Raw genomic sequence first — 70,755 nt, forward strand, 5'->3', positions numbered from 1 at the left:
GAGAAGAAAAACAGCTCCTCCCTCCAGGAGCTTCCTAGCCTAGGTGAGGCAGGAGGGCGGCAAGTCTCACAGCTGGATCTGAAAATCAAGGTAGACGTTCTGCGGTCGAAGGAAAGCTGCTGTGTAAAATAAACGGTGACAAATCGGTTCCCGCCTAGTGGGGCGCAGCAAGAATCTAGGAAGGTGTGGCGACAGGAAACTGATAGCTGGCGATGGGCAGAGAAAGGACGTTTTCGTAGACCCCAGGTCAGTGATGAATGTCACATGCTCAGCGGGCACCAGCCAGAGCGTCTGCTAAGAAGTATCATGCAGAGCTGTCCCAGCCATCTGTGCCTGGTGTCAGAAAGGGATTGAAACAGGGTGGTGGCAGAGCACGGTGAAACAGGAGGACACCACAAAGGAGTGGACAGCCTAGGCCACAAGGCTCAGAGCAGAGGCAGAAGGAAAGAATGGTTTAACACTGCCTGGCCTCTGGAAGAATAACAAGATGGGCTAAGGACGGTAGGATATAGAGGGAATGAGAAAAGAAAACTTTGTTGTTGTTGATGGGCTAAGGACGGTAGGATATAGAGGGAATGAGAAAAGAAAACTTTGTTGTTGTTTTTCCAAGACAGGGTTTCTCTGTGTAGTTTTGACTGTCCTGGAACTAGCTCTTGTAGACCAGGCTGGCCTCGAACTCATGGAGATCCACCTGCCTCTGCCTCCCAAGTGCTGGGATTAAAGACGTGCCACCACCACCTGGTGAAAACTGTTTTATTTTTTACTAGTTTTTGAGTTTCATACATTGTCTTTTGATCATATCTGGCACTTCTCCCGACTTTTCACAGACACACCCCCTATATCCATCTTTCTCAACTCACCCAACTGGTCCTCCCCACCCTTTTCCCGGCCAATTTGTACCGCCCAAATAGTTCTAGACGTGTGGCCTCCCACAGGTGATCAACTCATCCTGGACTACAGTCTCTCCCTCCTCAACAGCTAACAACCGCCAATGACTTCACAGCTGAAGGTGGAACCGTGTGCCCAGCTCCCTCCTCCTGCTGAGGTTTGGTCTGGCTTGGGCTCATGCAGGTCTTGTGCAGGCCGGCCCAAACCCTGTGAGCTCATATGTGCAGTTGCCCTAGATGAAATTATTAAAAAACAAAACAAAAAAAAAAGAAACAACTTTTACCCGTCAGGATTTTCTGATTCTTCTGTAATTTAACTACTCAAGGTGTGTTTCATTTTCACTTTTCCAATAAAGCTATTTTTTACAATTTGAAAAGTATTTTGAAATTCTTAACAGGATCATAGGGAGTTGAAAGGATAAGACACAGCAGTTCCATGTACTCTTCAGATAGTTTATCTATTTATCTATCTACCTACTTATTTATTAATTTTTAAGACAGGCTTTCTTTGTGTAACAGCCCTAGCTGTCCTGGAACAAGCTCTTGTAGGCCTGCCTCCTGAGTGCTTGGATTACAGGTGTGCACCACCACCACCTGGCTCACCTAGTTTTATATAAAGCTCAAATGTCAAGAGCAGGACCCACTAAGGGACATTTTCCTTGTCCCCAGTTTGGGGCTGTTAAGACTAAAGCTGCTGCCGGGCGATGGTGGTGCACGCCTTTAATCCCAGCACTCGGGAGGCAGAGGCAGGCGGATCTCTGTGAGTTCGAGGCCAGCCTGGTCTACAAGAGCTAGTTCCAGGACAGGCTCCAAAGCCACAGAGAAACCCTGTCTCGAAAAAAAAAAAAAAAAAGAATAAAGCTGCTATGGACCACTGTGTAGAGGTTTTGTATACATGCACATTTTCATTTTTGAGATGAAGGACAGATCAATGGTTGCCAGGGGTAAGTTTGTTGGGGGAATAGATGAAATAGTTTTCTGTCTTATTTCATTTTTTCTGGGATAATGTTTGGAAGTGACTTCTGGGCCTCAAATGTTTAGTCTGTCATCTTTCCCCCAACCTCTCCACACCCACCCCACCCCCACACAATATTGAAAGGATAATCTTTCCGTTGAATTATCACTTAATCTACATCTTAAAAGTAAGACACAAGAGCTTGAGGTGGTGACACATCTATAACCCTAGAACTTAGGAAACTGAGTGGGAGGATTCTGAGTTTGAGGCCAGTTTAGACCACATAATGAGTTCCAGGCCAGCCTTAGCTGCCTAGTGAGAATTATCTCAGAAAGAAATAAGAAAGGGAGAAAGCAGGGCTAGAGAAGGGAAAAGGAGGGAAGGTTGGGGGTGGAGGAGGAGCGAAAGGTAGAGAGAAGAGAAGAAAAAGAAAGAACAGAGAATGATAGCCATTTAGTGGCTTTGGAGAGAAGTAGACTTGCAGCTGAATCTGATATTACTATAATCAGCTGTTGGACCGAGAAAAATCAGTTAACCCTGCTATAGTTTTGTCATTTTCTCCTCAAGTGAAAATTTCTGTAACCTCTCGATGACTGCAAAATAGTACCCAGTATCAGCACGGTAATTTCCTAATTCAGTGTTTACAAAACAAGCAGAATTTCTGGGCTTGAGGTGCACAGTCCCACTGATTACTAAGTGAATAGGAAGTGGAGCTAAGTGGAACTGAAAGAGCAGAATATGGCACACTGAATACTTAAAGAGAAGCAGGGGGCTAGGCAAATAATACCCGTTAATCAAGAGGCTGAGATGGGGCAGTTGAGCCTGCAGGAACTGAGGTCCAGCCTGTGTAACAGCGAGAGCACAAGGTAGGGTGAATGGGAAGCATACTGGAGACTTGGGAAGCGAGTTAGGAAACTGAGGAGCTGGCTAACATCTAGAACTGGACAGCTAAAAGGGTCCCTAAAATAAAGTCTCAAGACTCACGTAGGAAAAACACAACAAAACTCAGGAAGGTGTGGAATGTGATTGCTAATTTCAGCCCGACACGTGTAGTGATATTTTATTTGTATTTTAATAAATAAAGCTTGCTGAAGACCAGAATGCAAAGCTAAGCCACTAGAGGCCAGGGAGTGGTGTCTCACACCTTTAACCCCAGTGTTTGGGAGTCACACACCTTTAATCCTGGCACTAGGAGGTGAGACAGGAGTGATATGGCTGGGTGGAGAGAAGAATATAAACGGGGAGAGACAGGAACTCACTAGTGTGCGGAGTCTGAGGATTCGTGGAGACAGGATCGCACACTTTCGGGTTGAGCGTTGGTAGATGTAAAAGGTCTCTCTAGTGGCTCTGGGTTTTTATTATTTGTGTTACAGACAAGGGTCTGGTTGCTGACTGGATCTCTGTGAGTTCAAGGCCAGCCTAGTCTACTAGAGCTAGTTCCAGGACAGGCACCAAAAACTACAGAGAAACCTTGTCTCAGAAAAAAAAGGGGGAGTGATGGGGGAGGCTAAACAGTTTTTATATTCCATTTAGCAAACACTGACTCGTCCTCAGCATCAGGTCTACGGCTAAGACTAAAAACAAAGCCATACCATGCTGGAGTGCTGATGGCAATGGATGACATCACCGAAGAGAGGCCAGCTCTTGGTGCGAGCCTAGGCAGGCAGGTAGAGAAGATCAAATAGAAGCAAAGACTTTTGACACTGTGTGTCAAGTTCAAGGGGACCAACAAAAGCTAAAGGGCAGAAATATTCCTAGATTCTAGTATGCGCGGCATACAGCAACCAAACAAATGATGTAGATACACTTCTAAACAGGCTTCTTTTTTTTTTTTTTTTTTTTTTTTTTTTTTTTTTTTTTTTTTTTTTTTTTTTTTGGTTTTTCGAGACAGGGTTTCTCTGTGGCTTTGGAGCATGTCCTGGAACTAGCTCTGTAGACCAAGCTGGTCTCGAACTCACAGAGATCCGCCTGCCTCTGCCTCCCGAGTGCTGGGATTAAAGGCGTGCGCCACCATCGCCCGGCCTCTAAACAGGCTTCTTGAGGTGAAAGAGATGGGTCAGCACATAGAGTAGCCAGCTCCCACGCTCGATGATCTCATTTCAGTCTGTAGGGCCCACAGATGGAAGGGGACAATGAATTTCCTCAGTTGTCCTCCCACACAAACATCATGGCATTCACACTACCCCAAAAACAAAGTATTAGAACAGATTTCTTATTAGCTATGTTCTGCCAGTTGCTGCTTCTATGAAGCCCCAAATCCATTGACTATTCAAAAAGAAACCAAAGACCTACCTATAAATGACTTGAAATATGAAAAAAAAAAAACGAGATTATCCCATGTAAGATTCTAAGATTAGTATAAGGTACTGTATGGCTTCATATACTTGGGGAAGAAAATAGCAGGAAACTCTGACTGAGAATGTCTCCCACAATGAAAAAAAAAAGTGTTTTAGTCTTGCAAAGAAGTCCTGGGTACTGGTCCAGGGAAGTCAGAAGCACAGTGCATCAATGGCCACAGGGCAAGTCCAGGCCACCATGCACTTGGTGCTTCCTGCCACCCTCCCCACACAAGCTGTTATGATCAGAGTTAAGATGCGTGCACAGGGTTTAATCAAGGTAAACTCACGGCATTTATCTGGAAGGCTACAATCAAAAAATAGATAATTGATCCAGACTTTCATCAATCACTCTTTGGTTAGTTGAATTCTGAATGACTGAATTCTTCTTGAGGTCATCCTTTTGTATTTCCTGCTTTGCCAAACACCTCCTCTAAGGTCAGAATGAAACTTCCTCCACAGGTTTAAATAACTTTCCTTCACCTCATTCCCAGGTACATGAGATGATTCAAACGGATTCTTGTAAGAAAACGGGCTACGACATAAATGGCATCAAATGGTTCACCTAACCCAACCTTTTAAAGTATCTGTGAGTGAGAGAAGGCTGCCCTAGAGACTTCTCTTTAGAACAGGGCTTGTGTTTACATCAACACCGCAGGTGTCTGCAAGGCCAGACAGCACAGCACAGCTGAGATCTAAGCGCAGATGTTTTCTCTCTGTTTCCACGTGGGGACATAAGTCAGCTTTCTCTGGCCTGCTCCAGATTTCACATATCAAGTCATCTATTCTGGTACTCTTCTCATTTTTGATGAAGTAAGGGTTGGTTTTTAAACTGAGAGTGGCCACTCAGTGTGGTGATTACACCTGTAATCTCAGCACCTGAGTGTAAACAGGCTTTCTCTTTTTGAGTCACAAACCAGCACCAGATCATGGAAACTTCTTTTTTTTTTTTTTTTTTTTTTTGGTTTTTCGAGACAGGGTTTCTCTGTAGCTTTGGAGCCTGTCCGGAACTAGCTCTGTAGACCAGGCTGGTCTCGAACACACAGAGATCTGCCTGCCTCTGCCTCCCGAGTGCTGGAGTGCTGGGATTAAAAGTGTGCGCCACCAATGCCCGGCCTGGAAACTTCTTTTATTTATTTGTTTGTTTGTTTATTTATTTATTTATTAAAGATTTCTGTCTCTTCCCCGACACCGCCTCCCATTTCCCTCCCCCATGGAAACTTCTTAATAGTTAGGAATGCTTGTCTTACTAGCTCTTATAGCTTAATCTGTTTCTGTTCATCTATGTTTTGCCTCAGGGATTTTTACCTTTCTCTCTGTATGCCCTACTTTAACTTTTCTTTTTTCTTTTTTTGGTTTTTCGAGACAGGGTTTCTCTGTGGTTTTGGAGCCTGTCCTGGAACTAGCTCTTGTAGACCAGGCTGGTCTTGAACTCACAGAGATCCTCCTGCCTCTGCCTCCCAAGTGCTGGGATTAAAGGCGTGCACCACCACCGCCCAGGTAACTTTTTTTGTTTGTTTGTTTTTTGTTTTTTGTTTTGTGGCTGTTGGTTGGCTAGTGACTGCCTGGCTTCTGGCTCCAGGCATGTCCTTCTCTTTCTCCCTCATTCTCTTCTCCCCTTCTTCTCTTGGTTTTTCCCTGAATCTAGATTTGTTTGGTTGGTTGGTTGGTTTTTTTTGTTTGTTTTTTAAAAGATTTTATTTATTATGTATACAGTGTTCTGTATGCATATACACCTGCAGGCCAGAAGAGGGCACCAGATCTCATAGATGGTTGTGAGCCACCATGTGGTTGCTGGGTCTTGAACTCAGGACCTCTGGAAGAGAAGACACTGCTCTTAACCTCTGAGCCATCTCTCCACACACCCCCTTTTTTTTCCCCTGGAGCATGCTTTTATTTTGGAAGACTGCCTGAGTAAATGGTCGCATCAAAAGAAAGCAGCAAGCATCTGTTTACAGAGACCTCCTATGGTAGTCATAGATACTCTCTGTGACATCTGGGGCAAGAGGGAGGGTACTTAACTAGATCCAACACCCCCCCCCTTTTTTTTTAAAAAAGATTTTTTGTTTTTTTCAAGACAGGGTATCTCTGTAGCTTTTGGAGCCTGTTCTGGAACTAGCTCAAACCTAGATTTTTTTTTCCTCCAACTTATTCTCTCTGCCTGCCAGCCCCACCTATACCTCTCCCGGCTAGCTATTGGTCATTCAGCTTTTTATTAGACCAAGCAGGTGCCTTAGGCAGGCAAAGGGAAACAAATGCAATACATATTTACATAATTGAACAAATACAGCAAAACAAATGTAACACATTCTTTTTTTTAATGTAACACATTCTTACATTGCTAAACAAATACAACATAAACAGATGTAACACACCTTTACACAGTTAAAGTAATATCCCACAGCATAAGCAAATGTAACACATCTTTACAAAGTTAAAATAATATTCTACAAAACATGAGTCTGAGGCAAGAAGATCATCAGACCAAGGCCAGCATGGGCAACACGGAGTTCCCAAACAGCCTGATTTCACCATAGCCCCACCCCCCTGAAATGGCAGCTAGGGTTACCTCTTCTGGGGGTGGGAGGCATTGATGAGGACAAGAGAGCATAGAAATAATGATACAGTTGGTGTAGGGACAAAAATCCCCATTCCCGGTCTTGACCATAAGTCTAAAAAATATCTTTGGTCCTGACCTGAATGGAGGTCAGAAATGCCAAAACATGCTGGGTTCAGATTCCTACCATTGCTCCTAAATTATTTTATGGATCCCTCTTCAGACGAGGAACTGTTACCAAAACACTGGAGGCCCAGCATTGGAAAGCTATTGTCTTCTAGCCAAAAGTATGCAATCTACTTCTAGGTAGAAACATTCCATAGTCTCTTCCTCTTAAGTGATTTAACCCAGTCAGGCCAACCAACCATCTGACCAAGCGTGTTAGTGAGGATGCCCTATAGGAATGTGTTCTTAATTTCTTTTCTATTCCAGTGATAAGAGACCATGACCAAGGCAGCTTATAAAACAGTTTAATTGGGCTTATGACTCCAGAGGGTTAGAGCCCATGATGGGGGCGCAAAGGCATGGCAACAGGTGGCTGGAGCAGCAGCTGAGAGCTCACATCTTGATTGTCACAGCCAGTGAGGCAAAGAGGACACCAGAAATGGTAGGAATCTTTCGAAACCCCAGTGACACACCTCCTTCAACAAAGTCACACCACTAATCCTTTCCAAACAGTTCTACCAACTGGAAACCAAGTATTCTAATATATGAGCCTATGGGGGCCATTCTCACCCAGTCACCACAGATGGACACGCACACACATACATTTATGTCAGCTTATTAACAACAACTGAATCCGACCCAGAGGCTGCCAGTAGTTTGGTCTTTGAGGCTGGGTGGCTCAGCAGTTGGAGCAGTTCAGCAGGTGCTGTCTCTCACTGGGGAGAGCAGAAACCAAGTAGGTGAGCAGTCTACAAGGGTGAGTGCATCACCAGATCCAGTCTGGTTCTACAAACCTAAAAGGCTCTAGATGACTGGTGGGGTCTGTGGTCCATGATGAACGCCTGGAAACACTGTTGCTGGTGACAGAGAAGGGATCAGCAGCAGTAATGGTAAATCAACTCAGAGGCAAGAAGTAAAGCCAGCAATGCTGGCCAAAACCCAAGAATGTTTTCTCTGGTTCTTCGGCCTTTGAACTCTTGCTCTAATGCTCCCCTCCTCAGCATGTGGCTGCTTGTCTGCCATATGATTGAACTCTATGCTGGCTTAACTCAAGCAGTGTGACCTTCTCACTCTGTCATCCCAGTAGCTTGCCTGCCCTGAAGGTTTTATTTTTTTTTTAAACTCTAATAAAAAATGCCCTTGAACTTAAAAGGGGAGATAATCTATTTGAAACACTTGGGCGAAGCGTTGTACATGAGATCATCTCTGACGTCACGGAAAAAGGCAGTCACGAGTTATCTATTCGCCTTTGCTTTCTATTCCAGTGATAAAACACTGCCCAAAAAAGCAGCCTGCGGAGGAGAGTTTATTAGATTTACACTTCACAGTGCATCACTGAGACAAGCCAGGATAGGCACTGAAGGCAGGAACCTGGACACACGAACTGAAGCAGACCCCGTAGAGGAATGCTGCCTGCTAACTTACACTCCGTGGCTGGCTCAGCCTACTTCCTTATACAATCCGGACCACCTGCTCTGGGCTGACTCGGGGGCTGGGCCCTCCCACATCAGTCAATAATGACCCAATCTGATAGAAGCATTTTCTCAATTGAGCATCCCTCTTCTAAGATGCCTCCAGCTTGTATCAAAATGACAAACTATCCAACACACTTCTATCCCTCCAATTTCCTACCATCAAATTGTCATTGTTGATCTAGATCTGGGGACCAAGTTCCTTGCCTCCTGCCCTTCTCCTGCTTTCCTGAAGCCAATCTGTCTCCTGCTGTCTTCACAGAAGCCTCTCCTCCAGGATCAGCCCTTTTTGTCAACAATCTCATCAATCAGGCTTTTCAACTCTGCTTGTTTCTTCCCCTTCACAGGTAAACTAAAGAACTGTCTGTGACTCCCACTTCTCCATGAGTTCCGCGGTTCAGTTTTCAGCTTCCTGCATCTTGTCATGCACGCTGGCTTGCAAGAATTACTGATACACATCCCTAGGGGGGCTGTGTTGTTCAGACTGAGACCTTTGAGGATGAAAAGGCACATTTTTAAATGCTCAGGAATGGTAGGGGTTGTACCTGTCCCATACACAAATTAGGACCTATGGCCAACCTATCCACATCTTCACTGGGATGTTCCAAATTTCTCTCAGCATGAAAACAGGCCACCCATTTTCCTGACAACAGGACTTAGTCTTGTGTTGAAGCAGTGGCTACAGCAATGTGTGCTCGGCCACATGAGGTTGATGGTTGTTGTGGAACCAAAGGGACCTGTTTCTAGAGAGATTTCTGTAAAGTCTCAGGCCCACCTAACAGTAAAGAAAAATTTTATTGGTGATATTAAAGAAAATAAAAAAGAATAAAATTTGAGAGACAGTTTTGAAAAGCATGAAAACCATCCAAAAGATTGAAACCATCCAAGTTATGGAAGACAGGCAGAGTGGGGGAAAAGATTTGCTTTTGTAACTTAAAAAAAAAAAAATTAAAAAAAATAAAAAGATTTCATTTTATGTGCATGAGTGTTTTGCTTACACCTCATTCCTGTGCCTGGTGCACGAGGAGGTCAGAAAAAGGGTATTGGACTCTATGGAACTGAAGTTATGGGTAGTTACGAGCTCCCATGTGGGTGCTGGGAATTGAACCTGGGTCCTCTTCAAGAGCAGCAAATGCTCTTAACCACTGTGCCATCTCTCCAGCCCCTGCATTTGAAACTTTTGATAATCATGACACAACTGATGTCCTCCATCTCCCTCTCCCCCATAACTACTCCTCCATTTCCCTTAAAACAAACAAACAGGGGCTGGAGAGCACTGGCTGCTCTGCCAGAGGTCCTGAGTTCAATTCCCAGAAACCACATGGTGGCTCACAACCATCTATAATGAGATCTGGTGCCCTCTTCTGGGGAGCAGGCACGCACGCAGGCAGAACACTGTATACATAATAAATAAATTAAAAAACAAACAAACAAACCCGCAGGCCTCCCAGAGATATCAACTGAACACAGCACACCAAATCACAATAAGACTAGGCACAAACCCTCATATCAAGGGTGAGGCAACCCAGTAGGAGGAAAAGGGTTTGAAGCACAAGCAGAGATCAGAGACATCCCGTTCCCACTGTTAGGAGTCCCACAAGAGCTCTAAGCTACACAACCATAATGTATTCGCAGAGGACCTAACTCAGACCCATACAGGACCCGTGACTGTCACTTCAGTATCCGGAGACCCTCTGAACCCTGCTTAGTTAATTCTGTGGGTCTCTGCCTTTGCTCCCATCAGAGGAAAATGCTTCTCTGATGACAACTGGGCGAGGCACTGATTTATGAGTGCAGCAGAATATCATTAGGAATTTATTTCATTGACTTTTGTTTTTTGCAGTCATATTTGGTTCTAACCCCTATCTTCCCAGACTCTGAAGCTATAGATTCAAAGTGTGGTGTCAATTGGCTGCCCGTGCCTGAGATCTTTTATCAGCTGTAGTTTTGCTTTGTCTTTTTCTTTTCACTGTGGTGGGAATATAACTCGATAAATTGTGGTAGTGATACCAGGAACTAAAAAAGAAAGAAAAAAAGGAATTTTTAACTATTAAAAATTAACTTATAGATCAAAATTAGCTTAGAAAATATTCTTACTTCATTTATGAGTTTTCTATTTTCTATTTATAGGCATCTCTCTGTAAACAAGCAATCAAACGTGGTGAAAGCTAGAGCCAGGAAAAGAGCGAGATGGGCAGGAGAGAAGGGACTGGAACGAAGGCGAGTCTGCACTGTCACGGATCTAGATTCCGAATATGGAAGAAAGCGTGAGGTTCCCGTCATTTCCTGTAAACGTTCTTTTCATCTTTCTTTATGGCAGAATAAAATCCCATTGTATACATGAACTGCACTTGCTTAATACATTCATCTGTTGATGGACTTCTAGGGGGGCTCCATTTCTCAGCCATTGTAATAGCACAGCAGTAAACACGGCTGAGCAAACACTGTGTGGAATGCAGCGGCTGGCGGAGTAAAGCCATACTGTAGTCCTGGCTTTGGCTCTGTCTTCTGTACCAGCCGACAGTCCCAGCAGCATAAGGGCTCTGCCTGCCTTACCTTTGCGGTCTTTTTTTTTTTTTTTTTTTTTATGACATCCATTCTTCAAGCAGTGAAGAGACTGTGACCATCACTTTGTGGAAATGGAAAAGGAAATACCTGTCCTTTTCTGGGGACTATCTAAGCATGACATCTTTATTTCTTGTTGGTTTAGGTTGTTTCTTCCTTGAGAAGTGGTCATAAGGACATCACTGTGGTCCATGTGGTTCAGTCCTCTTTGCCTATAAATGAGTCAGTTTTAGATCAAACAGGTATCCAATGCATAGACCCAGGCTTGCCTGGGAGGGGGGGGGGGATGTGAAAGTGGGGATTACATAAGTACATTTAAAAACAACTAGCTGGGCAGGACTGGTGCTCCCCTTTAATCCCAGCACTCGGGAGGCAGACACAGGCGGATCTCTGTGAGTTCGAGGCCAGACCGGTCTAGAAAGTGAGTTCCAGGACAGGCTCCAAAGCTACTAGAAAAACCATTTTAAAAGGAACAATTAACAATTATATTGATTGTATAAGTATATTCTTATTGTCTGTATCAGAAGTATTAAAAAGGCATAATTACAGGGGCTGAGGAGATGGCTCAGTGGGCAAGCATGAGGACCTAAGTTCAAGCCCAGCACTCGTACAGAGAGAGAATGGTGGTGTGCACCTCGATCCAAGGACTGGGGAGACAAAGATAAATTTTGGGCATGACTCAGTTAACTTTAGTGAGAGATGTCTAAAAAAAAATACAGTGGAGAGCAACTGAAGAAGACACCTGTGCTGAACTCTGGCTTCGACACAAATGCAAACATACTTGCACATACACAGGAGCTAGTGCACACACATACATACACACAAGCATAATTAGAAGCCTGACTGCATACCTACTCTGCAACCTAAAATATTGAGGCATTGAAGGTGAAAATCATCTCTAAAAGTCCTCCTGGATAGAAAGATTATAAAAGCAGATTACATGGCCCAGTTCTGTGTTGTTCAAACCCTAAATTCTCCACTTAAACTAGATCTATTTCCTCCTTACTTTTCTCAATTCCATAAATGCCATTAATCTACATTTTTTTTTTCAAGATAGTGTTTCTCTTTATAGCTGTCCTGGCTGTCCTGGAACTCACTTTGTAGACCAGGCTGGCCTTGAACTCACTGAGGTCCAACTTCTCTGCCTCCCAGTTGCTGGGATTAAAGGCGTGCGTCACCACTGCCTGGCTCATGCATCTAGATCTTAATCAAGTAAACTGAACATCATGCCCAGTACTTTGCCTTCCCCTCTGTCCAACACACCTTTTGATATGTTTCAAAAATATACAGCTCAATCGCAGGCCACACCTGCCCAAATGACTGGGTAGGCCACTTGCGGCCCTTCTCCATTCTCTCTGTTCCCCCCAAACCCAATGGTTGGGTCACCCCTAGCACTGCGACAGACCATCTCCTGCTGGCCTCCCCCCACCCCCAACCACCCCCCCCCCCCCCCCCGCCCCCGTGAACACACAAGGTAAGCAGGCCATAGGATCTTCTCTGAAAATCCAGAAAAGAAACAGAAAGCAAGGAACAAAACACTCACCCACCAAAGACAAACCCAGAAATCAGAACCTATAATCACCACAAACCCAGATGCCTAGACACCAATATAAAAGCACAATCAATAAAAGCCAGGGCACTATGTCTCCACCAGAGCACAGCCACGCTACCACAGCGGGTCCCAAACATTCCAACACTATTGAAGCATAAGAAAAAGACCTTAAAACCACAGTATCCAGACAATAGAGATCCTTAAAGAGGAAACAAAGAAACCCCTTAAAGAAATCAAGGAAAACATAAACAATTGGAGAAAATGAATAACTCCCTTAAAGAAAGAAAAACAAACAAACAAACAAACAAACAAAAAACACTTGAAGGAAACAAATAAAACTGTTCAAGGCCTGAAAGTGGAAATATAAGCAATAAAGAAAACACAAACTGAGAGAATTCTGGAAATGAAAAGTTTAGGAATTCAAACAGGAACTACAGAGGCAAGCTTCACCAACAGAACACAAGAGATGGAGGAGAGAATCTCAGACATTGCAAATACGATGAAAGAAATACATACATCAGTCAAAGAAAATTTTAAGTCTAAAAAATTACACAAAATATCCAGGAGACCTGGGACATTATGAAAAGACGAAACCTAAGAATAATAGGAATAGAAGAAGAATCCCAGCTCAAAGTTCCAGAAAATATTTTTAACAAAATCATACAGAATAGTCCTAACCTACCGAAGGAGATGCCTATAAAAGTACAAGAAGCTTACAGAACACCAAATAGATTGGACCAGAAAAGAAGTTCCCTTGCCATATTATAATCAAAATACTAAACATACAAAACAAAGAAAGGTGTTGAAAGTGGGGAAAGACCAAGTAACATATAAATGCAGAATTACATTATTACCTATCAGAATTACACCTGACTTCTCAGTGGAGACTTTAAAAGCCAGAAGGGCCTGGACAGATGTGCTGCAGACCACAGATGCCAGCCCAGACTACTATACCCAGCAAAACTGGGTTTAAGACAAGATAAAGTCAAGTAAAAAATATCTATCAAGAAATCTATCTCTATAGTAGGTGCTAGAAGGAAAATTCCAAACCAGTGTTGATTGAGATTTCTGTCCTGCCCAGTTCCCACAGTTGTTAAGTCCCAAAGAAAACACACAGGGGTCTACATTAATTATAAACTGATTGGCCTAGTAGCTCTGGCTTCTTATTACTCTTATAACTTATTTTAGCCTATAATACTTATCCGTGTTAGCCACATGGCTTGGTACCTTTTTCAGCAAGGCAGTCACATCTTGCTTGCTCTGTAGCTGACTTCCTCTATATCTGGGTGACAACTGCAGACTGATTCTTTCCTCTTCCCAGAACTCTCTTGTTCTCCTTGCCCTGCCTCTACTTCCTGCCTGGTTGCCCCACCTATATACTTCCTTCCTGGCTACTGGCCAATCAGCATTTTATTAAAATATAATTGAGAGAATACAGAAAATTGTCCCTCACCACTTCGCCCCCCCCCCAAAAAAAAAAACAAGAACTCTGACTCAAATCTCCTTTTTCCTGACCATTATCCACAAAAACTTGTAACCAAAATTCTAAAAAAAGGCAAATATCTTCTCAGCACTCACAAAACTTTCTCCAAAATTGACTATATACTTGGACACAAAGCAAGTTTTAATAGATGCAAGAAAATTGAAATAACCCCCTGTATCTTATCAGATCACCATGAATTAAAGTTGGATTTCAATAACATAAACAGAAAGCTTACAAACTCGGGGCCGGAGAGATGGCTCAGAGGGTAAGAGTACTGACTGCTCTTCCTGAGTCCTGAGTTCGATTGCCAGCAACCACATGGTGGCTCACAGCCATCTGTAATGAGGTCTGGTGCCCTCTTCTGGCCTGCAGGCATAGAAGTGAGTTAGAGTCCTTCAGTTTCCACATTCTTCTTCCTCTGTGTGTGTCTGTATGCTCCTAGAAGACCTCCTAAGATCTCCCTGGGAGCCCGGCAATGGCCAGCACTCGGGAGGCAGAGGCAGGCGGATCTCTGTGAGTTCGAGACCAGCCTGGTCTACAGAGCTAGTTCCAGGACAGGAACCAAAGCCACAGAGAAACCCTGTCTCGAAAAACCAAAAAAAAAAAAAAAAAAAAAAAAAAAGTTTACAAACTCATGGAAACTGAACAACTCTCTATACTGAATGGAAAATGAGTCAAGACAGAAATGAAGAAATTAAAAACTTTTAGAATTCAATGAAAATTAATACACAACAAACCCCAACTTATGGAACACAATGAAAGCAGTACTAAGATAAAAGTTCATATCATTAAGTGCCAAATTAAAAAAAAATCGAAGAGATCTCATACAAGCAACTTAACAGCACACCTGTTCTAGAATAAAAAGAAATAACCACACCCAAGAGGAAGAGTTGGCAAGAAATACTCAAATTGAGGACTGAAGTCAATAAAATAGAAATGAAGGGAACAATAAAAAGAATCAATGAAACAGAGTTGATTCTTTGAGAAAATCAACACAATAGACAAACCCTTATCCAAACTAACTGAAAAATGGAGAATATCCAAATTAATAAAATCAAAATTTAAAACGGGAACATAACAACATATGAATCCAGAGGAAATCCAGAGAATCATAAGAACATACTTTAAAAACCTGGAAAAGGAAATGGATAACTGTCTCGATAGGTACAACTTCCCAAATGTAAATCTAGGTCAGTTAAACAACCTAAATAGACCTATAGCCCCTTAGTGAAATAGAAGCAGTCTTTAAAAATCTCCCAACCAAAAAATGGGGGGGGGGCAGGGCCAGATGGTTTTAATGCAGAATTCTATCAGACTTTCAAAGAAGAATTTCTATTCTATTGATTTCAGCCCTCCATTTGATTATTTCCTGCCATCCACTCCACTTTTTTGTTCTAGAGCTTTCAGGTGTGATGTTAAGTTGCAAGGCTTCCAGTGGTGGGAATGGGTTCCCTTAGGTTGAGTTCTTGGCCTAGGGGTTCCTGAAGGTCACTCTCTGAAATTTGACAGTGGGACCCCATTGCTGAGGACTACAACCACACAGCTTATTGAACATAGGGAGACTGAGCTGGTGCCTGCCTGGAGCCTTCACCCCACATTCTAGTCTCTTTGGTATGCAAGAGTACTCTCTGCAGGCTATAGAAACCTGGACACCAACCCAGCCACCAAACCTTCCACCTACAATCTGTCCTGCCTGCAAGATGTACTGCGACAATGCTGGCTTAAAACTTGTGGAAGTAGCCAACTAATGTCTTGTTTAACTTGGGACCCACATGGCAAGAGGGAGCCCATGCCCTATACTTCCTGGATTGTCAGGAACTGGAAACTGGGATAGCCCAGAGACCCAGTGTAGAACCAAACGCTACTGGCTGGCAGGCAGGCAGGCAGGCAGGCAGGCAGGCAGGCAGGCAGGCAGGCAGGAAGGAAGGGAGGGAGGGAAATGAGTCCTAGCAATATTCTGTTATACTCATAGATGGGTGTGTCTTGTCCAATTGTCACCATTGAAGCTGGAGTGGGGTACATGAAGTGTGATTCTAATCAGTCTTAACAATAAACACTCAGAGTCACATATCGAGAAAGAAAGCTGAAAGATCAGAGAAGAAAAGCAGCCAGTCACTAGAGAGATTTTACCTTTATGAATTCTCAGACCAAATGGAGCAGATCCTGTCTCTATGGATCCTCAGACTGAATGGGCAAGATCCTGTCTCTACCTCCTGATTGTGCTGGGATTAAAGGCGTGAGCCTCCCAAGTGCTGGGATCAAAAACATGAACCCCAAGTGCTAAGATTACAGGTGTGTGCCACCACTGCCTGGCCTCTATGGTTAACTAGAGGCTACCTCTGCCCTCTTCTCCAGGCAAGTTTTGTCAGAACACAAACAAAATATCACACAACAGGTGCAGAGAACCAAGGCCAGACCTTATGAGGAGAGTCTAAATCAGAGATTTCCATCAGCCTGGGAGCTTGAGGAAGAAGGGGAAGAAAGACTGTTAACACAGAGGGGGTGAAGGACACCAGGACCACTGACTGAATCAAGCAGTGCTCGTATGGGCTCACAGAGCCTGAAGTGGCAAGCATGCAGCCTGCAAAGGTCTACACCAGGTCCTCTGCATATGTTATGGCTCTTGGCCTGCTGTTCTTGTAGGACTCCCAACACTAGGAGTCGGTATGTGACCTCTTTGGCCTGCTCTTGGGACTCTTTTCCTATTAGGTTGCCTTGTTCAGCCTCTATATGAGGACTTTTGCCTTGTCCTATTGTATCTTGGGTGTGTGTGTGTGTGTGTGTGTGTGTGTGTGTGTGTGTGTGTGTGTTGTCTCTTGGAAGTGCTCTTTTCTGAAGGGAAACAGGGGAGTGGATCTGCAGGAGAGGGGATGTGGGAAGGTATGGGCGGAGTGGAAGGAGGAGAAACTCTAGTCAGGATGTATGGTACAAGGAAAGAATCTATTCTCAACTTGAAAAAGAAAGAGATTACATTTTGAGAGTCCATGGTTTACTGTAGTAGTTTGGTTGTTCGATTTTTTTTTACTATGAGGCCGTTAAAAAAATGCCAAGGAAAGTTGGGGAGGGAGGCGGATACAGGAAATAAACCAGAGTACACAGGTAGTCATGGAGGTTTTTACTCTGAAACAGAAAATCATGGCAAAATTAATGTCCAATGCCTTTCCCAAGTGAAATAATACAGCCTAAACTCAGCATTATGAACAGGGAGCTGGTCTAGAATTTGAAAGGCAAGTTTACTGAAAAAAAGGAAGAGGAAAAGAATACATTTATGATAAGAGAAAAGAAAACAGGGCTGGAGAGATGGCTCAGTGGTTAAAAGCATTGCCTGCTCTTCCAAAGGTCCTGAGTTCAATTCCCAGCAACTATATGGTGGCTCACAACCATCTGTAATGAGGTCTGGTGCCCTCTTCAGGCCTGCACGCAGACAGAATATTGTATACATAATAAATAAATAAACAAATAAATATTAAAGAAAATTATTAATAAAAAAGAAAAGATGATGAAGAGGAACACGAAGAGAATGACATTTAAATCCCTCCAGGCAGTCTTTTACCTTCTAGAAAAGTAAAATTTAGGAAAACTATCATCTACAATAGAGCAATAGGTAACATGTCTTTTCTGTCAACCAAACATATGGATTTAATTAAAACACTTGATGAATTCTTTCTTAATTAAATCATTTGAAGTGGGAAGACTCATTTCTAACCTAGATCTTTTGAGGTGGGAAGATCCACCTTTAATCTGGGCCACACCTTCTGTTGTCGGCTATAGAAAGAACACGGAAGAAGGAAGCTTGCTCACTTTGCCTGCTTGCTCTTATTCTCCATGGCAAATTCATTCTTTCACTAGCATTGGAGCCTACTTCTTCAGGATTCCAATTTATACTAAAACGTGCCTGAGACATCCAGTCTTTCAGACTGAACAACTACTGAATCGTTAGACCTTCCATTGGTAGACAGACATTGTTGGATCACAGCCTGTAAGCCAGTCTAATACGTCCCCTTTCCAAAGAGACAGACAGACAGAAGGATGGATGACTCATTCTACCAGTTCTATCTTCTAGAGAACCCTGACTAGTACAGGTAATATTTGCCATAAATATTATCTACAAATAGTTTTTTTTTTTTTTTTTTTTTGAGACAGGGTTCTCCATAGCTTTTGGTTCCTGTTCTGGAACTAGCTCTTGCAGACCAGGCTGGTCTCAACTCACAGAGATCCACCTGCCTCTGCCTACCTAGTGCTGGGATTAAAGGCGTGTGCCACCACCACCCAGCTTACAAATAGTTTTAATATAAATTATTGGATCAAGTCAATGGCCCTTTTTTACAATATTATATAGTAATTTGCCAAAACATTTGTAATTTTTCTTTGGAATGTTTGTAAGACATTAATTAGAGTGAGGTTTTCAAACCTAAGAACTAAACAACAGTGGGTTTATCTTAAAATTTAACTTTTTGCCCATGGTGGTCCATTCCTATAACCCAGCACTCTAGAGGCTGAAGTAAGATCACAAGGCAAAGTAAGCCTAGGCATATAGTAAAACTATCCCAAACAACAATACAATTTTTTAAATTAAACCACTATTTTTTCTTAATAGTTTTTACCTTTCTTCCTTCTTTTGTTTCTTTTTGTTTTTTTCTTTTTCTTCCTTTTTTGCCTTCCTCTCTCCTTTCCTCCCTCCCTCCCTTCTTCCTTCCTTTTTTTTTTTAAAATTCAAGTCGAATCACAATCTATGGCTATCCTTTCCCTCAAGGCCTAAAATACAGCAGGAATTTTCTAAATGCGAAGACTCGAAAGTACCACTAGATGGAGCAAGAACAAAAGACATCTGCAAGTGAGGCGTTGGGGGGGGGTTGGGGGCTAATCTTAGAGGATTTGAGGAGCTCAAGGTCAGCCTTGAAACCCAGGCTGTAGCTCAGTAGGAAGTGTTTGCTGAGCTTGAGAAGTCCAGCACAACAGAAACCTGCACACCTATGATACCTGCACTCAGGAAATAGAGTTCAAGATCATCCCCTTACTAAACGGCAAGTTTGAGGCCCGACTGAATTACTTGGGACTCTTTCTTTAAAGGGGGAAATGGAGGATAGCGGCCATTTTAAGTGCTACCAATTCCATTCCTGCTTGACCGGTGTGCTTAGCGAGTTCCAGACTGCCCAAGGCTACAGTCTGAGACCTTGGATTTAAAAAGTTAAAAAACAGTTGTTATACCGAGAACGTGTAAAAGGGATTGCCACCCGAATTCCACACTTCCCACACCAGTGCTCTTCTCAAAAATGCTAGCAAATTCTTAGAGAACATTACAATAAAGCAGAATTGTAGGTCTTAAAACCCTTCCCATTTTTGTACGTAGAATGCTTGTGTATGTGAGCGCAGGTGTTCTCAGTATCTTAGGACAGAAACTTGGTTGATCTTTGCTGCTTATGCCAGCCCACACTTCCACTGCCACTTCCTTCCATTAGAGCATGGCCTGATGGGATCTTAGGCCTGTACTACCACCCCCAGCCTCACTGGGGCTCTGGGGACTGGAACTCAGCCCTCACACTTAAACAGAAAGTATTTTACCCACTGAACCACCTCTCCAGACCCATACTTTATACTTACACACACCATCACATATATGTGCTGCTGTCTGTGTGTGTGTCTGTATGCTGCGCTTTTTTGTTTGTTTTGTCTGGGTACTGAACCCAGAACTCTTGACATGCTGGGTAAGCTGTCTATCTCTTGAGCTACAATCCAAATCTTTTTCCCAATCTTTTGTAAAGTAATACTAAGAAATATGTTAGCTGCAAGGGGTCTGTTTCAGGTGAGTTGCTATATGCATAGAGCACACATTACAGACACAACCCACTTTATCTCCTCGATGCTTTTATACATAGGCTGGCTACCATCTCGGAATTGTACTCCCAAGTAAGGCAAGGTACTGCTTTGGAATGGAAGCCTCACAGACATGGAGCTACTTTGGGGGAATTGGCGGGCTAACCTAGACCAGTACTCTTCTTTTGGTGGACTTTTACTTGCACCATCATTGCCCTGCTGGAAAAGAAACCAAACTCAATGTGTGAAGACTGGCGGGAGAAGAGGGCATTCTATTCCTCAGCTTAATGTTTTGCATCCAAAGACAAAAGCAAAATTTTAGTTTAGAAAACGACTAGATTTTCTAATTCTTCACACAATGTTTAAGGACCTCATACACAAAAGAAATTATCCTGGGCTGGAGAGATGGCTCAGTGGTTAAGAGCATTGCCTGCTCTTCCAAAGGTCCTGAGTTCAATTCCCAGCAACCACATGGTGGCTCACAACCATCTGTAATGAGGTCTGGTGCCCTCTTCTGGCCTGCAGACATGCACACAGACAGAATATTGTATACATAATAAATATTAAAAAAAAAGAAATTATCCTATAGGACGGAAATACCCAAGACTACGGAGCAGCAGGACCTGAAGTTTAAGGACTTGATTCGCTGCTAGTTCAGGGCAGCCAAGTGCAGCAAGAGCTGCGGGGTAGACACGTGACTGGAATACAAAAGACCGACGTTGGGAGTGAAGGCAAACAGCACGGTTCGGCTGCCACCTGACTCATTTCCCACTCCGGCCATGAGCACACACCTTGGCCCCATCCCTCTGGGTAACGGGTGCTAGAGGCCCGCTCTGCAGCAGGACGTTTCCCCTGCGGGAGTGGGGGTTGTAGGAGCCGAGCTCTGGGTGTACTTCCTACAGCTCAGGGAAGCCACCGAACACGGACCAGCTCCGTTACTGTGCTTGCGGCGGTGTCCGGGCCTGGCCCCAGCACCTGATACTCCGCGGCTGACAGAGACGAACTCTTCGCGGCGGCAGCGGAGTCCGGGGAACTCCAGGCCAACCGCGGCCTCAAGGCGGGTGCAGGGCTGGGCGGCTCGGGGCCGCAAGGTTCTAGGCTGACGCGCTTTGCGCTGGCATTTTTTTGTGGTTGAGAACGACGCGACGATATGCTGAGAGGCCTGAACTTTTTCTGGCCCGCTGAAAGCCAGCGAGAAAAACAGCGGGCGACGCTAAAAGAACAACACCTACAGCTCCAGTTTTTAGGGTTAGAAGAGGCGCGCGCCGCACGTCCGCCCGGCGGGACGCCCTTAAATACCCGGGTCAGCGCGCGCGCTGATTGGTCGGCGTCCAACTCGCGCTCGCGCTCTCCCCCCCCCCCTTTAACCCCACCCTCTTCTACCCCCACCCCACCTCCCCTTTCCCTTTCCCCGCCTCTTTTTTTCCTAGGCGTTCTCTCTCAAAAAATAAAATAAAACTGGGCGGTGGTGGAGCAATCCCAGCACTGAGGAGGCAGAGGCAGATGGAGCTTTTTGAGTTCGAGGCCAGCCTGGTCTAAAAGCGCTAGTGTCTGGACAGGCGCCAAAGCTACACAGAGAAACCCTGTCTCGGAAATAAACAAACAAACATATGAAAAAATAAATAAAACGTCCAATTTCCTGCTGTGAGCACAAACCACACACACACACACACACACAGGTTTGCGAACATCACTGAGACTTGGCCTCTGAAAAACATCAGAGGTGATATGAGTGATATTTTCACTAACACCCCTCCCCCCAAACCCAGCCACCCCTGCCGCGCGGCATGCTGGCATAAATCTTTAATCCCAGCAGTTGAGAGACAGGCAGGGGATCTAGGAGTTTGAGGCTACCCTGTTCTACATAGTTAGGTCCAGAAAGAAAAAGGAACTAGAAGAGTTGAGGGTAGAGGCACAAGCCTATAATCCCAGCAATTAGGATGCTGGGGCAGGAGGTCAGCAGTTCAAGGGCTGCAAATAGTTAAAAATCTCCTTTTTTTATTGTTTTGTTTCCAGGTTGAGTTACTTGCCGCCCACCCTTTTCACACCTGAGTTTTGTTTTTCCTCTGCTGTTCTCCACTGGGCAGGGAAGGCTTCTAACCAACTTGGTGTCTACGGATCGATTAGGAGAGCACCACCGTGGATATGGAAGAATACAGAGACGGAAACGTTTCCAAGAGCACCGCTAGTAACGGAAAAAGACAAATTTTGTTGTTGCTATTTTTGTTTTTTTTTGTTTGTTTTGTTTTTTGTTTTTTTTTGGAGACAGGGTTTCTCTATAGCTTTGGAGCCTGTCCTGGAACTAGTTCTTGTAGACCAGGCTGGCCTCAAACTCACAGAGATCCACCTGCCTCTGCCTCCCAAGTGCTGTATTAAAGGCCTGCGCCACCATCGCCCCGCGGAAGACAAAAAATGCATAAATTGGCACGATGGCTCCTGGCTGTAGAATTCAGAACCTAAAAAGGGGGCCCCAGTAACCATAGTTCAGCGGGTAAAGGCACTTAACACCAAGTCTGATAACTTGAGTTCCATCTCTGGGACCCACGCAGGGTCCTACTAATAAGTAAACAAACAAACAAACATGTTAGAAACAAACAAATAACAAAAAAAAAAAAAAAACAGAAGACTTGTAAGAGATGCTGTCTGCTCAGGCCCTGCTTGCAGAGCTCTCTCTAGCAGCTAGCTACACCGTATACAAAGACCAGTGGGGAACATAGAAATTGTTCATCCTTAGGCTGGAGAGATGGCTCAGCAGTTAAGAGCATTGCCTGCTGTTCCAAAGGTCCTGAGTTCAATTCCCAGCAACCACATGGTGGCTCACAACCATCTGTAATGAGGTCTGGTGCCCTCTTCTGGCCTGTAGGCATACACGAAACAGAATATTGTATACATGATAAATAAATATTTAAAAAAAGAAAGAAAGAAATTGTTCATCCTTGAAGTGAACCCAGAGTCTTGTGTCCCTTCCAGCTCCCTGTGGTACCCCTGAGTGACTGTGTTTGCCACAGCACCTAATATCAGTCAAGGTACACAGCCTCAGGGGCTTAGGAACTCACTCAGTGGACCAGATTGACCTTGAATTTGCTTCAATCCTCCAGCCTTTGCTCCCCTTGAGTGTACAAGCAACTGGGTAAGCCACCACACCCAACTTCTAAGACATTTAAATTCCAACCATTTCTTAAACCCAATCCCGAGCCAAACCTCTCAGTGCCGGGGCTGGAGAGATGGCTCAGAGGTTAAGGGCATTGCCTGCTCTTCCAAAGGTCCTGAGTTCAATTCCCAGCAACCACATGGTGGCTCACAACCATCTGTAATGAGGTCTGGTGCCCTCTTCTGGCCTGCAGACATACACACATACAGAATATTGTACACATAATAAATAAATAAAATATTCAAAAAGAAAAAAAAAAACCTCTCAGTGCCTTCCTTAAGCACGGGCTTGTATTGGACCCTGTGATCATTTTACGGTTAAGTACACTAAATCTACCCTTTGCTAGAATGGAAATTTAGCGTTGAATGCTACATTTCTTACTAGACTTGTGGGCTTTGGTTTGCTTTGCTTTTGACAGTTTCTGTATGTTGTGGGGAGTGGAAGAAGCCCCTGACTGAGTGAATGTGACCTTTGACAGGTTACAACCATGACAAAGACCTGTGGATGGCCAAGATCTCAGACCCACGGAAGGCCAAGGTCTCAGACACACAGAAGGCCAAGGTCTCAGACCCATGGCAAATTGGCAAAGCCATTTTCCCATCTGAGCCTGTCACATTCTGATTTTGATCCAAGTAGAAGTGTTTATAGACGTAAAATCCAACTTATATGTGAAAATTAATTGTTGGACCTAAACCCAACACAAAAATAAATCTAATGAACTCAATATACAATAGCTAAACACAATAGCTAAACCCAAACTGAGATTAGATGCCTACTAATTAGACTTAAACCTTAATAACTCACTAACAAAATTATTTGCAAGCGAACTACTAGCTACAGTTTAAAACTCAAAGGATTTGGCAGTACCATCTAGATCCATCTAGAACAGCCTGTTCTATAATCAATAAAGCCAATTATACCTCATCATCCCATGCTAATTCAGCCTATATAGCACCATCTTCAGCAAACCCTAAAAAGGAGCAATCATAAGCAAAAGAATAACCATAAAATCATTAGGTTAAGGTGTAGCCTGTAATATGAGAAGCAATGGGCTGTATTCTCTTAACAAGAACACCCACATTTCCCTTTATGAAACTGAAAGGACTCAGGAGGAGTTAGTAGTAAATGAAGAAAATAGCTAATCTGAATAGAGCAATGGAGTATGCACACACCACCTGTCACCCTCCTCAAATGAGATATAATCACCCGTCAATCAAACTATGAGAGGAGATAAATCATAAGGCAAGCATACATATTCCAAGTGTGCTTGGAATAATCACAGTGTCTCTTAACCTCAATAAAGCATCTGTTCTACACCCAGAGGAATCCTCTTCTTCCTGGATGTTTACATCCTGAGGCTACTCCCCTGCAGAGAACTCCCAGCCACAGAGACTAACTCACCCCTCCACCTATGCAGCACCCAAGAACACTTGAGGTTCTGAGTTGACTACTGGTTCCATTCCACTGGGCGAGCACATCTCTACAGACCCAGCTTTTCTGTATGTCTCTCTGGTTGTCTGTCCTTCTTCCAGTCCCTCACTGACCCTTGTCAGGGTTCCAAGAACCAAACTTTGAGGGAACAGTAGAATGTTGTCCAGGTTAGCCCTGAACATTTAGGTTATAATGAGCCTCCTTAAGTAATAGCCTTAAAGACAGGAAACTCCTGGGTTAGCACTATTGCATTGAATGAGCCCATATTAAATACCTCGAATTATGCATCAGTATTTCTTTTTTTAAATATTTATTTATTATATATACAATATTCTGTCTGTGTGTATGTCTACAGGCCAGAAGAGGGCACCAAGCCTTATTACAGATGGTTGTGAGCTACCATGTGGTTGCAGGGAATTCAACTCAGGACCTTTGGAAGAGCAGGCAATGCTCTTAACCGCTGAGCCATCTCTCCAGCCCCCTATGCATCAGTATTTCTACTATTGTCTCAGCTACAGGTCACCTCAGACCCTAATGTCTACCTAATTAGGTGTTTAATCTTTAGGCACCAAGTCCCATCAGTTTTTGTAATTTCTTTTTAATTCCTATTGTTTATCGTCTTGAGTATAAGAATACAGCACTTTTCATCTGAATTAATAACTTTCTGACTGATCACTGAATCTCTTGAAACTTCCTAGTCCAATTTTATTCTCCAAATTAACACTTCACTCATCTGAATAAATTCCCTGACCTGCCGCAGTTAAGTCTTTGCTGCTCCCCTCTGCCTTGGAGCATTTAACCATAAAGACTGTGATGAGGCAGGATAGGGTAGAGGTTCCTTCATCTAGTATTCTTACTGAGACCATTTCAGATTTAACTAGAATTTGATCTCCTTGAAGGAGAATCCTGAGGAGAATTACCCAACTCTATTCTAGGACCCAAGGTCAAGATGCCCCAACTATCTTATCTTAAGCTTCTGTTGAACTGCTAGCTCGTGCAAACCTCCCCCTCCAGCTAATCACTTTATCTTAGTTTCTTGCACAGAAACCTCTCCAGCTAACTCATCTTAGCTTTTGTTGAACTGCTTGCTTGTGCAAACCCCCCCCCCCCAGCTAACCGCTTATCTTAGCTTCTGTAGAACTGCTTGCTTACTCAAAACCTCCCCTACAACTACAGGTCCTGGGTTTTGCTTTCCTAAACCTCACTCTCAGGACCAAATACCTGAGTGTCATCCCAGCCAGCTGGCATAAAGAATTTCAGTTGGCTGTAAACTATCCGAATGGTCATCTATGCTGGGCTGTAACAAGACTTTCATTTGTTAGCCTTAAATTACCTTCTGGCTAGAACCCTCCTCTTCATTCTAGTAAATATGCTTTTTCCTTGCCCCTGGCCTGGGTTCTAGTCGTGGGCAGGGCATTTTTCCTTGGCCCTCTTCACCCTGCATTAAACTTCAATAACCTTACATCTTATTCATTTCACATAGAAAATTTTAAGGTAGGTGCAGTGGTCTAGACTTGTGAAGTCAACACTCAGAAGGTGAAGGCAAGAGGTTCAAGACCAGCTGGGGATACAAGTCTGGCAAGCACTCCCATACTAAGACAGTCTTGTCAAAAATAAATAAATGGAACATGTACATTGCTCTCTTTCTGAGAAAAAAAAAATCAAGACTACTGCTTCCCATAAAAGCATTTAACTTGCCGGGTGGTGGTGGCGCACGCCTTTAATCCCAGCACTCCGGAGGCAGAGGTGCTGGGAGCCGATTTGAGTGGCTGCCATTACAAGATGGCATTTGGCCCCAGCCTCGCTTGATAAATAACTCCATATTAAGGTTGCAGTTCTTCCACCAGAAAACAGGATGAGTTGTTATGATCTAGCTGCCCACACTCCCCCTGACCGGCAGGGGAACTTCCTTGTGGTCTGTAATTGACAAGGATGTTTGTTTTCTTTCCAGCCAGTGGGTCTCCAGAGAAGCAATTGAAGTATCAAAGGTTGCTAGGCAGACTCCCTATATAAGCAGCTGCAGCTCAGCGCTTGGGGGGGCCCCTCGCTTCTGCTCTCCCTATAACCAAGAGGCTCCAGTAAAGCGTGATTTGGGAAGAATTCTTGTCTGGTGGCTGTTCCTTCCTGCTGGCCAGGGAGTTCGCAGCAAAGAGGCGGGTGGATCTCTGTGAGTTCGAGACCAGCCTGGTCTACAAGAGCTAGTTCCAGGACAGGCTCCAAAATCACAGAGAAACCCTGTCTGGGGGAGGGGGGAAGCATTTAACTTATTTTTATGGGCAATTAATACCTGTTAGGTCTCAGGAAGTCCATATGTCTAGAAAGGAATTCAAGTTGGACTATAGAAGGATTTTTGGTAGTTAGACAAAAGTCAGCATTCCTCAGGTACTTGTGATAAATGTTTTCTGTCCCCAGGAGTCATTTTCCCCAGCTACTCATCTTCCTTATTGTGTGAAGTGAGGATGTGACCTCTCAAAGATGTGGGTGAGGGGAAGGTTGTTACAGTAGACCTATGGGAGAGAACAGACAGAGCCATCTGGAGGAGTTCAGAGAAGAGAGCGAAGCAGCATAGCACACTGGACATGGCCAGCCTACTGAACTGGCCCAGGAGAAAAAGTGTGGGAGGAGACCAGGAGAGTACAAAGTGAGGGGGCCGAGTGGAAGACCAGGGGAGCTCACGGCCAAAATCGCAGGGTTATATAGAAATGAGAAGCCGTGGGGGGCTGGAGAGATGGCTCAGTGGTTAAGAGCACTGTCTGCTCTTCCAGAGGTCCTGAGTTCAATTCCCAGCAACCACATGGTGGCTCCAAACCATCTGTAATGAGATCTGGCGCCCTCCTCTGGCGTGTGGGTATACATGGAGGCAGAAAGTTGTATAAATAAATAAATAAATAAATAAATAAATAAATAAATAAATCTTAAAAAAAAAGAAATGAGAAGCCGGGGGAAGGGAAGACTGTGACTGGCAACATTTAAGGTAAGGGACGGGTGAGAAGAGCTGAGAGGAGCCAGGGGTACCACGTGAGCCTGGAGGCCAGCATGCTCGTTGGTCTGTTGACAGGTACCAGGGTTCGCCATTCATCTGGAGTTTCTTTTTGGACCTGACACTTAAAAATCTGCAAGAATTGTCCACCCCTGCTCTTTCTCACTCCTTTGCCTCTCTTGTAGACAGCCCTGGCCACGCCCAGTTGGGTTCTCTCTCAGCTTCGGACTTCTCCAGAAGCCTTGGATACTTCCCCCTAATGGAGTGGCCATTTTGGCAGTTTCTTTCCTGTACCCCAAATCTCATACAACTGTGACCATTATTATTACAAAATGAAAAAAAGAATTAAGAAACAAAAGAAGGAAGGACATGACTGCTTCTAGGTTCAGTGCGGGAGAAAGTTTATTGTAGGCAAAAGGGAGACAGAGCCAGAGGCAGAGATAAATGGGAGCATCCAGAGTGGTCATGACCCCGAGCCACGTAAGGAGGGCAAGGGCAAAGGGGAACCAGGTCCAGCAGCCAGGAGGCCCAAGGAGAGGAGAGGTAACCAAAATGGATTATAAAGGGGAGGGCAGATGGGAGGAGAGAAATTTAGGGTAGGGGTGGGGTATGCCATCCAGGAGGGCCCCGTAACAGGCAGGGATAGAGGAATGCCAGAAGAACCTGGCACTCAGTGTCCAGTCTGGTGTGTTAAATAGGCACCTTCGCTATTTGTCCTGGGTTTGAAACCTAACAATTGCACCATTTCCTGCCCTGTTATATTGAGAACCAGGCCCAAAGTCATACGCCTCTAAATTCCAGCCGCCTGGGAGAGTGAAGCCCAGGGATTACAAATTGAAATCCAGCCTGGGCAATGAATGCAACAGGAGAGCCTATCTCGAAATACAAAGTTAAAAAGAGGGCTGGGGATATAGGTCAGTGGTAGGGTGCTTAGCACACATGAGACTCTGAGTCCCAGAACTACCAAAAACATTTTAGGAAAGAAAGTGGCCATCCCAATAACAGAAATGGTTTTTTTTTTTTGTTCTCCCAGAATTAGAATACCCACAGTGTTTTGTTGTGTACACTCAAAAATGTTTTACTCATCATTTTTTGTCTGCATTTCAGAAGCATCTTTGGTGTACTATATTGGGTCCAACTTCTTCAAATTCTGCAGCAGTGATCCACATGTCTTGGAAGGCAGACAAAGATGCAAGAATAGACCCCCCCATCCACACTGATATTTTCCTCTCTGGGGGAGCGATAACCTGCACTGGGGTATTGGCCGGTGCCATCTTTGCCACATCCTTAACCAGTCGCTTGTCTAAACCAGGGAAAGTGGTGGATCCTCCAGCAAGGATAATATTGGAGAAGAAGGCATTCCTGAGATCTGTGTCGCAACTCATGATGCTGCTGAGACACATCTTATCAATGCCAGGCGCGTCAACATTCAGAAGCCTTGGCGAGAAGAGGGCCTCTGGGCAACGGAAGACCTGGTTATGGAGTTTGATAGTCTTCCCATCAGGCAGTGTGTACATTTTCTCTAGGCCAGGTTCCTTGGCCATTTCCTCCTCATAGTTCATCGCCACGTAACAGATATTCTCCTTAATGTCCGTAACAATCTTTCTGTCCCCAGTTCTCAGCAGCATGACACCATCGTCCTTCAACAACATCATGAGGTAGCTGGTGAGGTCGAGTCCCGCCACATCTAGCTGTTTTACACCATGAGGTAGACAGTAACCCTCGAAGACCGGCACACACTGAGTAATCCCAGCACCTGAGTTCAGCACCAGGCCAGTGGTGAAGCCAGCAGCAAAGAGTGCCAACACAGCCTGGACAGACAGATAGAAGGCAGGGACGCCCAGGTTTTCAAAGAACACTTCAGAGATGTGCTGCCGGTCCAGCAGCGGGTTCAGTGCAGGCTCTGTAACCAAGACTGGGCCATCCCTGGGCTTCAGGTTCAGGCTACAGTCATAGATATGTTTCCACATGATCTCCATGTCCCCCCAGGAAGAAATGAGGCCCCGGTCCACCGGATAGCTGGAGGGAGAACAACAAGATACGTAAGGCTTGTGCTTTTGTGGTTGTTGTTAATGGTGGTTTTTAGATTTTATATAAAATCATATATATATGAATTATATACTATAAATATATAATTAATATAGAATAGGATTTATATACATAATATATTATATATTGTATATAAATATATTATATATATTAAATTTGATCGTTCTTGTTTTGATTCAGTCTTACTGCATAGCCCTGGCTAAGCCTAGAATTCAATTTGCAGACCAAGCTGGTCTGGAATTCAGATTCTTGCCTCTGCTTCTGCTGGGATTAAAGGTGTGCTACAGAGACCTTTAATATGTGTCCTCTCTGGTCTGTTTCAGCTAATGTGAGTATTGATCAGTATTGCTTTCTGGTCAACAACAGAAGATAAACGTCAGTAAATGGCTACCTTTCTCTACAGGCATTTTGCTTAGCCAGTTTTTTTTCCTCTTTGGAGAATGTGACTTCAAAAAGTTGGGAAATTTCCACATTCTGGTAGAGTTGTAAATAGTTCAAGAGACCATGCCAAAGCTATAAATTAAGTCACATTCTTAGGCGGACATCTATACATTTGAATACATTTGTGTAAAGAGAACAGAGGTTTTCGTGAGGGGGTTTCTCTCCCTGGTCCTTTCAGGGTGGCTTTAGCTCTGGACTCTCCGCCCTCTCCCACACCCACCCAGGCTGCAGCATCTCCTGGTACCTGATGGACAGGAAGCTCCTGCGCTCCTGAGCTTGGTCACCCACACACAGCTCCAGCGCGCAGTCCACTGCAGTGTTGTGGCCCTTAGCCCGGCCCAGAATGTTCGGGTAAACGAACTGGGGCTCCCGGGTCCCAGCCAGGCCCGCCTTGATCATTCCCGAGCCACTGTCGATCACCACCGGTGGCTGGTAGCCGCTCATGTCGCCGGCGCTGCTGCCTCTGCGGCGTCGGAGCCGCCCCTCCCGGAGGGCCAGCACCCGGAGCCCCGCGTCACAGAAGACCCAGCCACCCGCCGGCCCGTACGGCCGCTTCTCTGGGCTGCACTGCAGCCGCTGGAAACTCGCAAACTGAACACCAGAAAATCAGGCTTCCCTCGCGAAACATATGAAAGCTCACGATTTGCGCGGAACTTTCTAGAAAACTTTAACAAGCTATTTTTTTTTTAATGACTGTCCCAAAGTCCTTGAGTTACCCGGAGTGTTTCTGGGCCATGGGGAGACTGGTGGACACCCTTGAAACCAGGGGATGGCCCGGGAATATTGCAGGAACGCTCAACTTCGGGGGGTGCTGGGGTGTGAAACGAGTTTATGTCCTGTAGGTATCGTAGATAATGCCACGTCTTTTCTGTAGTTTCTAAAGGTGTACGCAATTAAGAGCAGACCGCTTTTGGTTGTTTTGTAAGACATTTTAGCAAGGCTGGCCAGGATAACTCACTAGAATTCCCCTCTTCAGCCTCTGAGTTCTGAGGTGCTTAGCTTCATCCTCTTTCCCAGTCCTCATTTCTTCTTTCCTTCTTTTCCTCTTCTTTTTCATCTTTTTGGATTCTATCTCTAGGTTCTCTGAAGCGAAGCTAATTTTTATTTCCTGGGGTTGATTTTTAGAAATAAGGACTCGTCTGTCAGTTGGTAAGAAAAGAAATTCCTTAGATTATTATGAAGTTCAGTTCGGAAGAAAGTACATTGCGCGGCAAACAGCGTCTTTGGTGTCTGATCTGGCGCATCCCTCATTTAGGGATTTTAAAATTGGCACAAATTAGGACCTTTGGTAAGTATTCGGAAGCAGTATGGGGGAAGAAAATGTGATTTACGTGTCCTCCCACCAGAAGCAGGCCGAGGGGAGGGGACCCCGGCAACTGCACGCCACAGCTTCTCCAGCAGGAGAGTGTAACCTGCCGGAACTGAGACGAAAACCAAGCAAAAGGGCCAGAAACGAGGAGACTCCCCCATACTGCTTCTGAATACTTACCAAAGGTCCTAATTTGTGCCAATTTTAAAATCCCTAAATGAGGAGGTCTCTAGCGGCAGGGATTTGCAAGGAGTTTGCAAACAAGTTCAGACTTTGAAATAGTTTCTTTCAGGACCATTTAGTTAACGATGTGACCCTCCCCCCCCCTTCCTCACTGAAAATTACATAAATCTTAAAACATTTGCAAAGCGTATATGAGAACATCGCATATCAAGAGCCATTCACCAACCCCGGCCAGCTGGGTTTCCGTAGTGTAGTGGTTATCACGTTCGCCTAACACGCGAAAGGTCCCCGGTTCGAAACCGGGCGGAAACACACGCGCTCCTTTTTTCCCTTCTAACTATTGCTTGTTGTCTGGGCTTTTCAAAAGCTAGGCTCTCAAAACCCTGATGACAAATCCTGCAAGGGGCAACTTGCCACCCGGGGAAATACGCTAAGAAATCTGTTTTTACTAAACTATTTTAATGTTGAAAACAAACACCCCGAGAACACCAAGCAAAAAGTACTGATGAGGTGGCTGTTAATCCACCAGCCAAATAAAACCAACTGTTAGCTCTATCGCCTCTGGAACACTTTTGTATTAGCCACTTACTTTTTCCTCTCGAGATTCCGCTTTCCCTTCCATTGCCAAACTGTGTTTTATTCTTAATCTGTATGACAAGTTCACTATATATTTCAGGATTAACCCGTTATCGAAAGGAGCCCGACAAAAGGGTAAAATTAAAAATAAATTTATACTCAGAAATATAAAATAAAGTAGCCTCAACATTATTCTTACTAACACGTCTATGGTTTTATTCACGAATTCTTACAGAGATGTTATAATGCAAAGATTCCGGTAGGGGAAAAGTCTCAGATTTTGAGACTGTTTCTTTTAAAATAAGTCATGGGTAAATTCCGTAAGGTCCAAAAACAACTTTTTAAACAACAAAGTTGTGGTTTTTAAGATTTAAAACGTCCGCAGAGTCTAGGGAGGAATCTACCCGAACACATCAAAACTTGCTGGCACTTTCGTGCAGTGCAGCGATAACTGTGCGCTTCTTCCTTTACTGCAGAAAATCTGAATTCGATGTAAATAATTGTGCTAAAATTGTCCTGGTTCAGACGCTGGAAAACCTTTTTCCGGTAGAAAGCCCACCTTCCTCTCATGTTGCGCATGCCCAGTGCGCCCTGCTGGCTTGCTTGGCTTTGGTGCTTCTCCGTCTTCTGTCTGCAGGTAAGGGCCTCCTGGAAGATGAGCGTCAGCGGGCCGGCTCAAGCAGAACTCTGGGGGTCCCAAGAGCTTTCGGGTATGCAAGAGAGGAAGGAGTGATTGGTCTCCTCGACTCAAGCACATCCCTCCCACCGGCCACGGTCAAGAGCCAGGGTGCACAGCGCCGTCGTCGCCACTGGAGGGGCGCTAATGAAGAGAGGATGACAGGAGAGGAAGAGAACTGCAAGTCCCAGCATGCAGTGCGCAGCGCGGCTCCCGCAGAGGCCGGCCGTGCACTCGAGCCGGGGGTCGGCCCAGATGCTGCGGGCTGACCAGGTGAGCGTCTGGCGTAGGATGTGAGTGAGCACTGGAAGTGTGTCCCGGCATGCCGGGACGATAGGCCTCAGAACCAGCTCGCCCGCTCTGGCGGACCTCTGGAGTCCTAGCGCCGGTGCCACCCCGGACCGCACGTCCGGACGTGACGCCGCAGCGGAGGAGGAAGGGAGAGGCGGGGCGCCGCGGTGACGTCCTCCCAAGATGGCGGCGAGAGAGTAAAGAAACTGTTTCCCTTGGGCGGCTACCGGTGAGTGCCGCCCTCTGCCCGGCCCGCGGTCCTCGCGATCTCGGCTCCCGAGGTCCTGCGTGGCCTGGCGCCTCGGAGGTCGAGCGCGTTTCGGGGTGAAGGAGTTGTCCTGGGAGGGGCAGCGTCCGCGGGGCCGGAGCTGCAGCCCGTGCCGTGGGAACTCGCGGGAGTGCGAGCTGGGAGGAGGGCAGGGCAGCGGAGGCCCGGGCGGACTGGCTGGGGCTGTCACCCGGCGGCTGCCAGGCCGGCCGCAGGCAGGCGAGGGGTGTGTCCGCCTCTGGGGAGTGGCGGGGCCTTTGACAGCCCTCGTCTGGTCGGGGCGTTACCGCCCCCCTAGCACCTGCCTAGCGCCAGGGAGGAACCACCCGGTGTAAGCCTACAGGTTTCAGTGACCAGAGAGCAATGAAAACACCTCGCATCGCGTTCTTATCCCCGCTGCCTCAAGGAGTCATTCCTTAGTTGATTTGTTTAGGCACCTTCAGGTAAATATTTCTTCTGAGCTTGAAAGTTTGAGGGGTCAACTCTAAAAGTTTAGGATTTTAAGACTTTTTTTTTTTAACAACTCATGAAATCGACTTTGTTCGCCATCATTCATTGCATTGGCGTCCTAGTTCAGTAAAACAAAGAAAGACAATCACCGCGTGTGTTTGATGAGGCTATGCGGGAGGGGGGCGGAGGTGCAAAGTAAGAGCTCTCTCTGTTAGTTTAGCCTTTGGCCCTTCTCCCCCCTCCCCTACCTCTGCTTGGGTGGATATCTCATGAAAGCCTATGCTTATTGACTTCACTGTCTCTTCTTGTCTTTCAGATCAAGGGTAAAATTCTGATACCAAAATGCAGTATTCGCACCACTGTGAGCACCTTTTAGAGAGACTGAACAAACAGCGGGAAGCGGGCTTTCTCTGTGACTGTACCGTAGTGATTGGAGACTTCCAGTTTAAGGCGCACAGGAATGTGCTTGCCTCCTTTAGTGAGTATTTTGGTGCGATCTACAGAAGCACTTCTGAGAACAATGTTTTTCTTGATCAGAGTCAGGTGAAGGCTGACGGATTTCAGAAACTGTTGGAGTTTATATATACAGGAACTTTAAATCTCGACAGGTAAAGTACACGTTTTTGCTCAGTTATGAAAGCTAGGCAGATGGCCTTGCGAGCTCCAGTGCTTTCATAGTTTCCCATTCACTGCACGCTCATCCTCAAGTCTTGATGTGCACCATATATACATGCACGTACATATGTGTTTATATGTGTGTATATGTATATATGTGTATGTGTGTATATAAGTATACTTACTATATACAATACTCATACACACACATGACTTCAGTAGCTCTGTTTAGGATGAAAAGATGTTTGATAATCACAAAACACACCTTAACATCAAGAGTTCTGTCCAACGTACTTATTTACTCAAAAAAGAAAAGATCTTTATTTGAATTTCGCAAATGTGAATTTTAAATGGTAGATTCTAAGTGAATTTCAGTTTCCCATGGCTTTTGGGCTTCGTGGTCCTCAGGCCTTGTGCTTATGAGGTGTTTGGAGTCGAGTGTTGAAAGGACCACCTCTGGGCTCACGTCCTGGGCCTTCCATTGCGGCTCGAAATAGCCACGCTCAGCGCGTCCTGACTGTGGTTCTAAACCAGCACTTTGTGCGAAGATGAGGAGCAAGAACTCTGTTGCTGTTGTTAACCAACCCAAAGCTTAATCAAGCCAGAGGTTTGCTGTGCTTCTCTTAAGACTCTAAGTATTGGGCTCCAGCGACGCCTCTAGTGCTTGGGTGCCAGCCATGTCAGAATGAGTAGCTGATTTTAAGTGCCCAGCACCAACACGAAAGCATTTTTGTAAGAACAGTGCGCCAGGGTGGGCACAGGTGGTTCTCTGGATCCCACTAGCCTGCCTGCCTGCCTGCCTGGCAAGCGGTATCTGTGAGAGACCCTGTCTCATCTGAGAAGGTGAGGGGTAGCAGAGGGAGACAGCTAGCGTCATCTGTGGCCACCGCACACAAACACATGTGCATCTGCATGTATGTGTGCAGATGAATGCACACGTACTGCTATGTCAGAAGATGCTGCTGCCCCTTCAATAGTAGGTTCTTCAGACTCTCATTGTGCAGATATATTGTGTCCTTCTATACAAATTAGACTAATAGTGATACATTCCTACTTGGTAGAGAGGGCAAAAACAAAGAGAATTTGGTCAAATTATGCATGCTTTCTTTCCTTCGTTTCTTGTACGAAGCATGAACACGAGTAGAGTATTGATTGATAGAACAGATTTATAAGTCAGTCATGGTGGTACAGGCCTTTAATTCCAGAGTTTGACGTGCAGAGGCAGGCGAATCTCTATGAGTTCCAGGCCAGCCGGAACTACTAAAAGAAAAAAACATTACAGGCATTGGAATTAGATCTTCCTGGCTGGGTGGTCCGATCCTATATCTCCTTTAATTAAGCCCTTTCTGGGCATTAGTCTCCTCGTAGATGTGAGGTGGTCATTACTATTGGTATTGCTTTAGAGGCGAAGTGAAGACTTATTTCAAGCCTATTTTATATTCTTTCCTCTTTGCCCTGTTTGCTTCTACATTCCTCAAATGAAGATTAGAAGGAGGAAGAACTGTAAAATTCTGCCGCCTGCTGGAAAGCACTGTTTTTGTACACATTCTTTGCCAGGCCACCTCTTCAGATGTATGCATGTACACAGTTGAGATCCTTTCCTTGTGTCTTGCAGCTTCTTATGAGAATGTACTTTTTTGGTTTTTCGAGACAGGGTGTCTCTGTAGCTTTGGAGCCTGTCCTGGATCTAGCTCCTGTAGACCCTGCTGGCCTTGAACTCACAGAGATCCGCCTGCCTCTGCCTCCCAAGTTCTGGGATTAAAGGCGTGTACCACCAGTACCAGTGAAAGAATGTACTTCTTACTCATGCTAGAACCAAAATGCTGTTTAATTTTTTTTTTCTGAAAAGGAAGTATTCATGTTTTAGACTTGTTTTATGGGAATAATCAGCAGTGATAAATTAATCTCCCACAGTTATTTAAAAGTGGTAAATAATTGATTAATTGGACGTTTTGATTGATTGCTTCTGGTTAAAGATTGTAGGAGCTCCCCTCCCCCGACTCAGTTCTCGCACTTTCTGAACCATCTGGCACCTGCCCTCGTCATCCAACAACAGCTAGTTGGTGAGTTTTTTCTTACTAGCCATCCTGACCGTCCCCAGGACATCAGGTGATGACTGTTGACCATTCTGTGTGCCTGCTCTGCCTTGTGGGGGTGAAAAGATGCACCTCACTATGCTTTCCAATATGGCTGGCAGGCACATTCCATTCAGTTTACCTTGGCTGGAGGTCATTCTGCTAAAATCCCGGTGTCTGTTCCTAACAATTCAACAATTTTGTCATTGGGTCCCTGGGTTTCTTTTCAGACCAATTTGCCTCCTTCTTGGTGGCAGACCTTGGGTGACAATCCTTTCTTCCCAATGACCTCCCTATTGACCACTCAAGGCCCTGGCTTACCAACCACCATTAGTAATGAGATTGGCTCAAGAAACTCCCGCTTAAACCCAACATTACTGGTGCACCGTAGCACTCAAGAATGGCCCTGTATCTCCTAGATTATCAACAAAAGGAAGCTTTGCAGTCTCTGTGGGTATGGAGAGACTAAAGGAGGCTCCCTTTCACTCTTCTCCCTCCTAGCCTTCCTCTCAGAGATTCTGCATGTCTCTACTTTCTTCTACCTCTGTGTGAAGCCCTCTTGCCCTTACACCTTCTGTTCCCTGTCTTACGTCCTATCGAAACTGCTGCCTTTGGTCCCACCGATAAGCGCACCCCCCTTCTATCCTCTCTCTCTCCTCGCAGCCACCTTCTGTCCAGTCCCTTCACCCTTCCCTCTGCCTCTCATCTTGGCCCAGGCTGCTCCTCTTGGTTGGCACCCTCCTCCAACTCAGGTTCAACTCTGGATTCTCTTAGATGTCCTGCTTCTGCCTATTCTCTCCCTTTTATCTACAACATACCTAGGAGCGGTCATGTCCCTCTCTTTTTTTTTTTTTTTTATTTTCATTCAACTGCTCTTGCAGATGACTCTAGTTAAGTTCACAGCACTCAGGATGACTCACAACTTTCTGTAAGCTCAGCTCTAGAGAAATTTGATGCTCTCTTCTGTTTCTATGGGCATCTGCACTCAAATTACACTTTCTCTACACATACACATAATTAACAAAAATATATCTATTTAAAAAAACTTACTGTTTCATGTATATGGGTGTTTGTTTTAGCCTGTGTGTATGTCTGCATCACTTGCATGTCTGGTGCCCATGGAAGCCAGAAGAGGGCTTTTGGATTCCCTGGAACTGGATGAGCCACTATGTGGGTGTTAGGAGTGAAACCCAGGTCCTTTGGGAAAGCAACCAGTGCTCTTAATTGCTGAGCCATCTCTCCAGCCCCCCAAAATGAATGTCTTTCTTTCTCTCTGATAAAAAGGAAGGGAAAGAAGCAACATAGTAGAAAATTAAGTGATCTTAAGAGCTAGATTGCCTTGGTTATTTCTTGGTTCTAACAAGTTACTTAATTTCTTTGGATCTCTTCTTGGTGGGGGTGGGGGAGACAGACAGTGTGGGGGCAGCAAGGGAAGGAGGGAGGGCGGGAGAGAATATGTGTTTGTAGTGATTAGGATTGAACCCAAGCATTCTCCCACTGAACTTCCCCAGGCACAGCCCTTGAGAATTGTTATACATAATTAAATGACCTTCAGTGACTATCCAAAAGATAAAAAGGAGTTTGGAACCACTGTTGCTTAAAACATATAAAAAACACTTTTTTCAAAAAAAAGATTTGTGCTGGGCTATGGTGGTACACTTTAATCCTAGCACTTGGGAGGCAGAGGCAAGCGGATTTCTGTGAGTTCAAGGCCAGCCTGGTCTACTAGAGCTAGTTCCAGGACAGGCTCCAAAAGTACAGCAAAACCCTGTCTTCAAACAAACAAACAAAGATTTGTTTTACTAATTTTTTTTCACGTGTTTGTAGATGGCCTTGGAAAAGGGCACTGGGCCCTTAGGAGCTTGAGCTACTTGGTGTGGGCACTGAGAACTGAACTGTAGTTCTTAAGAGCAACTAGAAGATCAGTCTTTGAAGAAAAACTCTTGATTGGTTTTCTTCATCCAGTGTCTTAACTTCGATTATAGGCTTTGGAGTGATTTGTGGAGATTATTGTTTTGGCATTATACAGTTAGTATGTGACCTAATGCTAGTTTATTTCACCTTTCTGTTTGGTGATTCATTTAATGGAACAGAAAGCACAAATATACTTTGAGATTTAGTTAAATATATTAAGTGGTAGAGTAAACTTTGTTTTTATTCTATGAAAATATGTATAATGAAATGCTTATTGTCAGTGGTGGTGCTGTAACATACATATAAAGTACATTTTCTGATATATGTTTGGGACACTTACATTTTTATTTTTACAAATGGAGAATTAACTCAATTGTAAAGATTCCTGATATATTCTAAAAATTACCACAATGAGCCATAAGAAAATAATTTCTTGAATAATATTTTCTTATGTAGGGGGGAGACTCAGACACAATATATGCCAGAAGTTGATATGTAATAAGTTTAAAAACTTGAATGAATTTTCCCATAGAATAAAATATTTTCACTGGAGGAATAGGTTTTCGCATTCACTCATATGACTCTTCAATGAGTTGAAAATGATTGTCATAAAAGACATTTTAAACAGCCAGGAGAACACTAAATGAGGCAAAAGTACAGCACAGTGGAACTCTCGGAGACAGAGTGTGACTAGGTGGTCATCAGAGATTAGTGCACACACAGGATAGTCTTGGAGATTCCAGACATGTCAATGCACTGATTATTTTTTATTTTGCTTCAAATTTTATCCCCTCTTAAAAAAGCAGTAACAGTATTGTCATCATTATATGTTTTCAACTGTAATTGGAGCCCTTTTACTGAGTTACAAGGAAGAAAGCAGAAAAGAGGCTATGTTAGTGAACCAAGTGACCCTTGGCACAGTGGCAGGCCGGGAGTTTCCTCAAGGGTGTGCATCTCTGTATGCTTAGATTAGGTTCAGACGTCACCCTTCAACTTCATTAGCGGTTTTTTTTTTTTTTTCTTTCTTTTGAGACAGAGTTTCTCTGTAGTTTTGGAGCCTGTCCTGGCACTAGCTCTTGTAGACCAGGCTGGTTTTGAACTAACAGAGAGAGAGATCTGCCTGCCTCTGCCTTCTGATGCTGGGATTAAAGGTATGTGCCACTGCCGCCCGGCCATTGGCAGTTAATATCAACTAAACTCTTGTTTTTACAACCGAGGAATTTTAAGCCAGCAATGTTGCCTCACCCTGATTAATTCATAGAATGCTAGACCCAGTGCTAAATATAGCAGTCACCCTTGTCTTGTACTCCCAGTCAATTTGACTGGGATGTTGAACAGTATGGTTTGTCTCTCATACAAAGCTAACGTGATACACTTTCCTGGCAGTAAGCTGAGCTAGAGAGAGGTCAGCACATTCAAAACCTTTGTCCCTCCCAGTTGTAATTCATGGGCCAGCTGCATTGACCTAGCAGGGAGTGCATTGCAGCTGCAGATTCTCAGGCACTATCAGTGATGCCCGAATTTTAGTCTGCATTAACAAGACCTTTCATGATTCATATTAACAATAAAGTGTGAGAAGCATAGTTAAAAATATCTCACAGAGCAGAAAGGGGAAGTGGGAAGTAGTTTTCACTGAACTCTGTTGCCAGTTGAGAAAACTTGACTGGAATCTGAAGAAGCCTCAGAGGAAATGGGAGGAAGCAATGTATTGTCAACAACATTAAAAAAAAAAAAAATTAGCAGGGCATGGTATGCATGCCTTTCATCCCAGCACTCCGGAGGCAGAGGGAGGTGAATGCTATGAGTTTGAGGACAGTCTGGTCTATAGTGAGTTTCAGGTTAGTCAAAACTACATAGTGTTACCCTATGTGTGTTTTTGTGAGTGCAGATGCACCCGTGTGTACCACAGCATTCATGTGGACATCAGAGGACGATTCTGGGACTAGTTTCTCTTTGTTGCTGAGGCAGGGTCTTGTGTCTGTCTCTGCTGTAGGAGCACCATCACATCGCATCTCCCATGGGTTTTTGGGTCTTTGGGCTTGCTCAGCTAATGCTTGTACCTGTGGAGCCAGCTTGCTGACCACCCAACAACCATTTATCAATTCAAATGTTTTTGTTTTGTTTTTTGGTTTTTTTAAGCAGTCAGAAAATATAACATTTTGTTATTCATCAACATCTATAAGTAGGCATTCTTTTTATTTTTTTAGTATCTATATAATCAGAGATACCTGTTCAAACATTCTGTCAAATTACATTTTATAAATTTGTTACTTGGCATTCAGGTGTATGTGCAGTTGCTTCAGGTTTTCCTTTTGATCAGAATATTGTCATCGAGCCTTGTTTCCTTACAGTTGGAATGTTAAAGAAATTCATCAGGCTGCTGACTATCTCAAAGTAGAAGAGGTAGTCACTAAATGTAAAATAAAGATGGAAGACTTTGCTTTTATTGCTAGTCCCTCTTCTACAGAAGTATCTAGTATTACTGCAAACATTGAATTGAATCAACAGACCTGTCTTCTAACTCTTCGAGATTATAATAATCGGGAGAAGTCAGAAGTATCTACAGACTTAGTTCAGGCAAATCCTAAACAAAGGGTATTGGCAAAGAAATCGTCTCAAAGTAAAAAGAAGAAAAAGGCTTTCAATCCACAGAAACCAGGACAGAATAAAGCAGTGCAATACCCCAGTGATGTTTTAGAGAGTGCGCCTGTGGAGCTGTTCCTAGATACAGGTAAGTTGTCCTCACCTGTAGACGAACAAGTCATCCAGGGAAATGATAATTCAGAACTTGAGTTGACCTCAGTTGTGGAAAATACTTTTCCAGCACAAGATATTGTGCAAACTGTTACAGTCAAACGGAAACGCGGCAAGTCACAGTCACACTGTGCTCTGAAAGAACACTCCATGTCTAATATAGCCAGTGTAAAGAGTCCCTATGAACTGGAGAATACTGGCGAAGAGCTGGATCAGCGGTATTCCAAGGCCAAGCCAATGTGTAACACATGCGGGAAGGTATTTTCAGAAGCCAGCAGCTTGAGAAGGCACATGAGAATACATAAAGGAGTCAAACCCTACGTCTGCCACTTGTGTGGAAAGGCTTTTACCCAGTGTAACCAGCTGAAAACACATGTAAGAACTCATACAGGTGAGACTGCTTTGTTTTCCTGCTCTGCGATGGCTTGTGTTATTTTGGTTTCTGTTCTGTTTGGTACTAGGGACGGAGCCCAAGGCCTCCACTGAGCACACCATGTGTTACTAAGTTGCATCTCCATCCAGTAGAGATATTAGCACACAGCATTGATGGCCTTTCCACAAAATTGGCCATGTTCTTTTATTTGTAAAATGTTTTAGCATTAGACTCTTAAAATCTTATTCATAATTGTAATCAAGTATTAACAGCTTGTTGCTATAGTTGATACTTTTAAGTTTTAGTGCATCAGGTTCTTGCACCATTTTCTCTTATAAGCATAAACTTGGTCCTAACCCCAGGCCCTAGCTGGGTATGGAACCTAGGGCCTTGAACATGCTGTGCAGGTACTCCACCACTAAGCTATAGCGCTTCACCCTTCCACAGATGGCTTCTTTATTTGAGACAGTGTCTTGCTAAGTTGTTCAAGATGGCCTTGAACTTACCTTGTAAGTCTTGGATTTGTAGTGCCCCTGCATCCGCCTCCAGAGTAGTTAGGATTTTAGAGCTGTGCCATTAGGCCTGGCTTGCTTCTAGTTTTTAAAGTATTTAACAGAGACAATATTAAAACTCAGTCCAATATTTACGTATTACCAATACTTCTTTTTACTTGCTCCTAGACTTGATTGGTTTTGAACATCAGCTTCTCTGTTTATCTGTTTTACATGACCTGCTGGCAAAGTGTGAGCATCCATTAGTACACATAGTACACATTATGTTTTATACATTTTTCTTGCCTTTCACTGTTATGATGAATTTCTTTCCTACTAGTTAGTGTTTTCAGTAGTCTGGAAGGACATCCCATTTGCTTTTGTTACTTAGCAGTTACCATTTTCTCTAAGACAAAAACCAGTACTGTTAGTGCTCTTAAAGCCTTCAAAGTTTATAACTTTAGCAAGTTAAATAGGATTTTTTTTTCCTTCCTAATACAAATGTTATTGTTCTCTCAGGGGAAAGGCCATACAAATGTGAACTGTGCGATAAAGGATTTGCTCAGAAATGCCAGCTGGTCTTCCACAGTCGCATGCATCATGGTGAGGAAAAACCCTATAAATGTGATGTGTGCAATTTACAGTTTGCAACTTCTAGCAATCTCAAGATTCATGCAAGGTAAAAAAAACCAAAAAACTCCGAGTTGTTTGATCTTTAAGTAAGTTAATTAGTTAATTATTGTAATTTAATGAGTACTTTTTTTTTTGTTTTTTGAGATGAAGTTTCTCTGTGTAACAGCCCTGGCTGTCCTGGAAACTCCCTCTGTAGACCAGGTTGGCCTCGAACTCACAGAGATCCACCTGCCTCTGCCTCCAGAGTGCTGTTATTAAAGGTGTGTGCCACCACTGCCTGGCTTGGGTGGGCTTTGTTGTTGTTGTTTGTTGGTTTTTTTTTTTTTTTTTTTTTTTTTTTTTTTTTTGGATGAGTACATTTTATATGAGTGCCCAGAGCAAGCCTCATGTTACACCATCTGCTGATTTTATGCTTGCCCTGCCGAGATTTCAGCTTGCTTTCATCCTCCTTGCATTTCCTCACTCCTCTCTTTTGGAATGGGAGTTGTGCTGTGGAATGTGTGTAAGCTGTGTTTTCATTTTTACCAAGTGCTCACAACTCAGTTGCCCCAATCTCTGAGACTTTAGACCTGGACTTCTGAGAGATTCTCTGACTCCTAGAGATAGATGAATGCATTCTCATGGGGATGGGCTTGAACATTTAGGGCTGGAGGTAGAATTTAGTTTGGATCTGAAATACCTCCCGGATTCTCATTTCTGGAAGGTGTAGTTCCAGTACAACGTTCAGGGATGATTTTTGGGGAAGTGGCTCTGACCTAATCAGAGATTTAGGGGTGACATTTTAGGTGTTAAGACCTAGTTAAATACTGAGTCCTGAGCCTCTGGGGATTGTGTTTTGCCTCGCCCACCCCCACAACTCTTCCTCTGCTTTTTCCTGGTTGCTGTGATAGCTCCACCATGATCTCCCAAGGGACTGTGGCTACAGTAGACTCTGAATGCCTCTGTATGTGGGCAAGGTGCCTAGTACTTTAGTCTCAAAGCAAAAGAACTTACATTTTCACTTTTCACACCCTGTAGCTTTTGATGGGTAAAATTTGACCATTTTTTACCCTCTTGTTTGTTTGTTTGTTTGGGTTTTTTGTTTTATTTTGTTTTTTTGAGACAGGGTCTTGCCGTATAGCCCAGGCTCCTCTCAAAACCCAAATCCTCCTATCTCTCCCTCCTGAGAGCTGAGTTTATAAAAATATACCATTGGTTGGAAATTTTGTTTGTTTTATTTGTGGCGGTAGAAGTTAAGCTGAGGGTCTCTAACATGCTAGACACGAGCTTTACAGCTGAGCTCTGTTTCCCGCCATTGACTTCATTCTCACTGTTCAGGTGTGTTCTTTTTTGGGCCCTGCTTATCTGTACTTCTTTTTTTTAGCCAAACCTCCAAGTTTTTCAAAAAGTCCCACTTTGCCTTTACTTGGAGTAAATCTGGCTAAAAGTCACCCATGACATGACGCCTTTGTACTGTGCAGCCTCGAAATTTCTTCCAATGGAATAGTTAAGTCTTTTTTTTTCTGTATAATTTTTTATTGATATTTATTGAGCTCTACATTTTTCTCTGCCCCCCTCCCTGCTTCTCCCCTTCCACCTGCAATCCTCCGCCAAGGTCCCCATGTTCCCAATTTACTCAAGAGATCTTGTCTTTTTCTACTTTCTACTTCCCATGTAGATTATATCTATGGTCTTAGTGTACTTCCTACTTTCTCTTCTTTAAGGTTCAGTGTGGCTGGCTTTATGTTGAGGTCTGTGATCCATTTGGACTTGGATTTCGTGCATGGTGATAGATATGGGTCTATTTTTATTTTTCTACATGTTGATATCCAGTTATGCCAGCACCACTTGTAAATATGCTTTCTTTTTTCCATTTGATATTTTTGCAAAGATCAGGTGTTCGAAGATGTGTGGATTGATATCCGGGTCTTCTATTAGGTTCCATTGGTCCTCCTGTCTGTTCTTATGCCAGTACCAGGCTGTTTCCAGTACTGTAGCTCTGTAGTAGAGTTTGAAGTCAGGGATTGTTGCCTCCAGAAATAGTTGTCTTTAAACCCAGTTCAGAGTCTTACAGCATGGGTAAAATATACACAGGTTATTTGCCAGCATGCAAAATTGTTCTCAATTTCAGTTCCCGGCAGCACTGTTTTCTTCTACAACTCGTGAACATGGTCTTTGTTGTCATATTCCCTTTGCTGTTTCTCTCTTCCCCCTCCCCTTTCTAAAAATTGTGGTCCAGTTGACCTCAAACTTATTATTTCCACCTCAGCCTCTTGAGTGTTGGAGTTATCAGTATGCATCCCTCAATCTACTTGTCCACATTTCTGTGAGAATTATGGTCTTCTGAATTTGTATCAGAATGACCCACTAAGCTCTTCTTGTGTCTTCCTAGAACTTCCCTAATCTGTATCTCCAAAGTTTCCCTAATTCCTCCTAAAGTCAATTCTAAAAGCTTCTGGACCACATTGTGAGATACAGTCCCAGTGAACTCATCACTGGGACTGTTGTTTTCAATATCAGCTGTCCCTGAGACAATGTCTGAGGCAGCTACCCTAAGATGGAAAGATCTCTGTTGGCAGATAGTTCTATTGGCTTCATAACTTCTGGGCCTTAGGTAAAGCAAACCAATATGACAGAGAGGGTGTGGTGGAAGCCACTGCTCATCTTATGGTAGCCAAGAAGCAGAAGCTGAAGAGGGGACTTGGAACAAGATATATCTTTCAAAGGTATAATCTCAGTGACCTACTTCTTCTAATGAGGCCCTACCTAATATCACCACAAGCTGGGGACCAAGCCTTTGCACTTGGCCTTTAGGGAGCATTCTAGATTCAACTATTATTAACACTTGGAGTTAGGGGATTTGTTTTAGTTTAGCTAAAACAAATTGAACATTCAAATGACAGAAGGAAAGCGAGATATATATGCACCGATGCTATAGGTAGGATGCAATGATATGGAGCTTTTCTTTCTTTAAATTACCTTTTTATTTTGTGTGTGTTTGTGTATATCTTTACAATGCATGGCATGCCTGTGGAGGCCAGAGGACACCCAAGGGAGTTGGGAACCCAATGATCACACTTAGGTGGCAGCAGGCCTTTCTGCCTACTGAGCCAACTCACTGGCCCCAGATTTTCTTGTGATTTAGTAAACTCTGAAGCAACTGTCAGCTGGGTGTGAGGAAGAACTTTCGACCAGTAAGATGGACTGGCAAAGGAATTGCTGTATTTGGGGTTTGGTAATAACTATTGTGCTGCTAGTTGCTTGTTGTCAACTTGACACAAACCTAGACATATAGGAAGCTGGAATCTTGGTTAAGAACATTCCCTTCATCAGGTTGCTTGTAGGCAAACCTATAGGTCATTTCCTTGATTAACCATTAATGGGAGAAGTCTCAGATAACTGGTTGGTGCCATCCCTGGGGTGTGTAAGAAAGCAGGTTGAACAAGCCATGAGGACCAAGCTAGTAAGCAGCTCCCCTCCATGGCCTCTACTTCAGTTCTTGCCCTGTCTTCCCTCAGTGATGGATTGTGAAATAAACTCTCTCCTCCCCAAGTTGCTTTTGGTTATGATCTTTATCACAGCAGCAGAAACCCTAAGACAACTATATAATGATGATGGCAAAAGTTTTTTTTTTTTTTAACTTATTTCAGAACTGTTGTTTTGCTAACTCAAAAAAATGGGGGGTGGGTTTTACATAGAATCAACTATTGAATTTAAATGTGTAGTCTTAGCCTGTTAAGATGAAATAAAATGCTGCATGAAAAACTATGTAAAACATACTTGATGTATGTACTGACCTCTAGATTACTCTACTTACCATTGTATTACTTTCTGTTTACTAACAGGAAGCACAGTGGAGAGAAGCCATATGTGTGCGATAGATGTGGGCAGAGATTTGCCCAAGCCAGCACACTGACCTACCATGTCCGTAGGCACACTGGAGAAAAGCCTTATGTGTGTGACACCTGTGGAAAGGCATTTGCGGTCTCTAGTTCTCTTATTACTCATTCTCGGAAACATACAGGTAAGAGTTACATACAGACTGGCTGCAGTAAGAAAACAGATAAAAGAATGGGAATTGGGCTCTTATCAAAGGTAGATTATAGACTTCTTAGTTAGATATCTACATTTGGTATTTTTGGAGCTATGTTCATGATTTTCACATAACTCTTAGATTAAATACAAGGTAGGTGAAAGTTTTATCTTGTAGCTTAGGTTTGTTGAAGTAGGATAATTCTGAAGATAATATATGAATTGAATTGAGACATTTTTTTTTAAATATTTATTTATTTAGTATACAATATATCCCTTTAGGCCAGAAGAGGGCACCCGACCTCATTACAGATGGTTGTGAGCCACCATGTGGTTGCTGGGAATTGAACTCAGGACCTTTGGAATAGCAGACAATGCTCTTAACCCCTGAGCCATCTCTCCAGCCCCGAGACATCTTTTTTTGACTAGAGAAAACCTCGTTAACCTTTTTTTGAGAATTTTTTTCCTTTGAATAAGCGTATGAAGGGGGAATTAAGCTGGAGGTGGGTTAGACAACTTGTTTTGTGACCTGGGGCCTCCTTTGCATAGACACTTTGAGATTTGGAACACAGACAGATGTATCAAGTGCAAATTGCCAGTTCTGAAACCAAGGGACCCTTCGTTTGTAAGGTGCACTGCTAATGATCTTCCTCACATGTTTATATTCTTCTTGGATAATAAAGTAGAAGCAAAATTTGAAATGTGGCTTTAATTTTTAATTTTTTTATTTTTTGGGGGGTTTTAAGAAACACATTGCCCAGGAGATCTCTTCTAGGAAAGATAAGACATTTGCAGAAGTAATGTTTTAGTATGGGAAAAATATCAAGCTAGATAGATGATATAAAACTATAGTTTGTTATGTTGGATTACTGAAAATGCCTCTAAGATACAATGTAGAAAGGCTTTCATATAGATATTTTTAAAAGCTTACTTTAGATCACTTGTAATTGATAATATTACATTGGTATAGTACGCCACTTCGCTATCTTTTATTTTCCATCTAGGTGAAAAACCATACATATGTGGTATTTGTGGGAAAAGTTTTATTTCCTCAGGAGAGCTCAACAAACACTTTCGATCCCATACAGGTCTGTGTTTAGGGAGAACGTATCATTTTTTGTTCTCTCTTAATTCCTTTGTATGTAAACCTTGACTTTGAAACCATTGTGGGCTATATAGTTTCTAGTCATAACTTTGTGATAATAAGGTTTTAATGTATACATGTCAGGTTTTTATTTGTTCATTTCTTTATTTTTTAAAGTTGTTTAGAGTATAATTTAAACTTGGTTAAGAATTGTGTAGATTTTCCAAGAAATATGACAGATGTCTATTAAACAAAAATGTTTGTTGCAAATGAATAAATACATAAAAAAGATGAATAGATAACACCAGGGAGCTGTCAGAATTAGCAGGTGGTGTTCTTATATGCAAGTTTCCAGAATAGATTATAATATCAACATGTTTATTTTAACATGTAATATGTAAATAGCATGAAGAAAATGTTGAATATTAAAAATTAAAAGAAAGGAAAATGCTACTTTTAAAATATACTGTTCATTTCTTTTCAAAAACCTGTCTTCATAATTCTTGTCCAGAGTAATAGGAGGGTCTTGGTGAATTCATTGCAGCTCCTGTATCCTCATGTTCCTTGGTTTTGGGGTAAGGCATTACGTGGTTCTTCAGCCATCGCCCCACCCCCGTAGTGCTGGAGAGCAAACTCAGAGCCTTACAGGTGCTGGGACTGCAGCCTGCCTTTCCAGTACATCCCAGCCCAAACAGTTCTTATTTGAAAGCACTTATTTATATTGTAGAATATCGTCAGTCTTCCTTGGAAGACTTCCTCATTGTTGAGGTGTATGAGAGCCAAAATTATAGCTATACTTTTTCCTAGTTCTGTAGCCAGATTTTAGCATATGAATGGCATCTAATATGTATCTGATAGCAGTAAAAAAGATTATTTTTTGAGAATTTCAGATAATGAACATGCTTAATTTCCCTGTGATTGGCTTCTGCTTCCTATAAAGTAAAGTGAACCTGTGACTCCGGTTCTCCTCTCACTCAATTCCTGAGATTGGCTTCTACTCTCTATAAAGTGCACCTTTGTGTCTAGGGTTCTTATCTCGCTGTCACAACCAGTGATTAAAGTGACTTTTTCGCTTTATTTGTAGAACATTGGATAGTTTTGTGTCTGCTGGCATGTTGAAAATACCAAGTTTTTAAAGTTTTTATCTTGTTTTTCAGGAGAACGGCCATTTATCTGCGAATTATGTGGAAATTCTTACACAGACATTAAAAATTTGAAGAAGCACAAAGCAAAGGTCCATTCTGGTGAGTGCATGTGCTTAAAGCCTGCGCTGCCCTCTGGTGGGGCCGGAGCAGGTCAAGAGACATTTCAGCAGTGTAAGTTAGGTGTTTAACACTAGATGTCCGCAGACGTGGTCCATGCTCATCGTCTAGGCAGGTAGTTGGAGCAGAAAGAAAGACCAGCCTGACCACAAATCTAGTGAAACCCTGTCTCAAGCAACAGATAGAAAATCCCAAAGAAAACAGGGCTCAAGGCTCCTGTGCTTAGGCCTAATAACCTAAATTCGATTCCCAGATCTTACAGATAACAGGAGAGAACAATTTCTTGAGAGTTGTCCTCTGACACGCATATATACACTAACACACACACACACACAAAACAAATAAATAAACTGAATTTTAGAAAACAAAAAGCAAAACATAGATATATACATAAAAAGTAGCTTTTTAATTTACAGAAAATTTGTCTTTCCAGTTCTTTTGAAATATTGAACTTTAGTTTTTTAAAAAGAAAACACAAAATCTCCAGGGTCTGGAGCGGTGGCTCAGCACTGCTGCTCTTAGAGTCGTAGCACTGACAGGGCAGCTCACAACTGTTTTTAACTCCAGTTCCAGGGGAGGGCTCTGATGCCCTCCCTCTCTACTGGCCCCACAGGCATCAGTTACACTTGCAGGCAAAACACTCGTACATATAAAATAATAATAATAATAACAATAATAAAATACTTCAACTATTTCCTCCTTTAAAATTATGATTTGCCAGCCGGGCAGTGGTGATGCACATTTTTAATCCCAGCACTCAGGAAGCAGAGGCAGACAGATCTCTGAGAGTTTGAGGCCAGCCTGGTCTACAGAGCAAGCTCCTGGACAGGCTCCACAGCTATACAGAGAAACCCTGTATCTTAAAACAAGCATGTATGTGTATATGCATACATACGTTTATACATACACACACATGATTCGCCGCAAAGCATGGTGGCACATATCACACACTGAACTTAGAGGACAGGTAGGAAGATTGTAGTTTAGTGTGAGCTACATGGGCATCCCTGCCTCAGAACAAACCATGACTTCTGAGTAGTTTCAAAAACGAAAGTTAAGGGGCTGGAGAGATGGCTCAGAGGTTAAGAGCACTGCTTGCTCTTCCAAAGGTCCTGAGTTCAATTCCCAGCAACCACATGGTGGCTCACAACCATCTGTAATGGGGTCTGGTGCCCTCTTCTGGTCCGCTGGCATACACACAGACAGAATATTATATACAAAATAAATAAATAAATAAATAAATAAATAAATAAATGTAAGTTAATATAAGCAAGCTAAGTAGCATTACTCTCCAGAATGCGGTCTCGGTGATTCAGACAGTGGTTAGAAAGAAAAGAGCTATCGTGAAGAAGAGCCTAGAAATGTGGAAGGAAATAGAACTCTGGTAGCTCAAAAATGCTCCATCAATGTAGGCAGCCAGAGTGCAGACTTGTAGGCCTGTGACTCACTGTACTTACGGCATTCTACCAAGACGAAAAGTATCACAAATATGGAGATGATGATAATGGGTGTGATGGAATACTTACCTAGCATGCATGAAGCCCTAGGTGCAATATCCAGCTCCAAAAACTAAACATTCTGTTAATAAGTCATTGTAAGGGTTAAGGCAGAAACCTCTGACAGCCGCAATGAGTGTTCAGCAGTCTAGTTAATATCTACAGAGTACACATAACTGCAGGGCAGACAGAGTTGAGCAAGAGCTTACAGCGTGGATGTAACTCCAGAGATCTAACTGAATAAGATTGTCAGACAAGATGAATACAGGTGCTAACTAACTAAGAGTTCTTCTGAAGCATCGGAATGGGCTTACGTTTAACCTAGACATGGCAGCCCATGCCTACAGTCCCAGCACTCAGGATGCTGAGGGAAAAAAGTGGCTGACTGCAAGTTCAAAGCCAGCTTGGGCTGCATAATGACAGTATCTAAAAAGGGGAAGGACTGTCAGAAAAGAAAGAATTTATTCTTACGAAGTTGAAGAGAGAAAAGTTCAGAAAATGAAGATAGCAAGATGGGTCATTTCAAGCAGAAGACATTGTGATGAGTCACCAAGATGAGACAGCACAGGTTGTTTGTTGACTGGTTAGGCTGAAGAAGACAGAATTGCAGCGTAGTGAGACAGGTGATGTACTGTTAGCTGTCTGCTGAGGCTGCTGGAGTCCTGTCAGCATTTCTGGGGTGGCAGCAACATGTTAAAAGCAGTAGTAAAGTCAAGCAAAGGTGCATCTTTAGTCAGTGTGACAGTTTCTCACCTCACGAGAAACGGTAAGCATTGTACTGCAGACTTAAGCCACAGAATAACAGAAACTGCTTATTAAAATCGCCAGTGTACAAAGGTTTATTTACTTTACTGCCCGCGTTTGGAGGGAATTAGAAAAGTTTAGCTGAGCATTTAGCCTCAAGGAATGTCTAACCCAGTTAAGGATGTGAGGCACGACTGAATAGAGTGTTAAACAAGAGTAAGAGGAATGGGTGCCACAGGTACGAATATGAAATTTGATAAATATGTAATAAGGTAGATGAGAAAAAGTTCACCCAGGTTTCGAATGTTAAACCTATTTATGTACTGGTATTTGTGCTTGACTCTACTCTTGAAGCCCAGATATGCCCAACACTAAGTTTCAATACAATCAGGCACATTGGTGAGAGAGAAACAGGTCGCACATGGGTTTGGAGACTAAGCATAATTTCTAGGACTTGTAAGTAGATTGATTAGCCTACCTCAGACAATTCTTTAGTTTGTATTGTTAAAGACAGGATACTTTCTGACTTCCATTTCAGGTGCAGATAAAACTCCAGATGGCAGTGTAGAGGACCATGCTTTAAGTGAACAGGATCCCACACAAAGAAGTCCTTTGTCAGAAACTCTAGACGTGAAGCCTTCAGAGATGACTCTCCCCTTAGCGCTTCCACTGGGAACTGAAGACCATATGCTTCTGCCTGTCACAGACAGTCAGTCTCCAACGTCTGACACACTGTTGAGGGCAACTGGGAATGGATACTCAGAGCCACAGTTGATTTTTTTACAGCAATTATATTGACTTTGAGGGCATGGAACTGCTCAGACATCCCTGGTAGTAAACAAACATCTCTGGTAATGTGCGTATTCATATTAATCCCCATTCATTTGAGCTGTGTGGCCATTAGGTTATGTGTAGAAGTAAAAGCACCTGACTCTGCATCCATCGGTGCTCATGTTGGTTTTGGTTCTCATTGTAAACAGCCTTTCAGGGAGAGACTTCCACTGTGGCAGCACTATTTTGGATGGTAAGTTTTAGACACTGTTAAAGCTGCCTTAATTCCATTCTTATTTTTGACTTCTTTGTTCCTGAGGTAAAATCTGACCTGTGGATTTTTTTTATTGTTCTTTCCTAACTGTTTAAGCAAATCTACAGTACTATCAACTTCAAAGTGCTTCTGTTTGTAAATCCTGTGGACCAGTATATAAACTGTTGGGGGGGGGGTTAAATTTCATATTTATACCTATGAAAATTTAGATACTAAGGAAGAATTGTGCTATTTATTAATATATTCCTTTAGAGGTAACTTTTCTAATAGAGCCAAAAGAAGTATTTCTCTTAAAACCCAGAAAAATGTATGTACATTTTTGTTCATTTAGAATGAACTTAGTACTCTGGACAAAGCCAATAGTCAAATCAGTTTTTGTTTTGAGTTGAGACTATATTTTTTTAAATAGATATTTGGTGTTTTTAAGTGGTCAAAAGACGGTTTTGAAATTTGATTCATTTTATATTTTATTAGATTTTTAGATTATTGGAAGTGAATATATAACAAGTTTGAAAATTTTGATAAACTTATCTTTTATCGGATATGCACTTTTTAAAATAAATGTTCTAAAAGGAATTTTCTAGATATAAAACACATACTAGAAATCACTTGGCTTCTCAATTTGATATTATTGCATAGAAAAATCAAGAAACTTGAGTAGCTTGCCTAAAGCAACACACACACAAATAGGATTACTATCCTAACTTCAATTATAAGCTACACTTTTTGATTATCAGTTTATTTACCATTTTATATTTGAGTTTTCTATAAGTATGGGCTTTTAAATTTTATACATCAAACTACAACTTTTGGTTGTTGGCTCTAGCTTCGTAGTGGTCCTCTCATTCCAGGAGGACGTAGAGAATTCAGTGTCACCCATCCTAGACGCTTGCTGCCACTTTCCTCCATGTTAATTTATTTCACTGCCTCACCCTTGTATTTTAAATTACAGTGTCAGAAGGTTAGTTCCCGTAGGACTGATAAAAATCGCGACTATTTCTCATTTCTGCCATAAGTTAGTTATGCTTACTTGTTTTCATGATTTAAACTACACTGAAATAAATTCAATATGTTTACCAGTATTGAATTCTTTAGTCATAATTCCCTATTTGGGTTCAAGTCTCAGAAATGAGAAGACATAATAAAAGCACTCGGTTCTTCTAGACTGAAGCAGCAATACCTTTTCTAGAGCATATAGTGTTCTCACAGTAAATTACCACCAGTGAACAGACTTAACTGGAGAGAGTGTGAAATAACCACCTTTGTGTAATGAACTTATTATTTTACTATTAGCTAAGAAATCTGTGTGTATGTTAAATGAGCATTCTGAGTTTGAATAAAATTTGAAGGTTATGAAATGTTCAGCTAATTATTCTGGTTTAAGATCAATAACAATTTGCTGGAATGTAACAAGACTAAAGAAAATTTGAGAGTCAACCCCTTTTAACAAGTTTGCCCAAGTGGAGAGGTTATGTGTAATTCACATCTTCATTCATCCAAGCGTTTAATTCTTGGGGCCGCCAACCAGCTCCCAAATAAAGACATGGAGACTTATTTGAATTATGAATCCTTGGCCTTAGTTTAGGCTTGTCCCACTAGTTCTTAATGATTCCATGCATCCACGTTTGCCTCAGGGCCTTTTACCTTTATTTCATTCTGTATGTTCTACTCTTCTGATTCCTCCATATCTGTCTGTCTGACCCCTGGCATCGCTCTCTGCTCCCCTAGCCTAAATAACTTCCTACTTCCTCTCCCTGCTGGGAAGTCCTATCCCTCCTCCCTTGGTGTTAGCAGTTCACCTTATTAGACCAATAAGGTACCTTAGGCAGGCAAGGTAAAACAGCACACATCGTAACACAGTTAACAAACGCAATACATTTTTGCATAGTTAAACAAGTATTCCGCAACATAAACAAATACAGTACATCTTTGCATTTTTAAAGTGCTATAACTGCCATAGTAGCACGTATGTGCAGTCACAGCATTCTGTAAAGTTGAGACAAGAATACTAAAAAGATTCTAAAAACTGCTATGATGATGTCATAGTTATATAAGGGCAAAAATTGCCCAGCTTTCTCAAATGTAATGATAGTCTTTTTGTATTTATCTTTTTAAATTTTCAGCTAGTTTCACTTTATAGTCCAGACTGCCCTAGCTCTTCTGTGCAGCCTAAGGTGCCCTCATATTCAAGACTGTCCTCCCTCATCCTCCAGACAGGTAATACAATGGCTAACCTGGTAATTAGCATTTTGAAAGCTTCCAAATTTGTCATTTTCAGTATTTTATATGATGGCAATATGGAATAGGTAAGTTTTCTTTTTAATTTGCATTACCTGCATAGCTAAAAATTTTAAGTTGATGTGGCTTTAGTTATCATTTGCTCTTCTAGAATTTCATGTGAAGAAAGCTGAAAGCCTGGTGTTCTCTCTTCCTTTTTCAGTACTATGCTGTTCCTTATTCGAGCCTGTGTGTATTGTAGATGTATCTGGTCATCACTCTAACACACAGAATCCCTGGGCTAAGCACTTTGTTTTGTTGTGATGTAGTGTTTTGGGAAAGACCTGTAAGTATTATAGAAGGTTTTGAAAGTCTTTAAAATGATGAATATCTTAGAAACTATGCTCTAATTTTGTTTTGTATTTGTATTATTTAACTCTAGTGTTAGCTTTTAGACTTTTTATAAAAGAAACTATAGATTATATATTATATGAATTTTGCTGTTTATCAAGGTTTATTTTGGGGTTAAGCCCACTAAACCTCTCAGGGTCCAAAAAGATTCACTACAGCAGGGGAAGCTGGCTGGGGAAGCAGCCCGGCTGACTTGAGCACTGTCCTCCTGCTTGTTTCTTTATTGCTTGGGGGAAGGAAGGGAAGGAGGGGGGAAAGGGGGCTGTGCTCCACAAAAGCTTTCAGTTTTTTAGGCATACAGACAAGTTAGCCGTTCTGTAGGCGGTAACAGTAGTATCAAACATGCATTTTACAGAATCAAAAACAAAACAAAAAACTGTGGGCCTGACAAGGAGGCATCTTACACCTCAGACGGGGTATGGCTGTGAAGCTCCCTGATAGCTGGGAACACAGCCTTGGTAGCCAGGGCCTGGGTGGGAGGCAAGGTGCCTGATTTGCCTCAGTGTAGTTGTCTGAGTTAAAAGGAATCTCGTTTGAGGCTTGCTTTTGACTCCAGCAGGATGTCCAAGTGAGAATTCTCCTCTCTGAAGCTAGTTTTAGCAACTCAGGCCTTTTTCCAGTATAAGCAGTTCATTAAAATGTTAATCAAAACCAAGGTGAAGGGTAATAACAGCATATTAGCGGTTTGTTAAGGTAGAGCAGACCAGTAGATTACACCTGAGTTTCTGTTAGAGCAGACATACTGCCTCCTGTTTAGGGCTCCTTTCTTATCAGTGAGTGCTGTCAGTAAAGAAAGTTGTGGGCACTAGTTTTATGTGGATTTGGGCCATGAGAACAAAGGTTTGACTGAGTGAATGCTTTCACACCAGGGCTTCAGAGTGTGGGGAAGGCATTCCGTTGCCCAAAGGAAAAGTCGGATGTACACTGCTGGATGCAGTAGGAGGGAGAGATGCCGTGATTTCTACAGAATTCACAGTGACCTAGCCAAAAGACAGGTGTTCCCACAGCTCTGCTGAACGGCTTTTCTGTGTGAATACACTTCCCGTGGGTCTGTCTGTTGGTCTGCCAGCTGTACATTTGCTCACCACAGCTGTTGAATAGTATTCGTGTTTAATTCCATGGGATCATTTCAGTAGACCATTTTAGAAAGCTTTTTCAAGATGGAAAGTTCTGTCAGTTTATTGCAAAAATAGTTTATTGTTTCTGTACATTTTAATCCTACAGGACTGGCACTACCAGAGTAGTTAAAGCAGGTAGTTAATTATATACACTAATTTTTAAAATATCTTAGGCCAATAGTTGTAATGCCTTTACTCCTATCGGAGTGGCGTTTAAGAATAATGACATCCATACCCGCTCAGCTTCATCCACTGAGTCAGACGGTGCTGGGCAGGTGTACTAGAAAAGCCCTGCAGCTGATCTCAGCATGTCCCATAACCCTGGAGCTGTCATTCTGAGCACTCCTGGTGCTCTTTGAAAAGCACTTAAAATGGAATTCTTGAAATAGATTTTTTTATCTTTTACATGGAGATTTTAGTCTATTTGGCTGGAAATACCACCAAATAAAACAACTAAGTTGTGTTTTTCACTTACTCATTTGAACAACAATGAAATTGAGTTATAGGAACATTGTTTTTGTATGTTTGAGACAAGGTTTTACCGTGTGTAACTGTGTTGAGCTTGGATACATCAAATAGCCCAAAGTAACCTGAAGTCACCGTGATCTTCCTGCCTTAGACTCCTCTGTCTTGGGATTATAGCTATGCATTCATCTCTTGAGACCATGGTGTCTTTTGCCCTCTTCAACCTTTCCCCCTATTTACTGATGAAAGATTTGCTGTATTTAAGGATTTATCATATAAACATAGTAACCTTCCTGAAAATGTACTAAAGCAAGTAACTCTATCCACCTTACAGTTAGGTGAGAAAAGTCAACAACAGAAAAATAAGCCCTAATGCTGAGTACAGTACAGGAGGTTAAGAAAGGAGGTGTGAGGGGTCAAGAGCAGTGGAATGGAGAGAGAAGGGGCCATTGCTCACAGGCAGACAAGTGAAGTGATTGGCGGAAGTGACATGTGGCCGATGGAAGAGGAGCTAGGCAGAATGCAGAAAGGGTCTGATGAGAAGCACCCATACTTAATTATTTGAAATAGTTTTTTGGATAGGGTGACATAGCCACATTTACAACCCACGATATCACACCCTCTGGTGGTTGACTGCTGGTTTGTGACCTCAGTTGACCCAGTGCCTTACCAAGGAGAAGTGGTCCTTAGGCTGGCAGACGGTTGCATTCCCAAGAACTCGGGTCATGAAATGCAGCAATATTAAGTAAGATAGGGAAATAACAAGGCCCTTCAGAATTGGCCTGGACGTCAGTGGAGACAGTCCAAGTCTACAGGAAGTGAAGTGTACTAGAGAAGCTGGTGTTGTAACCAAGAGATGACGTCTCAGACAGAGACACAGTGACCCCGTTTCATAGAGCAGCATGAAGGTGGGAGTGTGGAGGGTAAATAAGGTCAGCATTATTAGGCTTGGCTTTGCTTTTTTCCTTTTTTATGCTATGTATTCTGATCATTGTTTTGCCCTCCCTCTAATCCTCCAAGCTCCTCCACACTTCTCTCTACCTGTATCCAACTCCAGGCCCTTTGTCTCTTTCTTAAAAAAAATGAAAAAAAAAGGAAGAAAGAAAGAAAAAGACACAAAAATGGAAGCCAAAATATACAGCAAAAGACCAAATAAGACAGAAAATACCCAAAAAAATCAATTTGAGACAGTCTACAAAAAAACAAAAAACCATATAAGTTTTTGTACGTTTGTTTGTTTGTGTTTTTAAACAGGGTTTCTCTGTTAACGGCACTGGCTGTCCTGGAACTTGCTTTGTAGCCCACACTGGCCTCAAACTCACAGAGATCCACCTGCTTCTGCCTCCTGAGTGCTGGGATTCCAGGCGTGCACCACCACCACACAGCCTCCTGATAGCTTTTTGTGTCGGCCATCTAGTACTGGGCGCGGGGCCTGTCTTGAGGTGAGTGGGTGTTGGTAGCGGGTAGCTTCTTGGTTAGGGGTGTGAGCCCATCTGCTGCCTCTCTCAGCGCTGGGACCCTGTCTGACTTTAACTGTGCAGGCCCTGTGAGTACTGCCAGCCTTTGAATTCTTGTGTGCACCAGACCTGTTGCATCTGGAGGATACTGTTCCCGCGGAGTCGTCTTCCTCCTGAGGTGGTATGCAGAGGGCATTCTAGTGCCATGAATGCTCATCAGTATGGGGAAACCCTACAGCTAGGAGTGTTCATGACGGTGGGTGCTGTCTGCTGCAATAGGGCCTTACCATCAGTTTGTAGAGAGTAACCAATAGTCTGAAGTCGCTTGAGTTGTTTGGGGGTCTCCATAGGACCCTCTGGCCGACAACTGAATTGTATCTAATCCATCCCTGGAACTGGAAGTTTCACTTGGTGGTAGAATATGTCTAGTTGGGGCATTCTCTCTCCTGTTCGGTGACTTCATTTAGACTTCTTTCATGAATGTATATGTTTTAAGAAGTTTCTATAGTAGTGGGGTTCTTAGTGTTAGCTGTCCCTCCTTCGCCTCTCTCTTCCTCGCCCACCCCTTCCCAGTCAGTCCTCCCACTCTAGGCCCCTCCCACTGCCATCTCTTCTTAACAGTATATTCTATTTCTCCTTCTTTGGGAGATCCTCTCCTCCCCACTAATCCCTTACTTGATACCTAACGTCTGGTTCTCTGGGTTATAGCACACGTATCACAGACTTTTAAGCTAAATTTCACTTATGTGTTCTCTAGGAAAACACCTGATAGAATGAATATATGTGTGTGTGTGTGTGTGTTTCATATGTATATCAAAATATATATGGGGTTTATTTGAGTGCTTACAGACTGTGGCCTAGCTAGTTCAACAATGCTGTCTCAGAATCCTGAAAAAGTACACTTTAATACCAGTGAAGGAATGAACTTGCCTGCAAGAGTGAGGTCAAGCAGGCAAAAAGCAAAAGTGTCCTTCTTTCATGTCCTTTATATAATCTGTGGCCCAGATTTAAGGTGGATCTTCTGACTTCAAATGGTATAATTAAGAAAAATCCCTTCTAGTGTGCCCAGGTGCTTGAGGTTTAGTTAAATCCACATGTTGACAGTCCAGAGCAGCCATCATAACATGTAAGATAAACATACCATGTTTATCTTTTGGAAGTCAGCATGACGTTTTTCTTAGCTCCGTCTGTTTACCTGAGGATTTTGTACTGTTTATCATCTGAGTAGTATTCTGTTGGATGAATACACCATGTTTTCATTATCCATTCATCTGTTGATGGACATCTAGGCTGTTTTCAGTTTCTGCCATTATGAATAGAACAGCAACAAACATGCTTGAGCAAGTGTCTCTGTAGTAGGATGTAGAGTCCTTTGGGTATATGCCCGAATGTGGCAAATCGGATTTCCAGGTATAGCTTCCTGAGGAACCACCACACTGATTTCCATGGTAGCTGAGACAGCATTGTTGCACTCCCTGCAGCAGTGAATAAGTGCTCCCCTTATCCCACATCCTCAGCAGCATGAGCTATTGTGTTTTATTGATCTTGCCTATTCCGAGTGGTATCAGATGAAATCTCAAGGTTGTTTTAATTCGCATCTCTGATGACTAAGTGTTGAAACGTTGAAGTGTTTCTCAGTGATTTCTATTTTGTCTTCATATTATTTTTAAGGTGTGGCACTTAACTTTTTGCCTTCAGAGTTAAATCATTATTAGTATAATGTGACTCATGACTTTAATCAGCTATATTTAAGCAGGATCTCAGAAGATGATTGCTAAAAGGGAAGTAGAAGTTATGATACGTTGTAATTTTATTCAGTATAAGATGTAGAGAGGAAGTGGAGTTCTCCTGCGGAACTTGTATATCTCCTCAAGCCCTTGCCTGACTAAGGTAACTAAGGGTTAGCCTAGAGGGAAGCAGCAGCTTAGCCTGCTCTCACTGGCCTGCTCATCTTTTGGAAGAACGCTTTCTGTCTTATCTCTCAGATGGTATCCAGATGTAGAAAGGGGCCTAAATGACAATAGCAGAATAAATGGGTCTGAGCATTCTGCTGGCCTCTGAGGTAGTAAACAATGATGTGAGATTTCCCTCTGTGTGCTGTGATTACCATTAATGAGTAAGAAACTGCTTTGGACCTATAGAAAGGCAGAATTTAGCTAGGCGGGAAAAACTAAGCTGAATGCTGGGAGAAAGAAGGGCGGAGTGAGAGAGATGCCATGGAGCTGCCACCAGAGATAGACGTGCTGATAGGCTCACAACCTCATAGTGATATACAGATTAATAGAAATGGGATGTAAGAGTTATTCAATAAGAAGCTAGAGCTAATGGGCCAAGAATTGATTTAATTCATATAGTTTTTGTGTGATTATTTTGGGTCTGGGCAGCCGGGAACCAACAAATAACCTATAAAATTGCATCATCAAAACTTTCCTAAAAAAAAAAAAAAATGACTGGTTCCTTCCCAGAACCAGTAGATGTCTGCTGAGCTGGCCTCACTCCAGTGACGTGTGGCCTGCTCATTAAGATGCCGTTTTTAGTAGTTCAGTATAGGTCCAAATGCAGGTTGGTCATCTGTACCCATCTCGTGAGAGCCCTACTGTAGCACCTAGGAGTAGACCGAGACCTGAGAAAGCAAACTGCATTGCTAAGGGATTTGAGTATCTAACCCTGAAAGGCCATCTCTTGACTGACTCAGTAGACCCTCACTTGGCATATGATGGAATGCTTCTCCAGGGCAGTAAGATGGGTTACAGTTAACACTGATAACAGTGGATTGCACTAATAGTGAGTGAACAAGAGCCAGACACAGAAAGGGAGTATAAACCCAGGATAGCCACTGTCTTTGCAAGGAAGCTTTCTATTTTCTTGTTTTATTGGTATTGACACCTGTCTGCAATGCCTAACAGTCTGTGTGGAATACTTTTGAACTTTGAACTTGGGAATCTCCTGAAATCCACTGGGAGTTTCTGAGCTGCATCTTTTCTGCCATACACTTTGGTTAAGATGTCTTTAGTGATCTTTGCTTATTATTCTATTGTCTGTGTTTGTGTGTGTGTTTGTTACTTGTTTTTCATTATAAAAAGAATTAGAATAGCTCCATGGTTTCTTTGGATTGATTATTTAGTCTCTGTATTAAGAATCAGTTTTTTCTCAACAAGGGGAAAGTACACAGAGTTTAACAAATTTGATAAAAATAACTTGTTCTAATTTATAGAAGAAAAATAGACTATAAAATATTAGTCTCTCAAAATGATGAGGCAAGTGTATGAGAACGATTTTCACGCTTGTTTCTTATAGATGTTGCCCAACTGGAACAAGAGCAAAGCCTGCGTTAGACGAGTGTTCGTAAGCATTGCCATAAGTTGGTGACCAGTAGTAATGCCTTTTAAGGCCATTGGAGACCTCTGCGAGGTAGACACGTCCATCCACCACATATGGCTCCACATCTGTACTGTCTGGCTTTAGCCGGCCACTCTCCATCAAATCTGAATACGCCTAGGATTTTTAGAAAACTGTCATTAGTAATATCATTTATTCAGTTTACAGTGATTGTGTAAACACATAATCAATTTAGCTGTGCTATTTTGTAGATTAAAATAAAAATTCTTTGCTGGGCAATGGTGGCGCACGCCTTTAATTCCAGCCCTCAGGAGGCAGAGGCAGAAGGATCTCTGTGAGTTCAAGGCCAGCCTGGTCTACAGAGTGAGTTCCAGGACAGGCTTCAAAGCTACAGAGAAACCCTGTCTCAAAAAACCAAAAAATAATAAATAAAATATTCTTAATAACATTGCTGAATTTCAGTATTATTCTTGATATAAGTAAATTGTATTATTTGTACATAATGAAAGCATAATGTTATAAAACTGATTTCTCAGTTTTACCATGTAAGTAAGGCATTCTTTCATATGTAAGTCCTTGTGAATCTTAGTTAATTCCCTGTAATGGTAATTTTGTGATCCATGGTCACATTTTTCATGTACCCTTAAGAAGTGGTGATAGGCAGAGTGGGGAGCCCCATGTGCTGGCACATGCCTGTATTCTCAGCTCTGCAGAAGCTGAGGCAGGAGGATGGCTGAGTTCAAGCCCAGCTGATTGCATAGCAAAATCCTGCCTTCCTCAAATAAATCTGATGATTAGTAGGACCTCACACCTCAGAATAAACAAACAAACCATAAATAAACAGCCCCATATGGAGTTCAGTTCAGATGAGTCCCCCGAAGTCAATATGGAAGTTTAGTTTTAAGAAAAGACAATTCCATAGTATTAGATGTGACCTACACTAAAAGAATTATTGTAGAGTTTTCTTTGTGTGTCCCTATGGCTTCTTGGTCTTAATTGTGTCATACACTCTTATGAGCTGTTTTGTCAATAAAGTTGCCATTGTAGAAAAATGGGAGAAATTTTGACATGAAAAGATTTCCAAGTTTGGTTTTGCTTTCTCCAACAGAAATTCATTACTTTTGGCTGCATAGTTTACGTAGCTTGTGCTGTGCGGACTCCCAGAGGACACGAGTATTTCTCTGAAGATGCTGGGTAGGTTTTTAGGGCACTTTTATTTTTGGCCATTCCTTCTACAAATCTTACGCTATTTTCCTCTTCTCCTTTCAAATGAGAGATTTTTTTTTCCACTATGCTTTCTGTCTCAAAGGGAGCATGATTCTCAGCAGCTCATGGAACTTTTTCCAAAGCAGACCACATACTCGAACACAACACGAGTCTCAACAGATACAAAAAAATTTGAAATACCATCCTGTGTCCTGCCGGACCACTATGAATTACTGCTATATCAACAACAACAGAAAGTTTGCAAATTCATGGAAACTGAATAACTTGCTACTGAATGAAAAGTAGGTCAAGACAGAAATCAAAAAGGAAATTAAAAACTTTTTAGAATTGAATGAAAATAGCCTGGCGGTGGTGGCGCACGCCTTTAATCCCAGCACTCGGGCAGAGGCAGGCGGATCTCTGTGAGTTCGAGACCAGCCTGGTCTACAGCGCTAGTGCCAGGACAGGCTCCAAAGCTACAGAAGAAACCCTGTCTCGAAAAAAAAAAAAAAAAAAAGAATTGAATGAAAATGAAAACACCATACCCAAATCTATGGAGCACAATGAAGGAGAGGCTATAAGAGGGAAGTTCATAGCACTAAATGCCTACATCAAAAAATTGGAGAAATCTCATTAGTAACTTAGCACACCTGAAGGCTCTAGAACAAAAAGAAAAAAAAATAGCATTCAAAAGGACTAGGTGGCAGGAAATAGACTCAGGGTTGAAATCAATAAAAGAGAAACAAACAAAAAACCAACACAATCAATGAGACAGAATTGGTTCTTTAAGACAATCAGTAAGACTGAAACCCTTGTTAAATTAACTAAAAGGTGGAGAGAGGAGATCCAAAGTAATAAATTTAGAGATGAAAAGATACTGATCCCAAAGAAATTTAGAAAATCGTAAGTACACACTTGAAATATCTGTGCTCCAGGAAATTGGAAAATTTAAAAGAAGCAGATAATTTTCATATGTACCATATACCAAAGTTAAATCAAGATCATTTTAAACAGACCTATAGCCCGCAGTAAAATAGAAGCAGTAATTAAGTCTCCAAGCTGGACCTGGAGAGATAGATGGCTCAGCAGTTAAGAGCCCTGGCTGCTCTTCTAGATGTTCTGAGTTCAATTCCCAGCACACACAAGGCAGCTCACAACCGTCTGTAACTGTAGTCCCACCCACGGTAACCAGCGCTCTCTTCCAGTGGGCATACATGCAGATAAAACAACCTTATACACAAAATACATAAACCAATCTTTTTGGTTAAAATGTCCCCTAACAACAACGACAACAACAAAAAAGCCCAGGGCCAGATGGATTCAGCACAGACTTTCAAGGAAGAATTAATGCCAATGCTCTGTCTCGCTAATAGAAGGGCCATTGTCTAATCCTTTTCTACAAGGACACATTTACCCTGATACCTAAACCACACAAAGAACCAACAAAGAGCACAAAGTCCACCCACCACGATTAAGTAGGCGCCATTCCAGAAATGCAGGGATGGTTAGGCGTAGGTAAGTAGTGTGAAGGACTCGGGTTCACATTCAGAACACTAAGTGCTACACAGCCTCTACAGTGTCCTATTCTTTGTGTTGATACAGGAGGAACTTTGCTACATCAAATCAGGTGTAATTTCTGTTCTCGTTTGGAGGAACTGGAAACTGACTCGGTGATCCTTAACACCTGTACAGAGTATCTGCTATCTTTCCGAGCAGCGACTTTGTTACAGTTTAAGTTAAAAATTGCCCAAAGTATACTGTGACACCATTCTTTGCATCCACATATAAAAGGAACTTAGAGGTATTGGAGAGCCCAGCAAAAGTCTGAATTGAAAACACTTACCACACATGTAGCCTCGTCGAATTTATTCCCCCAAATGTAGATATGAGATAATACGAGGTTTGTTTTCATCGACTGTGAAAGTGCAACGAGCCCTTCACCTTCTATCTTGTTGCTCACTATGGACAATCTGTTGAAAGAAAATAATCATGGAATTCTGAAATCCCACAAACAATCTTAAGTCAGCATCAGCACTTCTTAACTCCATCTTATTAGCAGGTTTTAATGTGGTCATCCAAATATTGGCTGTTTAGGTCCTTTAATCCAGGCAACCCATTTTCTATTAAATGTGTCATGGGCCCAGGAATGGTTCCAACATTTTGAAATTAGCCTGATCCCCCCCCCCCTTCATTAAGATTTATTTATGCATTTGGGTGCTTTGTATGTATGGCTGCCTGCCAGAAGAGGGCACCAGATCTCACAGAAGGTTGTGAGTCACCCTGTTGCTGGGAACTGAACTCGGGACCTTAACTCAGTGCTCTTATGCACTAAGTCATCTCTTCAACCCCTATTTGGTAAATGTTTGACTACATTAATACATTACATATGTAAGTATTGTGTTAAATACTTATGATTTTTTTTGTTAGAATTCAGGATAAATAAGAGTTTTCGGGGCTGGAGAGATGGCTTAGCTTGGAGCATCTGCCGCTTGTGAAAGGACCGAGGCTCTGTTCCCAGCATCTGCCTCGGGCAGCTCGCAGCAGGTTTAACTCCAGGTCCAGGGCTGTGATTCCCTCTTGGGCCTCTGTGTACACATTCGGTGCATGTGAGGACACATATGCATAAATAAAAGGAGAAATAAAGATTTTTTTTCTTATGACCTTGAATACACAATTACCCTATTAGATTCACCCAATTTTTAAAATATACTACTTAGAATTTTTACTTATTTTGATTAAATATAAAAGCCATACTAACGCTTTAAGACTCCTGTTGTGGGAAGTTAGAGTTTCACTGAGGTACTTTGCACCTGCGTTTTCTATTCTGTTAAAAGAAAGATCTATTACTTCCAGGGTAGTATTGCTTTTCAGTACCTCGGCCAAATACACCATTCCATCGCGAGTTATTTTATTGCTGGGGAAGGAAGCATATTTAGCAATATTTTAAAAACACAAAGGAGTATTCTTATATTCATAAAATACTTGAGACCATATAGTAAGCTTTTTATTTTCTGTTTGCTGAACTTCGAAAAATAAAAACTCCCCATGAGGGGCCAGAGAGATGGCTCAAAGGTTAAGAGCACTGACTGCTCATTCAGAGGTCCTGAGTTCAATTCCCTGAAACCATATGGTGGCTCACAGCCATCTGTAATGAGATCTGGCGCCCTCTTCTGGCCTGCAGGCATGCACACAGTCAGACCACTGTATATAATAAATAAGTGAATCTTTAAAAGAATTAACCATCCCAACATTTAAAAAAAAATCTCCATGAAATAATGCTCCCACCTGTCTAGCAATCAAGTTATCACAGATGTATTACAGTATAAGCTAACCTAATACAGCCTACAATAAAGTTGACCAACAGTTATGATTGATAGTCACTGAAAAGTGTCTGACATGTATGCACATTTGTGTAGCGTATCCCCAAGACTGAATCTTTGCATTACCATGTAAATTAACGCTCACCAGCTGACATCAAGGTAGCGCAGGCTGCTGTTCAGAGTCAGTGCACTGCACAGCTGCTGCAGGCCAAAGTTTTTCATGTCATGTTTACACATGTGCAGCTCAACAAGGAAGTGATTTTCTTTCAACATGTGGCCCATGTGAACTGTAGACTCTTCCTAAAAATAGGTAAGATCTTTTCTGAGTTTGAAATATTACTTTTCCATTTCAAGCGCATATATATTCTTGACGTTAGGTAGAATTTTGTTTTGTTCTGTTTCTTGGTACAGGGTGTCGTTATATAGCTAGGGCTCTGTTGCCCAGCCTCCTGAGGACTGGTGGTTACAGGTGTATGCCACCACATCTGGCCTTAAATTAGCTTGTTAAAAATATTACATTAAAGGCAAAACTAGACCGGGCGGTGGTGGCACATGCCTTTAATTCCAGCACTCAGGAGGCAGAGGCAGGCAGATCTCTGTAAGTTCGAGGTCAGCCTGGTCTACAAAGTGAATTCTAGGGCAGTTAGGGCTACACAGAGAAACCCTGTCTCCAAAAGCCAAAACCAAACCAGCAGCAAAAACACAAAGAAAAAAATATAGGAAGGTTGAACAGTGGTGGTCACACCTTTAGTACCAGCACTTGGGAGGCAGAGGCAGGCAGATCTCTATGAGTTCAAGGCCAGCATGGTCTAAGAGTGAGTTCCAGAATAGCCAGGGCTACATGGAGAAACCCTGTCTCAAAAAAAAAAAAAAAACCAAAACAAACATTCTATTAAGACTCTTAGTTTAGGGCTAGAGATATGGCTCACTGGGTAATAAGGACCAGTATTCATATAGAAGCCAGGCATGACCATATATATTCCTGAAACCTCATTGTTGGCTGGTAAGGATAGGATCATGGGAGCTCATGTCCAAACAGTGAGCTTTGTTCAGTAAGAGGCCCTGTCTGAAGGCAATAATGCAGACAGTAAATTAAGAAGACCTCTGGCATTCTCCTTGGACATCTGCACACACCCTCACAGGCACACACAATCACATACCACAGACACACATACACACAACAAAAAAGACTGCCATATTTGCACTTGACATCTTTTTTTAAAAAAAATAAAACCATCTACTGCCTCAGATCATCTTGTGTGTTTGTGTGTGTGTGTGTACTCGTGTGTATGTTTGTGTGTGTATTTGTTTGTGTGTGTGTGTGTGCACAAGGGAGTGGACCAGGTCTCACGGAGTAGCCTGGGCTGGCCTGGGAACTCATCATCCTACCTCGACCTCCCAAGAGTACTGGGATTGTGACGTGTACTGCCATGTGGAGGTTCCAAATGAAATGTGTACCTTCTTAGATGAGTAGCAGGAACTTGTAAAAAGTAGTAACTAAGTGACAGAAAAAGAGGATGGGTAATTTGGTTTACAGTGACAATAATAGTTATTTTTTAGAGGAAAACCAACAAAGCAATTTGTATATCTTATTTGTGTAAACCTTCCCCCATTCCCGTAGTATTTCCCTGGCTTTGTCACCGATCATCATCTTGATGGCTTAAGACCCAGATATTTCTCAGTCTTATTCTGTTTTGAGACCCTCAGCTCTGCTTTATCTGCCCGCCTTCCATCCTTTTATAGTCGTTTAAAGTTATGGAATAGGTCTGCTCAGTTCTAAAGTTTACAATCTAGATGTCACTAGGCGAAGGGCATGCATGTGCACACATATTTCCTCCTCAGGGATGATCAACACCAAGTAATTTTAAGTTTTTATCCAAAGCAATTTTGTTAAGAAGTCCATGTAACATACTTTGTGAACAAGTCACAGTACTTTCCTCATCTTTTTAAAAAATTGTTTAGACTTATTTGTGTGTGTGCATGCTTTGGCGCTTGTGTCTGCGCACCATGAGTGTGTCTGCGCACCATGAGTGTGTCTGCGCACCATGAGTGTGTCTGCGCACCATGAGTGTGTCTGTGCACCATGAGTGTGTCTGGTGCTTGCAGGAGCCAAACGCGAAAAACAGCACTTTAAAATGTGCTGCATCCTCAGTGACAGGAGGAGGAACAACAGTACAGGTGATTTTAAATTACGGATGATACTTTGAAAGTTCAAGGTTTATTTGAACAGTGGCCCATAAGTGCATTGTTTGAACCAGATAAAATGCTCCGGGCCTTTCTTTTGTCCTCTGTTGAGACCTGTAAAAGAATGGGTTCTTACTGTTTTTGTTTTGTTCTGTTTTATTGAGCTATATATTTTCCCCATTCCCTTCTACTCCCCTTCTACCCTCTTCCAAGGTCCCCATGCTCCCAATTTACTCAGGAAATCTTGTCTTTTTCTACTTCTCATGTAGCCTAGGTCCATGTATGTCTCTCTTAGAGTCCTCATTGTTGTCTAGGTTCTCTGGGATTGTGAATTGTAGGCTAGTTTTCTTTGCTTTAAGGGTTCTTATTCTTTATGAATTTTTCTTTTCTTTCTTTTTGGTTTTTTGAGACAGGGTTTCTCTGTGGTTTTGGTGCCTGTCCCGGAACTAGCTCTTGTAGACCAGGCTGGCCTCGAACTCGCCTGCCTCTGCCTCCCGAGTGCTGGGATTAAAGGTGTGCACCACCACCGCCCGGCTGAATTTTTCATTTTATCAGAGGGGGTGAGCATACGTGTGCGTGCACATGTCACAGTGTGCATGTGGGGGTCAGAGGACAGCAGACAAGAATCAGTTCTGTTCTTCTACCCTGACCTTCAACTCAGGTCGTCAGGTTTGGCAGCAGGAACTTTTTAGTCCCTGAAACATCTTGCCAATCCAAGTTCTTATTTCCTTAAGGAGAAGAATCTCACCCAAAATGATGTGGGGAAAGGCAGCCACATGGTCATCTTCCTCCAACAAGAGCCTTAATCTATAGACGGGATCAAGTTCAGACTTGCCAAACTATACATGCACTTGCGTTGTTTCAAGATGTAATGGTTGAGCCATATCAATACAGCAAATGATAAAACAGTGGAGACTGGGCTTCCCACATGGCTTCAAGCATACATACTCTCTTTCACCTAACTGTCGTACACAGGTTTACACAGAACCTAAGTTTCACAAGCTTGCTGCCTAAGTACCAGAAGCTAAATACTTGCAAGTCACCAAGAAGTGGCATAATTTTCCTTTAATACTTTTACAAGTATTAAAGTTCTAAGAATGCAGTGTATTCATGCACCATAAACCCCAGCTGGACCTTAGTCCAGTGCACAGTGTCATCACTTTGCATACTGACCTGTTCTCCATACAGTATAGGTCGGTTCAGGTTTATCGCCTTGATCACTTTGTTCTGAGTCAGCACTGTGGTAAATGCTATCACGCTTTGCAGTCCCTACAAACAGGCAAATCGATCGAGGAAGTTGACAGTGTATCAATCTCCCCGCATTACAATCGCAAGATAACTATCTGAGTTCTGATTAAATGGTTTGTACAAAAGTTAAAACATCCCTTCTCAGAACTGAGTTGTTGCCGTATTCCTCCACCCCACCCTAAAGTCTGCCGCGTGCATAGGGGAGTTCCTAACATTTCAGTGCCCATTTCCTAGGTGTGACCCTGGGCTTGTTCCTAAGTCCTTTAGGCTCCTCACAAATGAAGAGACAGACCCGTGGACCGCAGCTAAGTCTCATATGTATACATCCTGTGCAGGCATGTTTTTTACATTCTTATAGGTACATTATGTAAGTGCAACTGGGTAGGTCATTAAAACATTTATTTGTTTGTTTGTTTGTTTGTTTGTTTATTATGTATACAATGTTCTGTCTGTGTGTATGCCTGAAGGCCAGAACAGGGCACCAGACCTCGGTTGTGAGTCACCATGTGGTTGCTGAGAATTGAACTCAGGACCTTTGGAAGAGCAGGCAATGCTCTTAACCTCTGAGCCATCTCTCCAGCCCCATTAAAACACTTTTTATAGCTCCTGAAGGTCTCTCCAACTCTCTCACTGGAGGGCCTGCCCTCTCTCACCTTTGTGATGGACACACACACACATACACAGAGCCTGTGATGCTGGTAAATAGCTTTCTCTCACCACCTCTCATCCAGTTGGTCAATGGTCTGAACACCTGCCTCCAAAAGAAGCCTCCGATCAGCTCATCTCTGAATATCTGCTACACCTGCCCAAGCACCCCTTGCCGCAAACACGGACGGCTGCCCCAGCTCTCCCAGTGGCCCACTGGCTTCTCTTTGCTGCCCTCAACTTTCCTCAGAGAAACTGTGTCAGATTATGTCCCTCAGCTTCAAGCCTGCCCATGATTCACATTTATATCAATGTCCCATTCTCTGCCCCCACAACCTTACCATGAACTTCTGCTCTTGAGTGCACTCCTAACTCTGCTCACGCACCCACCTCCCTTGTGACCTCTTATAGCTTAATGTGGGAGGAGTTTGGTACTGTTTTGCTGTCTAATTAATTACACCCTGTTCATTTGGGTTTTATTTATTTATTTATTTTTGGTTTTTCGAGACAGGGTTTCTCTGTGGTTTTGGAGCCTGTCCTGGAACTAGCTCTTGTAGACCAGGCTGGTCTCGAACTCACAGAGATCCGCCTGCCTCTGCCTCCCAAGTGCTGGGATTAAAGGCATGAGCCACCACTGCCCGGCTTGGGTTTTATTTATTGTAGTACTGAGGACCGAGCCTAAGCTCTTATGCATGCAACATGTGGACTCAAACTCAGCCCTTTTTATTTATTTTTTTTTTTTTTATTATTTTGAGACAAGGCCTGGTGAAGCTGTCCAAACTGGTCTTGAATTCATTCTGTAACCCCAGGCTTCCTGACTCCTAAATCTTACCTCCTCAGGTGTCAGACATCCATCTCATCAAACAAAATTACCTCCTCCCCAACATCGGAGTAGCTGGTTTCCTTCAAAGTACTTTCCTCTGTTGGACATTTCTCCCGAGTAAACTACAAACCCTCATGAGGGCAGAGACTATCTCAGATTCATGGTTGCAACCTTTTAGTATCTCCAGTGACTGGTGTGTAAAGAGTGACCCTTGATTCACTGCTTCCCAGAATT

General features: G+C 42.8%; 3 protein-coding genes, 1 long non-coding RNA gene and 1 other non-coding gene across 12 annotated transcripts in view; 3 read left to right on the top strand and 2 right to left on the bottom strand.

Annotated features, from left to right (window-relative positions):
• Positions 1 to 27,766: 27,766 nt before the first annotated feature.
• Actrt3 (actin related protein T3) lies at positions 27,767 to 31,078 on the bottom strand. Its single transcript, XM_050138441.1, has 2 exons — positions 30,083 to 31,078; positions 27,767 to 29,367 (listed from the first exon to the last, which is right to left on the bottom strand). The coding sequence occupies exons 1-2, from the start codon at positions 30,280 to 30,282 to the stop codon at positions 28,452 to 28,454; spliced, it is 1,116 nt and encodes a 371-aa protein (XP_049994398.1). The 5' UTR covers positions 30,283 to 31,078; the 3' UTR covers positions 27,767 to 28,451.
• A 491-nt stretch (positions 31,079 to 31,569) lies between these two features.
• Trnav-aac (transfer RNA valine (anticodon AAC)) lies at positions 31,570 to 31,642 on the top strand. Its single transcript has one exon. It is a non-coding gene; the product is annotated as a tRNA-Val (tRNA).
• Positions 31,643 to 32,953: 1,311 nt separating this feature from the next.
• On the top strand, positions 32,954 to 53,175 carry Mynn (myoneurin). Of its 6 annotated transcripts, XM_050138294.1 has the most exons (9): positions 32,954 to 33,102; positions 33,908 to 34,199; positions 40,547 to 40,926; positions 41,020 to 41,340; positions 42,333 to 42,492; positions 46,271 to 46,449; positions 47,462 to 47,545; positions 48,699 to 48,785; positions 51,582 to 53,175. In XM_050138294.1, exons 2-9 carry the CDS (start codon positions 33,934 to 33,936, stop codon positions 51,839 to 51,841), a joined length of 1,737 nt encoding a protein of 578 aa, XP_049994251.1. In that variant the 5' UTR covers positions 32,954 to 33,102; positions 33,908 to 33,933; the 3' UTR covers positions 51,842 to 53,175. The 6 variants fall into 6 exon arrangements, with proteins under 6 accessions (XP_049994251.1, XP_049994248.1, XP_049994250.1 ...); XM_050138291.1 differs by having other exon boundaries at positions 40,547 to 41,340; XM_050138292.1 differs by lacking the exon at positions 32,954 to 33,102 and adding an exon at positions 33,408 to 33,584 and having other exon boundaries at positions 40,547 to 41,340.
• Positions 53,176 to 57,882: 4,707 nt separating this feature from the next.
• Positions 57,883 to 61,374, top strand: LOC126499190 (uncharacterized). The gene is made up of 2 exons (XR_007591022.1): positions 57,883 to 58,012; positions 61,054 to 61,374. It is a non-coding gene; the product is annotated as an uncharacterized lncRNA (long non-coding RNA).
• The window catches only part of Lrrc34 (leucine rich repeat containing 34), a 23,982-nt gene continuing 11,226 nt past the window's right edge, over positions 58,000 to 70,755 (bottom strand). For all 3 annotated transcript variants that reach the window (XM_050138300.1, XM_050138299.1, XM_050138298.1), the window contains 5 exons: positions 68,979 to 69,074; positions 65,767 to 65,921; positions 65,060 to 65,215; positions 64,145 to 64,271; positions 58,000 to 61,251 (listed from right to left, as the gene is read on the bottom strand). In XM_050138300.1, the coding sequence (XP_049994257.1) occupies positions 61,048 to 61,251; positions 64,145 to 64,271; positions 65,060 to 65,215; positions 65,767 to 65,921; positions 68,979 to 69,074 (738 nt within the window). In that variant the 3' untranslated portion in view covers positions 58,000 to 61,047. The remainder of the gene's footprint in view (positions 61,252 to 64,144; positions 64,272 to 65,059; positions 65,216 to 65,766; positions 65,922 to 68,978; positions 69,075 to 70,755) is intronic.

The sequence above is a fragment of the Alexandromys fortis genome, unplaced genomic scaffold, assembly GCF_014885135.2.
Source record: "Alexandromys fortis isolate MF-2015 unplaced genomic scaffold, M_Fortis_MF-2015_v1.1 scaffold_15, whole genome shotgun sequence".
Taxonomy (NCBI): Eukaryota; Metazoa; Chordata; class Mammalia; order Rodentia; family Cricetidae; genus Alexandromys; species Alexandromys fortis.

Coding starts and splice junctions, on each gene's coding strand:
- Actrt3 (XM_050138441.1), bottom strand. CDS start 30,282: ATGAGCGGCTACCAGCCACCGGTGGTGATCGACAGTGGCTCGGGAATG. Junction 29,368..30,082: donor AGGAGCTTCCTGTCCATCAG/GTACCAGGAGAT, acceptor TTCTCCCTCCAG/CTATCCGGTGGACCGGGGCC.
- Mynn (XM_050138291.1), top strand. CDS start 33,934: ATGCAGTATTCGCACCACTGTGAGCACCTTTTAGAGAGACTGAACAAA. Junction 42,493..46,270: donor AATCTCAAGATTCATGCAAG/GTAAAAAAAACC, acceptor GTTTACTAACAG/GAAGCACAGTGGAGAGAAGC. Junction 47,546..48,698: donor ACACTTTCGATCCCATACAG/GTCTGTGTTTAG, acceptor CTTGTTTTTCAG/GAGAACGGCCATTTATCTGC.